Genomic DNA, 72,089 nt, shown 5'->3' with positions numbered 1-72,089 from the left:
TCTCTGATTGCTGTGGTTAAATCTTCCAAAACTATGTTGAATAAGAGAGGTGAGAGTGGGCAACCTTGTCTTGTTCCTGATCTTAGTGGAAATGCTTTCAGTTTTTCACCATTTAGGACGATGTTGGTTGTGGGTTTGTCATATATGGCCTTTATTCTGTTGAGGAAAGTTCCCTCTATGCCTACTTTCTGCAGGGTTTTTATCATAAATGGGTGTTGAATTTTGTTGAAAGCTTTTTATGCATCTATTGAGATGATCATATCATTTTCTCCTTCAGTTTGTTAATATGGTGTATCACATTGATTAATTTGCATATGTTGAAGAATCCTTGCATTCCTGGAATAAACCCCACTTGATCATGGTGTATGATCCTTTTAATGTGCTGTTGGATTCTGTCTGCTAGTATTTTGTTGAGGATTTTTGCATCTATGTTCATCATATTGGCCTGTATTTTTCTTTCTTTGTGACATCTTTGTCTGGTTTTAGTATCAGGGTGATGGTGTCCTCATAGAATGAGTTTGGCAGTGTTCCTCCCTCTGCTATATTTTGGAATAGTTTGAGAAGGATAGGTGTTAGCTCTTCTCTAAATGTTTGATAGAATTCGCCTCTGAAGCCATCTGGTCCTGGGCTTTTGTTTGTTGGAAGATTTTTAATCACAGTTTCAATTTCAGTGCTTGTGATTGGTCTGTTCATATTTTCTATTTCTTCCTGGTTCAGTCTCGGCAGTTGTGCATTTCTAAGAATTTGTCCATTTCTTCCAGGTTGACCATTTTATTGGCATAGAGTTGCTTCTAGTAATCTCACCTGATCCTTTTTATTTCTGCAGTGTCAGTTGTTACTTCTCCTTTTTCATTTCTAATTCTATTGATTTGAGTCTTCTCCTTTTTTTTCTTGATGAATCTGGCTAATGGTTTATCAATTTTGTTTACCTTCTCAAAGAACCAGCTTTTAGTTTTATTGATCTTTGCTCTTGTTTCTTTCATTTATTTCTGATCTGATCTTTATGATTTCCTTTCTTCTGCTAACTTTGGTTTTTTTTTTGCTCTTGTTTCTCTAATTGCTTTTGGTGGAAGGTTAGGTTGTTTATTTGAAATGTTTCCTGTTTCTTAAGGTAGGATTGTATTGCTGTTAACTTCCCTCTTAGAACTGCTTTTGCTGCATCCCATAGGTTTTGGGTCATCATGTCTCCATTATTATTTGTTTCTAGGTATTTTTTGATTTCCTCTTTGGTTTCTTCAGTGATCACCTCCTTACTAAGTAGTGTATTGTTTAGCCTCCTTGTGTTTGTATTTTTTACAGATCTTTTCTTGTAATTGATATCTAGTCTCATTGCGTTGTGGTTGGAAAAGATACTTGATATGATTTCAATTTTCTTAAATTTACCAAGGCTTGATTTGTGACCCAAGATATGATCTATCCTGGAGAATGTTCCATGAGCACTTGAGAAAAATGTGTATTCTGTTGTTTTTGGATGGAATGTCCTATAAATATCAATTAAGTCCATGTTGTTTAATGTATCATTTAAAGCTTGTGTTTCCTTATTTATATTCATTTTGGTTGAACTGTCCTTTGGTGAAAGTGGGGTGTTAAAATCCCCTACTATGATTGTGTTACTGTCGATTTCCCCTTTTATGGCTGTTAGTATTTGCCTTATATTTTGAGGTGCTCCTACGTTGGGTGCATAAATATTTACAATTGTTATATCTTCTTCTTGGATTGATCCCTTGATCATTATGTAGTGTCCTTCTTTGTCTCTTGTAATAGTCTTTATTTTAAAGTCTATTTTGTCTGATATGAGAATTGCTACTCCAGCTTTCTTTTGATTTCCTTTTGCACAGAATATCTTTTTCCCTCCCCTTAGTTTCAGTCTGTATGTGTCCCTAGGTCTGAAGTGGGTCTCTTGTAGACAGCATATATATGGGTCTTGTTTTTTATCCATTCAGCCAGTCTGTGTCTTTTGGTGGGAGCATTTAATCCATTTACATTTAAGGAAATTATCAATATGTATGTTCCTATTATCATTTTCTTAATTGTCTTGCATTTGTTATTGTAGGTCTTTTCTTTCTCTTGTGTTTCCTGCCTAGAGAAGTTCCTTTAGCATTTGTTTTAAATCTGGTTTGGTGGTGCTGATTTCTCTTAATTTTTGCTTGCCTGTAACGTGTTAAATTTCTCTGTCAAATCTGAATCAGATCCTTGCTGGGTCCAGTAATCTTGGTTGTAGGTTGTTCCCTTTCATCACTTTAAATATGTCCTGCCACTACCTTCTGGATTGCAGAGTTTCTGCTGAAAGATCAGTTGTTAACCTTATGGGGATTCCCTTGTGTGTTATTTGTTGTTTTCCCTTTGCTGTTTTTAATATGTTTTTTTTTGTATTTAATTTTTGATTAAATACATATTGATTAAATATGTGTCTTGGCGTGTTTCTCCTTGGATTTATCCTGTATGGGGCTCTCTGTGCTTCCTGGACTTGATTAACTCTTTCCTTTCCCATATTAGGGAAGTTTTCAACTATAATCTCTTCAAATATTTTGTCAGTCCCTTTCTTTTTCTCTTCTTCTTCTGGAACCCCTATAATTCGAATGTTGTTGCGTTTAATGTTGTCCCAGAGGTCTCTGAGACTGTTCTCAATTCTTTTCATTCTTTTTTCTTTATTCTGCTCTGCAGCAGTTATTGTCACTATTTTTATCTTCCAGGTCACTTATCCGTTCTTCTGCCTCAGTTATTCTGCTATTGATCCCATCTAGAGTATTTTTCATTTCATTTATTGTGTTGTTCATCGTTGCTTGTTTCCTCTTTAGTTCTTCTAGGTCCTTGTTAAATGTTTCTTGTACTTTCTCTATTCTATTTCCAAGATTTTGGATCATCTTTACTATCATTATTCTGAATTCTTTTTCAGGTAGACTGCCTATTTCCTCTTCATTTGTTAGGTCTGGTGGGTTTTTACCTTGCTCCTTCATCTGCTGTGTGTTTTTGTGTCTTCTCATTTTGCTTATCTTACTGTGTTTGGGGTCTCCATTTTGCAGGCAGCTGGTTCGTAGTTCCCGTTGTTTTTGGTGTCTGTCCCCAGTTGCTAAAGTTGGTTCAGTGGGTTGTGTAGCCTTCCTGGTGGAGAGGACTAGTGCCTGTGTTCTGGTGGATGAGGCTGGATCTTGTCTTTCTGTTGGGCAGGTGTACGTCTGGTGGTGTGTTTTGGGGTGTCTGTGGCCTTATTATGATTTTAGGCAACCTCTCTGCTAACGGGTGGGGTTGTGTTACTGTCTTGCTAGTTGTTTGGCAAAGGTTGTCCAGCACTGTAGCTTGCTGGTCGTTGAGTGAAGCTGGGTCTTGGTGTTGAGATGGACATCTCTGGGGGATTTTCGCCATTTGATATTACGTGGAGCTGGGAGGTCTCTTGTGGACCAGTGTCCTGAAGTTGGTTCTCCCACCTCGGAGGCACAGCACTGACTCCTGGCTGGAGCACCAAGAGCCTTTTATCCACTCAGCTTGTATCCAGAAGAAAGCACAGAGAGACCACTGGGAAAGACGCTTGGCTGCAGAAACCAGGCTGCCTAACCTGGCCGAACAAACCTGGAGCCAGGCCGAGTTTCACTTGCTCACAGGGTGCCTCGTGCAGAGGCCTTGCACGGCCCTTCAGCACAGATTCCCTGTATGCTATAATTTATAAACCACTCTGTCAACCTACGACAGTATTTTTCAAAAGCATTTTTGTTATTTTTGAATCCCTGTGTGGACATATTGAAAACAGCACTCCAATGATTGTTGTAAAGCAAAGGATGCAACCTTTCACGCCACCCTAGTCTCGAAGCTCCCATCCCTGTTCCTCAGGCCGAGTCCCCATGGGAACCCTCCTTATTAATTTTCTGTCTGGATGATCTGTCCATTGGTGTAAGTGGGGTGTTAAAGTCTCCCACTATTAATGTGTTACTGTCGATTTCCCCTTTTATGGTTGTTAGCATTTGCCTTATGTATTGAGGTCCTCCTATGTTGGGTGCATAAGTATTTACAATTTTTATATATTCTTTTTGGATTGATCCTGTGACCATTATGTAGTGTCCTTCCTTGTCTCTTGTAACAGTCTTCATTTTAAAATCTATTTTGTCTGATATGAGTATTGCTACTCCAGCTTTCTTTTGATTTCCATTTGCATGGAATATCTTTTTCCCTCCCTTTAGTTTCAGTCTATATGTGTCCCTAGGTCTGAAGTGGGTGTCTTGTAGACAGCATACATACGGGTCTTGTTTTTGTATCCATTCAGCCCGTCTGTGTCTTTTGGTTGGAGCATTTAATCCATTTACATTTAAGGTAATTATCAATATGTATATTCTTATTACCATTTTCTTAATTGTTTTGGGTTTGTTTTTATAGGTCTTTTTTCTTCTCGTGTTTCACACCTAGGGAAGTTCCTTTAGCATTTGTTGTAAAGTTGGTTTGGTGGTGCTGAATTCTGTTAGCTTTTGTTTGTCTGTAAAGGTTTTAATTTTTCCGTCGAATCTGAATAAGATCCTTGCTGGGTAGACTAATCTTGTTTGTTGAAATTGTGCCTTTCTAGAAATTAGGAGTCCTTTTTGTTTGGTTCCTGTATCATTTTCACATGATGTCATTAGATCTTGACTTCACTGCTCTCTGATATATTTTCAGCTCATCATGTAGACTCCCTGCTCCAGCCCTGGAATCAGTTATTTTGCAAGGAATTGTGTATTCTTTCAGTAGGGATTGGTACTTAGAAAACAAGATGTGAATTCTCAGGGGATTTTTTTTTTTTTTTTTAGTCCTGCTGCCTGACCTTTTGTTATGCCATTTTCCTCACTATTTTGAACACATTTGAATGACTCCATCAGCATTGCATTGAAAATTTGCTGAGCATGACCTTTATTTGTTTATGTACTCATTCATTCAGCAAAAATGTATGGAGCACTTACAACCAGGTATATGGTCTTATGTTCAGTGCAGGAGATGTGAAGGTAAACCTGACTGGTTTCCAGTCCTTGGTGAAGATTCATTATTGTGTGGATATGAGTAAATAAACAGGCAATGTCTAAAGACTGTGATCAGTACTATGGTGGACATAGGCAAGTGGGATTGACAGTCTGTGGGAGCACAGATTGGGCACCTGAAAATGCTTTGGAATGGGGCGATAATGGTTGATATTGGATGAGTAGAAGAAGTATGAAGGTGAAAGAGCCATGAAGGGTGTTCCAGTCAGAGGAAGCTGGAAGAGGCAGTGGGATCTTGATGTATTCAAGGAGAGGTATGTATGTAGTTAGTTATAAGTGGAACATAAATTTTATGTAGGGGAGGAGAGACAAAACTGGAAACATGAATGGGGACCAGGATATTGAGAGCCCCAGAGGTCAGGTCAGAGAACTGGGATTTCACTCTGAAGGGTATGAGGGAGAAGTAATGCAGTTGTCTTAAGCAGATGAGATATATAATCACCCCTGTGATGTACTGATGATGCATTGGGTGGTAGATGGGAGTGGGGCAGTATGAGAATGGTAAGAAGGAGAGAGGTGTAACTGTCAGGAGAGAGATAATGTCATGTTACAGTGCACTTTAGATGTGTGTGTGATATGTGGGAGAATTGTGTGTGTGTGTGTGTGTGTGTGTTACAATAGGTTATAATATACATACCATAGGTTATATATACACACAATAGGTTATATATGTTATATATACAGTTGTATACAACAGATTATGTATAAAACACATAATATATAATGTATATACATATACATAACTTTCCCACACACCACACACATGTATAGAATAATATATAATATATACAAAATAGATCTGTGCATACACATGGATGTAGTGTTGTATGTCTGTAATTCTGTTTGCTCATGTATATCCAGGGGCCGTCTCATTGCCACAGGTCTAAAATAGAGAATATTTCAGTGGAGAAACATCCCCCAAGGAAAGCTGAAGAGTGGGAAAGGGCTAACAAAGACTGTCTTCTTGACCAAACTTTAGTCATGTTCCTTTGAGCCCTCTTTTCAACTAAACCTCATCCTTGGGCATTGTCTTTGGCCTGCTTAGTTTTAGAAAGGATTCTGCTAATTCAATTTAGCCAGAATCCCCCAACCCTTACTTGATATTTTAACACTCTGGTCTGCTTTCAGCGAGTATCCCAAGTTAGTTTAGCAACAATCACCTTCGTCTTGACGTTTCCTTTTAGTAATTTTCTATAGCTTCTTGGCTATAGATCCCCAGCTGTCTTTACTGTACTCAGAGTTGAGTCCAATCTCTCTCCCCTGTAGCAATAGTCTTGACACCTATCACAATAGTCCTCAATAAAGTCTTTCTTACCATTTTAACAAGTGTCAGAATAATTTTTTCTTTAACAGGCCACACCAAAACTTTTGCCTATTGTGCTCTTCCTCTTCAAAGCTCCACCAGTTGGCACCGAGGCCCAGTTGTGTATCCTTGAGTAATCTGAGAATTCCTCTTCCTCCTCTCCTTCCTGGGATTTAAGGGTATGAGGTGATTTTTTTTTCAGCTTCTCCCAGAGGTTAGAATATAGCTTTAACAGTTATCTCTGGGAGGGTGGAATGATGATTGAAGATGCTTATCTCCTTCTATGTGTTTCTCTGTGCCAGGCACTGTTGTACACTAATGAACATGTATTGCACTTCTTTTTTAAAACTACTATCTTAAACTTTTAAAAATATAAAATGTGAAATTTATCTACATGGATATATAACGTGGATTTGAGAGGGTTCTGTTAGGTTAAGGATTTAGGGGAAACCAGAGCAGTGAGCGTGTATGGATCAGTGCATTGATGAAGGCTAAAATACAGCAGGCCAGTAGTGTAATTGGCGAAAGTGTTGATGAAGTGAATGTAGACTACTGTGTCAAGACTCTTGTCTATGAAAAGTAGAATAGATAACAAATGGTATGTGTATATTTTTAGGATGAGAGATCTGAGCGTGTTTATATGTTCTGCAGAGGAGGAGCTAATAAAAACAGAGGTTATTGAAAATACAGGAGAGAAATGGGGTAACTGGAGAAGCAAATGTGGAAAAGCTGTGGTATAGAGAACACGTGGAAGGACTGGCCATGAACAAGAGAAAGGGCATCACTTCTGATATTGCAGTTAAAGAGGGTCAGAAAGGCTTGTTTGTGAGGTTTTGGAAAGGCAAGAGATTGAGGGAGTTTCTTTCTTGCCCCAATATATTCTCTCTGAATAAGGCAGTAAGGGCATTCTGGAGTGTGAGAGGGGATGACCAGGAGCCAGAGGAAAGAGGAAGAAGGTTGCACCCTTCTTTGGGGAATGAGAGAAGATTGATGGGCAGTAATGAACACCTCTCTGAGCTGGAAATAAAATGTTTTTAGTCTTGTCCTTTTTTCCAGGTGTGTTCGGCTGCCAAAAAGTGGGAGCAAGGAAGGCAAGCATTGGGTTTGATTTTAGACTTGTGAATGTGTGATGATGATTTTGGGTGGTGGGAGGTTTGAGGGGCTAAGTAGATTATTGAGGTTACTGATGAGATTAGTTCAGGTTATAGACCATGGGATTTAGTCTCATCAGGAAAAAGTGTGTTCTCAGGAGGATTCTGTAGAACCAGAGAAGGAGAAGCTGTGTGAATATGTGGGTGGGTGTCAGTGAAGCTGTGTGGAGGTTTCAAAGCTCAAAGAGTGGATGTTAGATAGAGGTGGAATGGCAGACAAGAAATCATGGTCAGAGTAGGATATAGGAGCTTAAGATTTCAGGGGGAAAGTAGTTCTGGATGATGAGAAGATTCCGTGGGTGGGTGAGCTGGAGTAGAAGGAGGTCAAGGAACTGTGAAGCTGGGGTGATGGACAAGTTAGCCATGGGATCATCAAAGATAGTAGGAAAGGTTTAACGTGTAAGAGTAGAGAGGAAGGCGAGAAAGATGCTCTTTTGTGGAAGAAGGGGTGAGTGTAGCTAAGAGGCACATGGCATGACAAAGGAGTGGGGATTTTTACAGAAGGGAGGAAGAGTTAGGGAATGGAAGCAGCAATGGCCAGCGTGAGTAGTTGCCCTTAACCAGCTTTGCAGCAGATCCCTTGGATAGTCCTGGCTTTGTTTCAACTTTGTCGTTACTTCACAAACCTTATTTTATTTTTGCCAATAACCAGGGCCAAGAAAGGACTGGCGGTAAAATCTTGAATGTAAGGGGAGCTAAGATAGCATTCTATTCACTGCTTCCTGTACCTGGAGGGACTTGAACAACTGCCCTTAGCAACTTTAAGGGAAATGGCACTGCTGGTAGGACCCTGGCCTGCCCAGGCTTCCCTTTCCAAAAATCCTATTGTAAATGAATGTGGATAACCAGTCCCCATAGCTTTTACAGAGGGGTGGATGCTTTTTATGTCATTCCTTACCTCAGAAAGGTTGAGAACACGTGCACTTAGGGGATGCTTTAAGGGAGTTCCATAGGGAGGCCCGAATTCTTTTTTTTTTTTTAATGTTTTTCGAATTGTGCAATATAACAAAAATACCAAAAGTTGCATAAAATGTAAATGTACACTAAAATGAATAATTATAAAGTAAACACCTGTAAAAGAACCTTCCAGGGCCAAATATAGAACATTGCAGGTTATCCAGAAGCCTCGTCTTATCCCTGTTTCTCTCCCAAAGGTAACCATTTATCCTGACTTGCCTTTTATGATAATCATTTCTTTGCCTATGTATACAGATACATGTGGACACACACATCTGTCTATACATTCTACTGTTTATGGACATTTGGATTGCTTTCAGTTTTGGGGTATTGTGAACGGTACTGCTGTTCTTATATATGTCTCCTGTTCCACATGTGCTTGAGTTTCTCTAAGATATATATCTGGGAGAGGGATTATCTGGTATTAGTTTATGCATATTTTCAGCTTTACTAGATAGTGGAAAATTGATTTTCAAAAGGATTGCATCAATTTTAACTCCCACTAAAAGTATATGAGGACACATACCTTGGTTCTTTTCTCCCCCAGTCTTGAGGCCAGAAAACTATGGCTCAGAGATGATCAGGGATAGCCAGGACTTGTGATTTGCTGTGGATATGGGGGGGTCTTGGTTACTATTTCACATTTCTCCTGGAACAGTTGCCCTTAGCTGCTTCAGTAGGAGAACCTTGGTTTGGTCCTATCTTTTCCAGAGTTTCTAGGCCCAAGAATTGGGCCCTAGAATTGAGTGTGGTTGCTCAGCCTCTGAGGCCATTTGAGAATGAAGACAGCTGGGTTAGCATCCTACAATGCTCCTCTTTCTTGGATGGTCCAAACAATTGATCTTAGCAATTAGCCAGAGGTTCTGTGGGTGGGCTCTGACTCAGTTAACTCTTCCTCAAACTCAAGGGTCAAGAACCAGAACCAGGAAGTGATCAGAGATAATTAGCATCTATGGCTAGCAGAATATGAAGACTGGGGTAGTGGCTTAGATGACCCTGTGTCTTTGGAGGATCCTTGAACAACCATCTTTAGCCATCTCCAAGGAGGGAGCTGGCTTGTTCCTTTCTTTTACACAGTCTGTCCCTTAGGGAGTCTTGTCCTTAGGGAGGACCCTGGCTTGTTTGTTTCTCACCCAAAATCTCAAAGATTGAGAACCTTGGTTGGTTTATTTCTGTGGCCAGTTAGAAGTGAAGATGGCTGGGTAAGCATTTGGAGTGCCTCCTAGAGTCTCATCTTATGTTTGTTTGTTTATGGCACACCTTTAATTACCTGAATTTTGTAGAAATACAGTTGAAGTGATCAAAAATTGCATATGAGTTTATCAACTTTTAGAAAATTGACAAAATTTTATATGAAGGTGTGAAATATTATACATATGTATTATTGTTTTTTAATTTTAAAACTAGTAATGGAATAATAAATAATTCCAAACCTTAATTAAAATTAGTATTTAATGTACTTCTTGGACCTGATTTACTTCACTAATATTAGAGCATATTTAAAATTAGGAGATGCTTATTTCGTATTTTAGTTCTCTGTTTCTTTACTTTTTACTATTGTTATTATTTTTGCTTTCTCTATGCATGTTGAGAATTTGAATTTTCAAGATATTGAAAACAGTGGCATATTTATTGTGGTTCTCCACTTGATGTCCTTTCATCCTTTGGCTTCTATTTGTGTCAATCTGTTTAATGCTCTTGGCTGCATTTCCATACATACTCACAAGGCAGAGTTATTCTAGAAAACATCATCCTTCTTTACTACCAGTTGAACACTACAGTGTAGTCCTACAATACAGTTAATATAGGACCCAGTTATCTTTTACAACACGTTGGGCTCTGCTCTGTATCACAGGGCAAGCCACCTGAGAATGTCCATCTGACAGATACTTCTTGAGTAGCATGTTATGCAGAGGTTTCACATACCAGTGTGTGTGGTTTACCAGTTGGGAATTTTGGGACCAGGGATGTGGGAGAACCAGCAGGCTCAGGAGAGAACTATTTCATTTATGGCTAGAAGGTGAAGGGGGTGTTCTATACATCACTGAAGGGTGTGGTAAGCTTATTTTTCAAGGAGGGGGATCCTGGAGGTCACAAAGGAAAGATTCTAGGTGGGAAGGAGAATAGTGAACTGATAGCTTCAAGAGGCAATGAGCGTGGCTTGCTACTTTTCATTCCCTCTATTTTCTTGGTTATCAGAAAAATATTTTCCCAGGACCCTCGTAGATAGGAAGTATGAGTGAAGAAAGAGGGAAGTTACAGAAGATGAGAGAGGAAAACATACATAGTCTGAGAATGTCAGAAGTGGTAGGATACCTGTGGGGAAGATAGATTGATTTCAAACCTTAGAAAAGTTAGCTAGACCATTAATTAATTAATCAATCAAGAAAATAAGTAAAAAATGTAGTGATATAGACTCTGCTGAATAATGAGGACATGTTGTTGAATTAGATATATTTTCTACTGAGTCTGGTGGGTGAGATAGACACAGACATTACAACAGGGAGTATTATGACAGAGAGACCAGGGTGTGGTGCTTTCAGTATAAATATGGAGGAGGGTATCTCTAACCCCGGGGCTCAGAGAAGGCCTCCTGGAAGGCACCATGGTAAGAACTTAATTTTCCATAGAAGTAGCAGTTAATCTGGCAGTGGCTGAGAATCCTCTTGAGTGTGGGGACCAGAGAGCAGGTGGTCATTTAGACCATGTACGGTAGCTACCTGGGTATGTCATCTAGCCTTGAGCTTGGGAAGTACCCGAAGAAATGAGCAGTTGAGAGGCCACTCTGGTCTAGAAGAGCTAGGGAAAGGGGACAAATAGAAATAGTTTCATAAATGGTTCAGTTTATGCTATAATATTGATCACCTTAGCCTTCATGGAAGAGCAGCTACTTCCATTTCCCCATGAAATTATCAGTTTCTCTTTATGACATGTTTTTTGCATCTTGTTTAGGGAATTCTTTCTCACCTTGATTTCATAAAGGTGTTTTACGGTATCTTCCTGTAAAATTTTTATAATTTTATTTTCACAATTAGGTTTATGATTCACTTGGAATTTATTTTTATGTACTATAAGATGTAGAGATCTTATTTTTTTTTTCTGAATGATTAATCAGTGGTTCAAGGACTATTTACTGAGTTGTCTGTTCTTTCTCCACAGATTTATAATGCTGCCTCTATAATATACCAAGTTGTAATGTATGTATATATCTGTTTCTAGGCTTTCTGTTCTCTTCCACTGGTCTATTTGTCTATTTCTATACTAGTATTACACTGTTAATTACTATAGTTTTGTAATGCATCTTAATATTTGGTAGGGAAAGACCCCTTCCTTAACTCTTCCTCAAAAGTATATTCTTTGCCTTTTACTTTTCCATATGAATTTTGAGATAAGCTTAATATGGTCTCTGAGAAACTGAAATTTTGATTAGAACTGCATTTTAGTTATAGATTATAGATACAGAAATGGCATCTTTACAACAATGAACGTGGTTTATCTCTCCTTTTATCTAGATATTTTTAACGTCTTTGAAAAAAGTTTATTATAATTTTCTCTGCAAGGGTCTCATGCATATCTTGTTAGGTATATTTCTGTGTACTGATAGTTTTTGTTGCTCTCGCTAATATTTTTAAATTACATTTTGTAATTCATTGTGACTGGTATATGGGAATGCTTGTTTCTGGTGTATAGTTTCTAGATCCATTCACCTTACTAACCTCTTTCTCTAGATCCAATTGTTTGTTTGTAGATTTTATTGAGTTTTTATATAACATTTATGTAAATCATACTTAAAAGTACATGAATTATACCTGTACAGCCCAGTGAATTATCACAAAGTGGTTTTGGTTTGTTAATGTAATTTGTGAATAACTGTAATTATTTTTCCCTTTCAGTCCTTATACCTCTGTAAGTTGATATCATTGTGTATAAAGTAAAGTAGAATTCTTTTCTGAAACAAGTTCACTTGAGCATCTCTGAGGCCTCATGCTCTAATGAGCTGTGTTTGACGTGTAAATACTTTAGAAGTCATCAAAGAAAGGAAATTACCTTTATTTGGAAATTTTAACAGTACTTAATAAAAGAGCCTACAAGGTGGTAGTATTTCAGTTAATTGACTACTGTCCAGGATTTGGTCTTTAGCATTTGTGAAATGCTAAAATGAAACTTGGTGATAAACAAATACAAATTAATTTACTGAGACTAAGATTCAGAGAGAAAAGCACACACGTCTCACACTAATATTTTCTTGTGGCGAGAACACTCAGGTCCTCTCTCTAGGGTATGTCATTTGGGGTACTTGGGAAGTCAAACTAAGAAAACAGCATGTTGCTTACTGTGAGATCATCGAGTTAAAGCAAAAAGGTAGAGTATCTCACAAACATGGAGTCTTTTGTGCAGCTGTGGGTTGTTTGAGGAATACATTTAGATGTTCTACCCTGTCTTCATCACACCCCAAGCAGTTTGAGAGGCAGCAAGATGTAGTGAAATAATACTAGACTTTGTAGCCAGTAGACAGGGATTTAAATCCTAGCTTATAGTGTACTGACCTTAGGGGTTTCATTTTTCTCACTGGTGAAATAGAAATCATGACACTGTTCATTTAAAAGAAATATATCCTCTCAAAGTATTTGTTACATAGTAAATCCAGCAGAATCATGGATTTATATTTGTTTATCCATGCCTATGGGTAGAGAGGAAAGTGCCAATGATCTTTTCCTAATTTGTCAGAATGGTCTTAGAAGTATTAATCTGTTTTTAAATACAGAGATAGCAATTTCAGCTTTATCACCAGATGTATTAGTTTCCTATTGCTGCTGTAATAAATTGTGGCAAACGTAGATAATAAACACAGATTTATTATCTTGTAGTTCTGGAGGTCAGCAGTCCTAAAATCAAGGTGCTGGCAGGGCCGAGCTCCCTCCAGAGGCTCTAGGGGAAATCGGTTTCCTTGCTTTTTCCGGCTTCTTAAAGGCTGCCGGCGTTCCCTTGGTTCATGGTCGTTTTCCCTATCTTCAGATCTACCAGTATATCGTCTTCAACTCTGTGACTCTGACCTTCTACTTTCATGATCATATCTCCTTCTCTGACTCTCATCCTCCCGCTTCCTTCTTATAGACTCTTGTAATTACATTGAGCCCACCAGTATAATTCAGGATAATCTCTCCATCTCAAGATCCTTAATCACACATGCAAAGTCCCATTTGCCATGTAAGGTGACATACTCACAGGATCAGGATGTGGACATCTTGGGAAAGCCATTATTCTGTCTACCCCACCAGGTTAATGAATTACCAAATAAGATACTTAATTAGAATTACACATTTCATTTGTGGGTTATTTTCATAGAAAAAAGCATCAATTTCTAAAGTTGCAAGAGTCTTATAAAATGCCTTTCTTTAAATAATACTTCTAAGGAAAGATATGTATTAACAGAGAATAGAATTAGTTGGTAGCAGTTATGAATATTCATAAGTCTCCATATTGTAAAAGAGAACAAGATTGACATTCTCATTAAAATTCTCAATTTAACATCTTTCAAATTTAGATTATTTGAAATAATTGTGAAGCAAAATGGTTTCCACCCCTTCAAGGCTGTAGGGAGAGAGTACAGAGCCCACATTTCTTTTTGAGTTTCCTTTTGTTGATTGTGAACATTTGCATTTGTAAAGTTAGGCTCTGGAATTTCACTAGCTACTTTTAAAGAAAAAGCAGGTCTGGAGCCCAATTTTGCTTGTAGAAATGGAGAAAGGGCTGAAAAGGATTTTCTGTATTATCAGTGAAATTATATATTTTGTGCCTCGTAAAGTAGTTGTTAAAATTCAGCGTGATCACTTTTACGAAGTCCTGACACCTGCTTCAGTGAGTGAGAGCAGTTTGAGTCTCTTACACTCTTCTGTACTTTCCATCTTTTGTCTCTTATTAATTTCCTGACTTGTCTTAAATTTTCATAAATTATTTTCCTAATCTCCTGATGAAAGCTATACCTTGAGTTTTTCATTTGGGGTGTTGTATTTTTTTTAAGTTGATTAGGTTTACTTATGATATACCACTTATTACAGTTTCCTGTTGCTTGGAAGTATCTTTAAGTTTGTTACTTATTTCTTTATCCATGGTAAAATACTGATTTTATGGTTTGTGTTTGCTAATCCCAGTGTTTGAAGTCTTTTCTGTTATCAGCTGATCCTGCTGATTTGCTTCTTTGTCTAATTCAAGGTTCAAGGATCCCAGGGCAAGTCCTGTAGTTCAACCTGAGCTACAAAATGACCTGCTTCCTACCCCGAGATGGTAGTCTTTGGGGTCCCAGCTTATTGTAGGGAGGGTCTCCTGATAGTTTTCGTACTCTGTGTAGTTCTGGGCTTTATCTGTTTCCTTTGCCTTTCAAGGCAACTGAAATATAGAAAGTTAAATTTTGGGGGGATTGCCTCTCTGCTTATATTTACTTCTCTAGGTTCCCCTTTTCCCATGGTGTTGCTCTGATATTTCCATATTTTTATTGCCCTGTCTTTTTGTTGTTTTCAAGTAGTTGTTACTTCTTTTTCACCAAGATTTTTTTTAGTTGTTTTATCATGAGGGTTTGTCCAAACAAGCTGCGGGGGCAGAACTAGCAAATTTTCCTAGAACTCTTTCATTTTCTTTTGAGATTAGGTTTAGGCTCAGAACGTCTCATTACCTTTTGGGTTTTTATTTGCTTTATTTTATAGAGGAAATATCTGTTGGCTGAGGAAATATGTACAACCTAAAAGTAGCGAGTTAAGTTTGATTCGGGGACCTTACTGAGGGAGGAGACAGGGTATATAGGAGTTCTTTGCTGGAAAAAAATGTAGTTGAACATCAAAATATTACTGCTAATCACAAAAATAGACATCTCAAGTTAACCATTTTAGTACTTTCTATGTATGGGAAGATGCAAGAGTCCAGGCTCAAATTATTCCTTAGATACGCATCTTATAACTGTCTAGGGCCAGTATCCCCAGCACAGAATGCTTCCTGTTTTTCTCCATCGTGAATTCCTTTCAGGGCGCACCATGCGGGAGGAGTGGGGGGCGGCTGCAGTGGCTGCTGACTTGATGGCTGGCAACATTGTTGTTTACTGGAATGGCAAGCAACACTCCCTTTGCACACATCCAGGGCTCAGAAAAGTAAGGATATTTGCCCAAGGTCCAATAGCAAGTAAGAAGTAACATTGGGATTTTAGCCTTGCTCTCTTCAACCCTGAAGCCTATATGCTTAACCAATTCAGTGCACTGTAACCTTTGGATTCCAATGTTTTCTGTTCCTGGATTATGGAACAAATCCATGGAGAGTAAATGACTTGTGTTTTTCTTATCAGGTTTTCATCCCTCAAGGTCAGCGCCCTCTCCGTGGCTCTTGGGAACACAAGCATTTCTATGCCTCTTTCACAAGACCTTTGCCTGGTTCTAAAACATCTAATAAGTAAGAAACCCCCTTCCATCACCCCCCCTGTACCCTTCAGAACTGAATTTAAGGACATGCAGTACCCCACCTCTAACCACAAACTTTTATTTCCTTTTCAGCTGCAGGATTTTCCACATCAAAAGACCAAAATAAATTCCCATCTGAATTTGGAAAGAGCTAAGGACAAAAGAACCCAGAAAGAAATCCTCTTAGGTGAGCAAAGGAAGGAAAATGAGGTAGGGAGGGACTTGTGAACTTACAGCTTTATTAGATAGTGTTAGGATAGTTTTGGAATTTTGGTTGGTGAATGCCCACGAGGCCCCTTGGCATGGTGGAAAACACAGGAGCTTAAGAGCCAGGCATACTTGAATTGGCTGTCAGTTCCCCTACTTACTAATTCTAAAATATTGAGTAACTCAGTTTCCCTCTCTGACCATCAGTTTCTTCATCTATACATTTGTAATAATAATACCTATCTCTCAAGGTTTCCATGTGAAATATAGTATTTCAGTGAGTGTTTGTGCTTGGTATATGCTTACTAAATAGTTGTAGTAGTTGTTGTCTTTATTGTTGCAACTGTAGGGGTGGGAAAATTTTCCCTTCTTCCTTTATAGGTCCCTTGACTGGTCTAATAATTAAACTGACATAAGACAGATTAACAGGATAAAAACAAATTTAATTTTGTATGTACAGGAGTCCCACAAAAATGTGAGACTCAAGTGATCAGAACAGAGAGCTGTTATACCTTGTAGATTAAAAAAACAATGTATTGGGCTTCCCTGGTGGCGCAGTGGTTGAGAGTCCGCCTGCTGATGCAGGGGACACGGGTTCGTGCCCCGGTCCGGGAAGATCCCACATGCCGTGGAGCGGCTAGGCCCGTGAGCCATGGCCGCTGAGCCTGCGCGTCTGGAGCCTATGCTCCGCAATGGGAGAGACCACAACAGTGAGATGCCTAAATACCGCAAAAAAAAAAAAAAAACAATGTATTTATGAAGAATCGACAAGGCAAAGGGGTTTGGCCTAGAAATAGTAAAGAATTAACAAGGTTTGTTTGTACAGCCTTCTCGGGCCCTAAATTCCCTGTCTCTGGTGATAAGGATGCCTTCTACCCTTCTGGTACAGGGAGGATCTCTTTCTCTTGAGAAAGTTTTCTCCTGCTTTCAGGGGGACAAAGGAGGGTCAGAGTATCATTCTTGCACCAGCTGGTTCTCAAGTACCTTTAATTCAAAATAATCAATATGCCAACATGGCATATTTTGGGGTTACATATTCTAAACCCCTATACCCCTCTCAAACTCTCCATCTGGTGGGTACCATAAAATCAGGCAAAAGAGAATCTTTCTTTTCCTGTTTTCTTTTTGGTTACCTTTTTGTTAGCATGCCCAGTTACTTCTCCCTTCTCTATTGCTTCCCCTTCTTCAGTGCCCTGAAAATGAATCTCTTGCCGTCTCCCTTCTTCCAAATCCTTGCTTTTCTCTCTTAGTTCTACACATTCAACACCTCCTTTGTTCAGGGCATCTTCCCATTTCCACTCAGTTGAATCTCTTTCATTGTCTCTGCCATTAGTCTCCAAACAAACTAGTCATCCTCACATCACTTTGCTTCTCCAAGTCCCTCTCTCCCTGAGTTGGGAGGCCACCTAAAAGTGAGACAAAGCCATGAAGTCCCTAGACCTTAGTTTTCTGACTAATTTTCTTTCTACCTCATTTTGGCAGCTTCATTTCATCAAGTAAAAGTTATATGTGTTTTTTCTATCTATTCTGTGTTTGCTTGTGGATATCTTTATCTTTTTTTTTTACATACTTTGTATTATAAAGGTAGACACATGCTCATCGTGAGGATTTTGGAGAACAACAAAACTTTATAAGGAAGGAAATAAAAATTGTTCATTTCATTACCCAGATATAAATCCTATTAACTAATTGATATATTTCCTTTCAGTATATACAATTTTGTATCCTGCTGTATTAGTTTCCTAGGACTGCCATAACAAAGTACCACAGGCTGGGTATCTTAAACGGCAGAAATTTATTTCCTCAGAATTCTGAGGCATAGAAGTCTAAGATCAAGGTGTTGACCAGGTTAGTTTCTTCTCAGTCCTCTCTCCTTGGCTCGTAGATGGCTATCTTTTCCTCCCTGTGTCTTCACATGGTCTTCCCTCTATGTGTCTCTGTGTTCTAACTTCTTCTTATAAGGACACCAGTCATATTGGATAAAGGCCTACCCTAATGATCTCATCTTAACTAAATTACCTCTTTAAAGGTCCTATATCCAGGTACAGTCACATTCTGAGGTACTGGAGGTTAGGACTTCAACATGTGAATTTTAAAGGGACACAATTCAGCCCATGCTTTCTCCTCTAAAACCTGTTTTCTTTAAAAATTATCTCACATGAGAATCTCCCTTGTCAGTAACAATTTTGGGCAACATTTTTGTTGGCTGCGTAATATCCCTTCATAAAAGTATACTGCAATTTATTTAACCATTTCCATGTTTTTGGATATTTTGTGTGTTTCCATTTTTTCACTAATATAAATGCTTCAATGAATCGTTTTGTACATGAATCTTTATTTGCATATCTGACCATTTTGTTTGGTAGATTGTTTAAAGAGTAATTACTGGCTCAAAAGGTACGACTATTCTATGGCTCATAATTACACACTGGAAAGTTGTTTTCTAGAAGTTTTTACCAGTTTACATTCATACCAGCAAGGACAGCAGTCAAACATGCACTCATATAAACTGCTTGGTGAGAGTGAGAGAGGAACAGTTAATCTCACATGGTTGTTTCAATTTACAGTTATTGATGACTGATAAGGTAAAATATTTCATGTTTTTATATTTCCTTTTTTGTGACTGGTTTACGTATGTTTTTTTGCCCATTTATGTTTGAGGATCTATCATTTTAGATGATAAGCTTATGACTAAGACTAGGATCTATTTCAATGAGGGAAATCTCAGAAAAAGCCAAATTCCGAAGAATATTATGGATCCAGAATCCAAGACCAATTGGTCAGAGTCTCTTCTGTGGAGAAGACTTGGCATGTGATGACATAGGCTGCAAGAAAGCTTTGCAGGGAAGAATCTAACATATTCCTTTCTCCAGGGAAGTCTGTTGTGGGCACAATACTGCCACTTATAAAAATAATCTTACTGAAGAGAAAGGCTGAGAGTGCATTGGCTGAGAAAAGGCTGAGCTAGATGTCTGTTATATGAGGAAAGCCCCTAGGAGAAAGAGCATAGAGATATGGTTCATAGGACTATGACTCTGCACAGTTTTTAGAATGTGTGAGACACTGGGAAATTTTTGATGCACAGAAGCCCTACATGTATGATTAGTGTCTAAAAGTCTTTTGTTAGTGTTCAAGGTTGATGCCTCAGAGTACTCTAGTAGAGAGAAATCCTGTGAAGGTAATGAATATAAAGGAATTTTTAGTCATGAGGCCGATCTTAATTTGACATCTGAGGAGTCACACTTGAGAACTTATTAATTAATATGGCTGTAAAAATGTGGGAAGGCCTTCAGGCAGAACTCGGTTCTCTTTCAACACCAGAAGTTTCATAGGGTGGGGAAACTTTCCCAATGTGAAAGAAATTGCAGTGAATAATCAAGGTTTTTCCACCATATGAAAATGCATAGTGAAGAGAAACCTTATGAGGGTATTAACTGGGAAAGACTTCAGGACAAGCTCAGACATTTTCTTTTGAAACATGAGAGAGTTCCAAGGTAAGAAAATGGTTGCAATGCCTGTGTGGAAGGCTTTTCAGATCTAGCTCAAATCTTATTAAGCCAAAAAAGAATTCATGGTGCAAAGAAAGCTTATGCATGTAATGAATGTGGGAAGGGGTTTTGGTGATATCAGTCCTTATAGAATATCAGAAAATTCATAGTGGAGATGGAAGGAGATCCTTGTTTATCATCTGCAAATTCATAGTGGAGAGAAACTCCTAGAATGAATAAGCCTTCAATTAGAGGCTAAGTCTTATCTATCATTAAGTGATTCATAAAGGCAAGACCCTCAATGTATGTAAAAAATATGAGTGGGCTTCCCTGGTGCCGCAGTAGTTGAGAGTCCGCCTGCCAATGCAGGGGACGCAGGTTCATGCCCCGGTCCGGGAAGATCCCACATGCCGCGAAGTGGCTGGGCCCGTGAGCCATGGCCGCTGGGCCTGTGCCTCCGGAGCCTGTGCTCCGCAACAGGAGAGGCCACAACAGTGAGAGGCCCGTGTACCGCAAAAAAAAAAAAAATGAGTATGCTTTCCTTAGGATTTAGCCTTATTTGGTATCAGTGAGTTCATAGTGCAGTGAATGTAAAAAGGCCTTCAATTTGAAGTGTAATCTTGCTCAGCATTAGACAGTACAGGAATCTGATTAATGTAATGCTGTAGAAAGGTCTTTGTGAGAAAAATCAGATCTTGGTAAAAATGAAAAAAGGATTCATAATAAAAGTTAATTAAAATACTTTCCATTTATTGCATATAATTATACACTTACCATGTATACTACTACTATAAGAACTTTACATAGTTTGTTTAATCATTTAATTCTTGGAACAATCGGATAATATAGGAACTCTCATCCTTGTTTTACATGTGAAGAAACCAAGAAAAAGAGATGGAAGAATTTTCCCAAGGTCACACAGCTATCACTGGAAGAGCCAGGGTTTGAATCCTAGACAGTTTAATTATTCTAGGTTTATACTGGCAATGTGTAAATCTTCAGAGATTTGTTAGCCTTTATTCATCATTAAGTGATTCATTCCAGAAATCACAATTCACTCTTCAGTGCAGTGAGTTTTGGTAGCCTTCAGTCAGTTTTGGAATCTGGTAAATACTCCCAGAAACTCCACATTGAGCTCCAGAAAATGGAGTAAAGGTTATAAAGCGTTTATTGCTTTGAATAGAGATCACCTCCAAACTTGAAAGATTTCATTAATAACTGGATTCTCTTCTCAAATGTTCACCACAACCACTTCTCATGGTGTAGGCTCTGAAATTGGCTAGGTCAGTTTCATCATCACGAAATAAGGGAGAATTGTCCAGTTCTACAAAAGACTGAGTAGGAATGAAGGCCAGACAGATGTGTGTGCTGGAAGCTTCAGGAAAGGTTCCAGATCATTTTAGGAATTATAACCAGAAAAGCCAAAATAAACCGAGAAAATCTAGCCGATAAGAAGTGGAGAAACTAGGGAATATGGAATGATTTTCCTCCCGGTATGGGTATAGACATAGGTTGCTTGTCTATCACCCAGTATTCAGAGGAACTACTGCTTGAAATTGCCATAGGAATATTCAGTGCCTTAGCACTGACAGATCGGTATGCCTTCCAGAAACTCAAGGTATAAGAACTCTAATACATTGATTTTTATATCCTCTCACTTTAAGAAGGCAGCATGGGGATTTCCCTGGTGGTCCAGTGGTTAAGACTCTGCGCTTCCACTGCAGGGGGCATGGGTTCAATCCCTGGTTGGGGAAATAAGATCCCACATGCCGTGTGGCACGGCCAAAAGAATAAAAAAAAAGAGAGGCAGCATGGTACAGCAGAAAAGTATTTGTGTTCTAGAATCAGCTATACCTAGGTTTATTTACCAGCTTAACCACCTTCTAGCTGTGTGACCTTGGTTATATTTAATAAATCTCTCTGAGTCTCATGTTGCTCATTTTTTGGGTCAGAATATTAATACCACAACAAGTTGTAAAGATTCAAGGGATTTTAAGGGTTATAAAGTGTCTAGTGTAGTGCCTGGCACATAGTACACACTTAATGAATGTTTGCTATAATTTTTTTAGTTCTTCCAGGGCCTCAACCCTCTATAATACAGAGCTCCCTGACCCCAGTGTTTTACAGCTGTGTTGAGATATTAATCACTTTAGACCATGAGCTTCTGCTAAGTCATATGGTACCTTTGTGTGAATTGGAATATGGTATCTCTCCCTCAAAACATTTTATTACTACCTGCCAGAAAATTGTCATAATAAATGCAAATATCTATGATGTGCACAGTATGAATGATACCCTGCAGAATCATGTGATGCACAGCTTGCACAATCTGCAAATGGTAGGCTAAATAGTGGACCTCCAAAGATGTCTGTCTTAATTCCCAGAACCTGAATATGAACCTAATATGTTACTTGAAATGGTAAAAGGTTAAGGATTTTGAGCTATGGAGATTGTCCTAGATGATTAGGGTGGGCTCAGTATAATCACAAGGCTCTTTATAAGAGATAGGCAAGATGGTCAGAGTTATAGAGAGAAGATATGTGGGCAGAAGCAGGGGTCAGAGAGGAAATAAGATGCTAAGCTGATGACTTTGATGTTGAAGAAAGGGACCGTGAGCCAAAAAATGTAGACTCTAGAAGCTAGAAAAAGCAAGGAAATGCTTCTCCCCTAGAGCATCCAGAAGGAATGCAACCTTGTGAACCCATTTTAGACTTTCGACTTCTAGAACTGTAAAAGAATAAACTTATGTTGCTTTAAGCCACTAAGTTTGTGGTAATTTGTAGTGACAATAGGAAACTAATACACTGTACAGGCAGCCCAATTTGCCTGGAGCTTCCAGGCCAGTTACTTCTGGCAATGAACAGTCTTGTCCAGTATAGCCCCATGTCTGTAGATAAGTTATCATTTTGTATATGTGTTATGGTCTTAAGATTTGGAAACAGTGCTCCAATAGATTGTTGTTCCATTTGAGAAAGGAGTTTTTTCTCTTCTGTACTTTCCCAGGGGTTCTGGATGCAGAAGGAATGAAGATAAGTTGATCCATTGTTTCTCCAAGTGTGATATGCCTGGTAGCTCAGGTGCAGCACTTTGCTTGTTATCAGATTTCTGATCCTTAGAGAGGAATATTTTCTGAATCAATTGAGACGAAATTGAAGTATAAATCAGAATACCAATATGTGGGGTTTTGTCTCTTCTGATGACAAGATGTCTCTTCAATGGGTAGTGCTGGATGTATACAGACAGAATTTACCTCCTGATGCCAATTTTTGCTACAACATACTGTTGCAAAGAGTGTTTAGGAGATACTCTGCCATTGGTTATGTTTATTCTCCCATGTTAATTCTCTTAGATCAACTCCAGTAATTACTGAGGCACTCCATTGTGACAGCCTACATTCCAGGATAAGAAATAAATTTTATATCTTGTGCCAATTCCAATTGATTGAAATCGGTTTTAATAATATGCTGGCTTGACAATGATTCTGAGGTGCATGGGGACAATTCTATGGTAGATTGCTGATGTCTGCCATAGATAGGAGATTGGCATCAGGCTGGCCTCATATATTACATCCTTATGATGATTCTTTTATTTATTCAGAAACATTTGTTAAGCATCTTCTTTATACCAGGCACTGTGATATATATTTTGAATAGAGAGGTGAAAAAGATATGTTCCTAGTCCTAGAGAAGCTGATATTAGTAGAAGAGACACATAAACAAATGTACACAGCAAAATATCACAGATGCTTGATAAAAGTCTATATAGAATACATTAGAGACACAGAGGAGGACATAGTTAATTCTGTTGGGTGGGAGAGGGTTCCAGAAAGAAATTAATGCCTAAGTCCTGCAAGGTGTGTAGATGTTGTCAGCTTTAACTGTTGGGGCTGAGAAATAGAAGAGAGTCATTCCAAGCAGTGGTGGTATGAGCAAAGACACATTATATGAAATAATTCAATGTTTTCAGTATATTTATGGTATGTTCAAAATGGTTAGTATACTTGGAACATAGAAAGTGAGAGGGTATTTAATGAGAAGAAGATAGTGGCCAGATCATTGAGAGCCTTGAATGCTATACTAAGAACAGTGGGGAGATATTGGGATTTTAGTCAAGGGATTATTAACAGGAACAGATTTGCATTTTAGAAATATCCAGTGAATGAGTTTTTTTAAATTAATTTTTATTGGAGTATAGTTGCTTTACAATGCTGTGTCCATTTCTACTGCACAGCAAAATGAATCAGCCACACACATACATATATCCCCTCTTTTTTGGATTTCCTTCCCATTTAGGTCACCACAGTGCATTAAGTAGAGTTCCCTGTGCTATACAGTATGTCCTCATCAGTTGTCTAGCGGATGAGATTTTGATGGATAGACTGGAGAAAACAGAACTGGGTACAGGGAGACGAGTTCAGAGGCTATTACAAAAGAGGAGAGATGTTGAAGCCTGAGTTAAGGCAGTGGGAATGAAATTAGAATACATGTATGTGAAAAATTAAGAACTCAGTGGCTGACTGGAGGATACAGGGAGGCCGATGAGAAGAAGGAATCTAGGATGATCTTCAGTTTTCTTTCTGCCTTTGGTGGTTGAAATGTAAAAACCATTCCATGAGCTGGAGAACTCAGAATGAGGAACAGGTTTGAGGGGAAAAAATGATGAGTTCAATTTTGAACAAAGTCTGAAGCACCTTTGGAATGTCCAAGAGGAAGTATTCAGCAGGCAGTCAGGAATTTATTCTGCTGTGAAGCAAGTAGGGTTACAGATAGATTTGGAGGTCATCAAGCATAGAGGTGCTGGTTTTAATTAAGGTATGAATGAGCTTGCCCCAGGAGAGTGTGTGGAGTGAGAAAAGGTGGGGGCGGGGAAGAATCTCAGAAATACAGGCATTTGGGAGTGGGGATGGGGGCAAAAAAGCTGAGAATGAGCAGCAGGAAAGGTAGGAGGGGAACCAGGGGAAATACTACATTCTTCTTGTGCTCTCTTGTGGCAGTCTGAGTTTCTTTCCCAGAATAAATTTCCCCTCTCCTGTCTTCAGTCTCCCCTGTCTCTGACTATCTTGGACCCATAATTTCCAGTTCCACCCTACCTGTGAGACTGGGGCTACCAGGTCCTCTGGTGGTCACTTCTCAAGTGTAAAACTCCCCTTTGACTATTGCTACAATTTAAGAACAATTTGGAACACCCACTTCCCTGAGTTGCAAAAGAATAAAAGGCAAACATTGGGGGCCCTTCACTTTCTACATTTATATGCTCCTCACCTCTTGATCTATTCTGTTGGCCATATTAATTTCAGTAAATCCCAGTTCTCATCATATCCCTTTCCTTTATAATTAACTAGCTCCCTTTATAATGAAAGTATATTCTATTTTGTATTTTTATTATAGTAAGTATAATATTTAGATACAGTATATTCTATATTATAATAAGGCCTATATATGGCTTAAAAATATTTAGTCATAACAAAAAATAGCAGTATTTAGCTTCACCTCCCCACACTCACCAGGCTCAAGTGCCTGAAGTAACCAACTTTGAAATGTGTTAGCTATTTATTTTGGTTTTTATCTCAATAATTCTAAACAATACGGCTATACTATTATTTCTTGAGTTACTTATTTCAGGTATTAGCTGTTGACTTCCTGTTGTGGTAGATGAAGATTAAATTTTCACTTTTCCTCTCCTACTTCCCTTCTCCATCCTTTTAATATAGTTATAGCATACATTTTTAATGATAACATTTACATTATTGTGTGTGCATTGTTCACTAAAGAAACCAGTAGTGAATTGTGATTACATTTTTCTTGTACACATTTTTATCAATTCTAGATTGAATAATTGCTTTTCACTTGCATTTTTTATATATTACTATCTTTTCCATCTAATCTGTATGTCTGTTTTTTTTGGTTTTGTTTGGGTTTTTGCAACATACTCAAGTAAGTTAGGTTATTTTCTGGAAATCCCCTTTCTAGAGCTTTCTGTCCTATTCCAGTCTGGACTATTTCCACCCCCAACTCCTGGAAGCTTTTAGAATTTCTACTTTATCACTGATATTCTGAAATTTCATGGTGATGTGTGGATATTTGTGTATCTATTGTACTGGACACTTGGTAGACTCTTTCAGTGTGTATGTTCTTGTGCTTAAGCTCTGGAAGATTTTATTGCAAGCTCCATAAGGACGGAGATTTTTATCTAATTTATTTCTGTGTCTACAATGCCTAGAATAATGCCTGATACATGATGGGCACTTATTATTTGTTGAATGAATGAATGATTATTTACATTTAAAATAATATGAATAAAATAATGCCAGTAAACCCACCATCCAGGACAAGAAATAGAACATTAGCCATACCTTAGTGCCCCCCCTGCCATGTGTGCTTCTCCAATCACCCCTCCCGTCTACCTCCATCTAGAGGTAACACTTCTCCCTGACTTTTGTATTAACAGTCCCCTTGGTTTTCTTATAGTTTTATCACCTTATATGTATGTCCCTAAACAATATATCGTTAATTTAAAAAAAATTGAAAAGCACACATCTAGTTGCATGAGAAAAGGGTAGTATTGCCCCTGTTAGATAATGTGTCCTAGGAAAACATAGGTTCTGAGTCAAAGACTGACTTCAGCGTTCCTGAGAATTTAGTAAAGCCATTTCTGGGAAAATTAGTGATTGAAATCATGAAGTTTCGTGTAAAGTTCTTTGCCTGTCTGGCTTTAATTTTTCTATTGTAGATAATTTTTTCTTTCTATCTGTAAGGTTGTAAGATGTTTTCTTTATTCTTTGAGTTCAGGAATTTGATCAGGGTATGCCTAAGTATGTTTTATAATGTAAGCTTCATGAAGGCAGGGATTTTTGTCTGTTTTGTTTACTGATACATCTCAAGGGCCTTAGAACCATGCCAGACACATAACAGGTCCTTATTAAATGTATTGATTAGATTAACATATAGCACCATAAAGTAATGAATGGATAGGTGAATGGATAAATGAATTAGTCAGTGTCAGTCTTGTCTGGAATTCAGAGGGATCATATGGTAGTTCCATTTTTAGTTTTTTGAAGAGCTTCCATACTGTTTTCCATAGTGGCAATTTACAACCCCACCAACAGTGTACAAGGGTTCTCTTTTCTCCACATCGTTGCCAACATTTGTTATTTGTAGACTTTTTAATGATAGCCATTCTGACAGGTGTGAGGTGATATCTCATTGTGTTTTTTTTTAAATTGAGGTAGAGTTGCTGTACAATATATGTTTCAGATGTACAATATGCTAATTCACAATTTTTAAAGGTTATGCTCCATTTATAGTTATTATAAAATATTGGCTATATTCCCTGTGTTGTACAGTATATCCTTGTAGCTTATTCACTTTATACCTAGTAGTTTCTGCCTCTTAAATGCCTACCTCTGTCTCGCCCCTCCCCCTTTCCCTCTCCCCACCGGTAACCACTAATTTGTTCTCCATGTCTGTGAGTCTGTTTCTTTTTTGCTATATTCACAAGTTTGTTTTATCTTTCAGATTCCACATATAAGTGATATCATAGAGTATTTGTCTTTCTCTGTCTAACTTATTTCACTTAGCATAATACCCTCCAAGTCCATCCATGTTGCTGCAAATGGCAAAATTTCATTCTTTTTTTATGGCTGAGCAGTGTTTCATTGAATATATATGTCACATCTTCTTTATCCATTCGTCTGTTGATGAACACTTAAGTTGCTTCCATATCTTGGTAATTGTAAATAGTACTGCTAATGGATTAGCAGTATTGACCTTGTTGTATTTGGGTCAGTACCACTAGAACACCCAACTATGTGCAAGTATGAAAAGTGTTCCTATGCAAAAGAGGTCACATGTGAAGTCCAGTTCTCACACTGCTTTATTTCCAGAGAACAGTTGGCATTTCTGTACAACACAAATTGTCCTAGGGTAAAAACTGAAAATTCCAATATTTGGGCCTAGTTACCTTGGACACAAATTGTACTCTGAAATGGTGTTATTTCACTAATAAGTAGACAAGCACAGTATTTAAGTTTGTATGCAAGGGCTCAAAAGCTAGCACAAAGCTAGCTAGCAAAAAGAAAAAAAAGAAATAGCTAAAATGTCTGTTAGAGTATAAATTTCCAGAAAACTTGTTAACAAGAACATCCTATCAGACTAAATTCTAGTTTTTTCTTAAAAGGGTTTTTTACCCCTTAAGAAATGGTTCACCGATGTATAATCTTGTCTTTCTCTAGTAAGGCTTCCGTACATCTGGATGAATATCTAACTCCTTTTCTAGTATTTCACATAAAGGTTTGCCACCCTATCCCATGAAAGAATTCTAAGCAATCTTAAGTGCTAATCAAAAACAAACTCCACCTTGAAACTTGTTTGTGTTAAAGACAGATAAAGCCAGTAAAGAGAATTTACATGATTTCAGTGGTCTACATTGTGTGGGAATTGTAAGGGATCAATAAATAACACTTGTCTTCCCTGCCTAGGTTCAAAACCAATTGAAATATAAATGTAGGAATCAGATAGATGGAGATCAAAACATCATCTTCATTACTAATAAAGCTGGTTGGAGAAGATGCTTTTAGTGTGGAGTTCCAATTAGTGTGGACCCCAGAATTAGGCAGATTTGCCCAGACAACTGCAAAACCACAAGACTCCAGGCCAAAGTAGGCCCCTTATTGTATGGCAGGGAGCCAGTCAGAATGCATGTTCACTATAGGCACACAGATTCCTGAAAGAGAAGCAGAGAGCAAGGGCCCAAGCCAAGCCTACTCAGATATTTCTCCTAAACATATTAGTCATATAACTCATCTCTTTTCCCATGGACAGAAAAGCAGGAGTGTTAGTCTAGTTGAAGTTCTTCCACATGGAAGCATGAGAAGTGAAGATTAAGCGTTCCATCTAACATAGCTTAGTGATATCTTCAGTATTGCCATTTGCTTGAACCTGTCTATCCTCTACAGTACCAAAAATATCACAATTTTGCTTTTAGCTTCACAAAAAAAACTGTTGGGATATTTTAGGAAGACTTAAGTATAGTGCAAATAACTTAACTGCATAGTTTCATATTAAAGTCATATCAATGGAATATTTAAAAACTTCATCTAAATGCAGTAACAAAACATGAAGAAATGTTTCTTAAAGGCAAATGTACCAAAAGGAATCCATTTACAACTAGCTAAAGTGGGAACACAAAATATTGTAATTTGACCATGGTCTGTTCCTCTACTTACTAAAGCTTTGAAATGAAGCTTCATGTAAGAAATTTCCCTACTATATCTGCATTTATGTAATAACCACATATTGGGAAAGTATGTGGTATGGGGGTGGGAGAGAAGAGAAGGGAAGGGAAAAAAGAGAGAAAATGAGAAAGATTGCAGGGGATGGGCACCATGTGTGAAATTGTGGATGATCTGAGCTGTGTATTTGATGCAGAGATGGGGAGAGTATTGAGTGACAGTGGGATAGTGGGAAGTGATGTGAGCAAGGTATGTGTGATCATGGTGGCAATGGGGACGGTGTGAATAATAGTGGAGGATGGTATGAAATCACTGAAAATGAAGTCAGGGGCAATGTGAATGTTAGTGACAGGACAAGATCAGAAAGTATGTGATAATGATAGGGATGCAGTGCATGTCATACTGTGGAAGATGAGAACTGTGCATATGTATGGTTGTGTGAAAGAGTAGGGAGGGAAAGAAAATAGTGAGAAAGGACACGATGTTAATGAGACCCTGGGATGCTTGTGTGTTTGAAAATGTGGATGGGGCATTTCAAGCAATAATAGGAGGACGTAGACAGTGGGTGGAATGGGGAAAATGTAGTGTGATGGTAGAAGATAGGTACATGGTGGAAGTGATAGGGTTAGTGTGTTTATATGTTTGAGTGTGTGATGCTGGGGGCAATAAGAAGTATATCAATTAGTGGGGGCAGATAGGTACAGTGAGCATGCATGACAATGGGGAATGGTAATACTTATGATAACTTAGAGCATGGAAATCATGAGTGTCTGAGTGGAGTTGTTGAATAAAGTGTGTGATGGGTAAATGCAGTTTCTGAGTGTCAGTGAGGAATGGCAAAAGAATGTGTGAGAATGGAGGTGATGTGGTTATTGATTGTGAGTGTGTATGATATGGAGATAGCATGAGCATGTGGGAAAGGAATTTTGGAGGATGATGGAGGTTTTATAGTGGGGATGTGGACTGTGTGTATGATAGTGGGTATGGATAGGCACTGTGTGATAGTGTAGGGATTGAGTAATGGTAGATGTGACTGAGTGATGGAGATGGTGTGTGTGATAATGGAGGTTGATTAGAGGTACTTACATTTGACAGTGGGTGTCATGGTACTGTATGGACACTTGTGTGTATGATAGTACAGGATAGGATAATGTATGTGCAGAAATGGGAGTAATAAAGACAGTGTGTGGGTTAGTGTGATAGTTTGGAGAACTGGGACAGTGTGTGGAGATCATAAATCACAGTCATTATCACATAAGTCATAGAGGGAATCATGTGTGAATGAGATAGTGTATTAAAGATTCCGTGTGTGTGTTTGTCAGAGAGAGAGAGAGAGAGATTTCATGTTTTGTGATAGGCATTTGGAATTGCATTTGGATATGAGTAACAGAGATCTGAAAAGTAAGTTGCTTAAAATGACTAGGGGATATCTTTATCTTACTAAAACAAATCCAATGGTATAAAGCCCAGGACTTCCATGATTTCATCAGTGTCTCAGGTACCACATATTTTTTTGTTGTTGTTCCATGATCCTTAGCATGTGGCTCCCATCATGGTTGCAGGATGGCTGCTGCAACTCCACCCATCATTTACATGTTCCAGGTAGGAAGATGAGGAAGAGGAGAGGGTAAAATAACTTGTCAGTAGAATTCATCTCCTTTATACAGAGCTTTCCCCCAAATCCTACCCAACAATTTCCATCTACATCCAGTGGACAGAACTGTGACACATGACCACCACTGTCTGCAAGGGTGTCTGGGAAGTATGCTTACAATTGAGAACATTATCACCCATAATAAAAATCAAGGTATATTTAGTAAGAAAAAGGGATGTTGGGTAGGATACAGCCAGTAGAGAAAGAGGTTGAAGATATGGGAGAGAGGGTTTATAATTAATAGATTAAAATCCCAGAGGTGAGAGACACAGTATTCAGGGTACAGGAACACTATATGATTGGCACAGTTTGAGTTGCTGGGGATATCATAGTAGGCAGAAATAAACATGTTTTCTTTACCCTCACGGAACTTACTGTCTTGTGAAGAAGACAGACATTAATCACAGACCAAATTTTTGTGAAGTTGACACTGCTGTGGAGGGTAAGTAGGGGGCTTTGTGAGTAGGTTTAAAGAGGATTTGATCTACTCAGGGAGGTGAAAGATGGAGGAAGTGATGATTGAGCTGAGACTTGAAGGCAGATTCAGAGTTAACTGGATGAAGGATGGATGGATGGTTGGGATGGGGGAAAGTGTTCCCAAAAGAGGAAACAGTGTAAACAAGGGCATTTATGTGCTGTTTGTTTTTAAATTTTTATTTTTATTTAATTTAGAATGTTTGCTATTGTTATGTCTTCAAGTTCACTTGGAACTTGAATTAACTAGGAAAGTTCACTAATCTTTCCTAGTTAATTCCATCCAGTGTATTTTTTATTTCAATTATTCTGCTTTCTATCACTAAGCCCGTGATTTGCACCTTATTAAATATATCTCATTTCTCTACTTAACATGACCATTCTTTTTTCTAGCCTTTTGGACATATGGAACATAGTTATAATAACTTTTTTAATGTGCTTGTCTGCTAAATATAGCATCTGTGTAAGTTCTGGGTCAGTTTGGATTGATTAACTTTCTTTTTCCTCCTCATGATGGGTCACATTTTTCTGTTTTTTCATATGCTTGAGTTTTTTTTTTAATTGCATGCCAGGCATTATGAACTTTACTTTTTGGTAAAATTTTGGTATAAAGGTTTACCTTTTGGTGCTATTATTGTATTATTATACATCTTCTTGAGCTTTATTATGAGAAGCAATTACTCGGAAGCAGTTAAATCTTTTTCAGGCCTTGCTTTTAAGATTTATTAGGCAGGACCACAGCATTGTTCTGCTAAATTATCCCAGCCTACTGAGGCAAGCCCATCTGAATACCCCATGCCTCAGGAATTGAGTTTTTCTGCTCTGGATGGTGGGAACAGGCATGATCCCCAGACCTGTCTGAGCTTCTGACACTTGTTCCCTCTAACACTTTCAGGTGGTTCTTTTCCAAGCCTTGGATAATTTCTTTATATGCATTCACTAATCAGTACTCTCCTGAATATTTTATGGCAATCCTTCAAAGGTGTCTGGAGTTCTCCCTAAGTGCAGCGCTCTCCTTTTTGGTATTCTGTTCTCTGAACTCTAGCCACCTTGGTCTTTCTGGTCTCATCTCTGTCACCTAAACTGAGTGAATCCTTTGGACTTTGACTGCGTTCTCCCTCATTGCACCACAAACTGGAAACTCCCCCAAGTTGTAAAGGTTCACCTCATTTTTCCTCATCTCTCAGGGATCACTGGTTTTCATTCCTGGATGTCCAATGTCTTGAAAACAATTATTTCACATTTTTTGTCCTCCATTTTTTTAGTATTTTTGTCAGGTTGGAGGGTCAATTGAGTCTCTAGCTTGCCTCTTAGGAAGCTATGTGGTGGAGACTTGTTTAAGAATAATTTCCTTTCTTTTCTTTCCATTTTCGTTTCCATTTCCTTTTTCTCTTCTTCTTTACTCTTCCTCTCCTCTCCTTTGAGCTGGTTGGTTTCCTCACTACTGCCAAGTATCAGATATAAGTGATAGCTGTACTTTAAAAATCTGTGTTATCAGATGACGAGAAAGAGCCTGAAAAAGAACAAGAAATTTATTCAAAATCAAGGATTTGAGGAAGATTTTGGATCACGGGTAATGTGACCACATATTCCAAGGATAACTCTTCATAACTCTGAGTTTAAGAAACTTCTGAGTGTAAAGACAGGTTAAAGAGACAGATTAACCTCCCTTCAAAGGATAGATGTTTAAGCCTTAGGATAGATACTCACAGAATTGGCTCCCAGCCAGGGAGCTTCCAAGACTATAGTAAGAATTAGAATAACTGTGCTCTAATCTTAGACACTGTCCTACATTAGGATGAATCTATACATAGGACAGACAGCCCATGATGTGGGTCACATGATCATAGCTTCAGTCCAACTTCAGAGATTATAAGTCACCAAGAAGGTCATGATGGTGAGAAAACATGTGCAAAGAGTATTGAAGAGCCTTTAACCAGGCTTCAGATCTCGTTAACATCAGAAAATTCATCAGCAGAGATAAGCCCATGTATGTAGTGATCATGGATGATCTTTCAACCAGAGTTCAAGTTACTCAACGTCGCTAATCATCAGAGAAATGCAAGTCAAAACCAAAGTGAGGTATCACCTTACACCTGACAGAATGGCTATCATCAGAAAGAACACAAATAACAAATGTTGGCAAGGATGTGGAGGAGAAGGAACCCTCTACACTGTTGGTGGGAATGTGAATTGGTTCAGCCACTATGGAAAACAGTATGGAGGCTCCTCAAAAAACTAAAAATAGAACTACCATGTGATCCAGCAATTCTACTCCTGGGTATATATTCGAAAAAAACCAAAAAACACTAATTCAAAAAGATATATGCACCCCAGTTTTCATAGCAGCATTATTTACAATAGTCAAGATAAGGAAGCAACCTAAGTGTCCATCAACAGATGAATGCATAAAAAAGATGTGGTATATAAATACAGTGGAATATTAACCATAAAAACAAATGAAAGTCTGCCATTTGCAACAACATGAATGGACCTAGAAGGTATTATGCTTATTGAAATGTCAGACAGAGAAAGACAAATACTGTATGTTATCACTTATATGTGGAATCTAAAAAATAAAACAAACAAATGAATATAACAAAACAGAAACAGACTCCCAGATACAGGGAACAAGCTAGTGGTTACTAGTGGGGAGAGGGAAGGAGGGAGGGGTAGGGGATTAAGAAGTATGAACTACCATTTATAAAATAAATAAATCACAAGGATATATTCTACAGCACAGGGAAATATAGCCATTATTTTATAATAACTTTAAATGAATATAATCTATAAAAATATTGAACCACTATGTTGTATACCTTAAACTAATATAATATTGTAAAACAACTATAATTCAATATAAAAAAGTTATTAAGTGTAGTTGAATACATGGTGAAGAGAAGCCATAGGAATGCACTTAATGTAGAGAGGTCTTTAGGAGCAAGTCAAACCTTAGTAATCATCAGAAATTCCAATCTGGAAGGAAACTGTTGACTATCCAAAATGTGATAAAATACTCCCCTCTCTTCTTATCTCATGCAGATTCCCCCAATCTCTATAAGTGGTTCTTTGGATCCCTCTTCACATGGCTTTGGCAAGGGAGTCACATGCCCTTCCCTTCCTCAAGGGAGAGAAAGACACTCTTTCCCAAGCCAAGGACCCACAACACTGTAAATTGTTCTCTAATTCTTTCTAGTCTCTAAGTACATTTGGGCTGAGAAGGAATGGAATAAGTATCAGTAGTATGAGTAGTCTGCCACCCCTGCCTAAGCCCTATTGGATTGTGTTCAGGACTCCTTGGTGGCTCTCTTTAGAATATGGGGATACTTGGCATCTTTTTTTTTTTTTTTTTTTTTTTTTAGCTATGTGGCTTTAACCAAAATTCTGAGGCAACTGTAAAAGTCCCAGTGAATATCCTGCTGAATTTGTATTGTGTTTTCTTACTTTATACTTCATGCTTCTGTCATGAAAATCATCAAAATAATTCAGATTTTTATCATTTCCCACTTAGAGCATAGTCTTGAAAGGTAAGTTACTGAGAAAGTATTTTTAGGCCCTAAATACACATTTCCAAATTAATCTCCAGAAAAATGAATATTTATTTGGCTTTTGGATTGGGAAGGACATCTGTAGCATTAAAAATATAGAGGAAATGACAATGGAAAAGAAAGTAATGGTTTACATTTTTTCCTAGATCAAGAATTCATGAACAAAATTAAGAGGCAAGCCACAAACTAAAAAATAAATTGCAGCAAATGAGCTAGATATAAGGTTAATAATCTTAATATTTAAAGAACTCTCACAGCAGAAGTACAAATGTCTAATAAACATTGAAAGTGTGTTCCACTTCATTAATCATGAAAGAAATGCAATTTAAATCAATTAAATATCATTTTGTCTATCAAACTGGAAAATATTTTTCAAGCAAACACTCAACACTATCAGAGGTACATGTGACCTTTTCTACATTACTAGTATTGATCAAAATCTTTCTGGAAAGCATTTTGGTATTATTGAATAGCAACCTTAAAATAGTTCATACACCTTTGACCTAGTAATTCCATTTCTAATAATATACCATGAGAAAATAATTTGAAATATGCACCGAAGTTTGTGGGGGAAAAAATCACCACAATGATAATTTAATGAACAAAAATAAATAGAAATAATACTTTTGTTAATTAGTCATAGGTAAATTCATATCATTGGATATTGCATAGTTATTATAAAGGAAGTTTGCAAAGGCTTTTTAATGTCATGGAAAATGTTATGTCAAAATAATTGTGATGTAACATCATGTACTAAAAAACAGTCTCAGGTGGAATATATCATTTACCATTGTGCATGTGCGTGTGTGTGTACAATGTTGGAGTTGGTATGGTATCCCAGTGCTTTTCAGATTATCCTTGTTTCATTAAATGAATCAGGAAATGCCATAAAGCTGAAGTATGTGATGACTTGTCTAAGCCCAGCTCCCTGTTATAGTTGTCGTTAAAGCTTTGTGATTCTCAAATTAGGGGGTTTAGAAGTTTTATATTGATGCTGAACATTAAAAGACACATATGGAGCTAAATCATATCCCAGGTATATGAGAACATTCAGATATACCTCTGGATTTTCCAATGCAAATGATAGAGGGCCTGTGTGTCACAAGATACCAAGAGCCCTTATGGCAAGATCATCTGATAAAATATCAAACATCCTCAAACTGTGTGGAAGTTCTACTTGCAGGCTTCTTCCTCTTGTCTCTTCTGGTAACCTTCTGCTTATTAATGGAATATTAATTGCTAGGTGGTGGGAGGGAGGAATTAACTGGAAGGGAAATGTGGAGTATGAAGGAAGGTGTAACCTATTTAAGTTTATTAAAAAATCATTTGATGTAACCTCGAGATGTCAGTTTGGCTGATCCCGTGATACAAATTGGCATGAACCGCTCAGTAAGGTTTCTTAAAATTGTGTGAGCGTGACTGGGCTCAGTTTGTTTACATTAGACTGAGATCCATTAGTCCTTGAAAGCAGGTAATATGTGTGTTTTTGCTCATCATTATTTCCCCAGCACTTACCACAATACATAGCACCTCTTAAGCATACAGTACTTTAAAATTTCTTTCTTCATTCTTACACATATGTAAATGAAACAGATGAAATCAAGTTACCTCCATTCCAGAAAACATGGAAGAAGGATTTAAGAATTCCATAATGCTCATTTTGAGGCACCATAATATTTTGTTTGGGCCTCAATGAACAGTATCTTTGTAAGAGTTTTAAGAATCATATTTTGAATGATTAGTCTATCATTCACTTAGGGGTGTTATAATAGCATGATATGATTTTGGTTTTATTATTCCTTCTTGCACATCTATTAAATTATGATTTGTATATTATTCTGTTTACATTATGCAGTGAACTTTTAATCTAGAATGTTTTGCCTTAAAGTACTATGTCTAATATTAATACATCTTCTTTTGTTTATTAATTGTGTGCCATAACTTAATTCATCCTTTTATTTTATCCTTGCTATATGTTTATGGTTGAAATATTTCTATTGTGAATTGCATGTAGTTGTTTAATAATGGAAAAATGTATTGCATAAATTTCCTTTGATTAAAGCATCCCAGAATGTCTATAATTGTAGTTTTGATTTCCTCTTTGAAGGAAAGCTTCATTTATTCCCTCTCTGATGCTTTTCCTGTCTTTATGTAGTTCTGCACTTCTGCCCTATATCATTTTCCTTGTGCCTGAAAAATCTTTTGACACTTCTTGCAGGGCAGATCTACTGGTGATGAATTCCTTCAGTCTTTGCTTGTCTGAGAAAGTCTTTATATCTCCTTCACTTTTAAATGATACTTTTGCTAGACATAGAAATCTAGGTCACTGGATTTTATTCTTTTAACATTTTAAATATTTCACTCCACTTTCTTCTTGCATGCTTGGTTTCTGGTGAAGTCTTCTGTAATTCTTGTCCTTGTTCTGATATAAGTATACTTAGAATTTTTTTCCCTCTGTCTTCTTCCAATATTTTTCTTTGTTTTTGGTTTTCTGCAGTTCGAATATGATGTTCCTCAGTGTAAATTTTTTAGTATTTACCTGCTTGGTGTTCTCTGAGTTTCTTGGACCTGTGATTTGTTGTCTTCATTAATTTTGGAAAAGTCTTAGCCATTATTATTTGCAATATTCTTCTGTTCCATTCTCTCTCTTTTCTCCTTCTAGTGTTCCAGTTATGACATAGTTGTATCCTTTGAAATTGTCTCACAATTCTGGAATGTTCTGTTCTGTTTTTTTCATTCTTCTTTCTATTTATATCAGTTTGGCAAGTATCTCTTGCCCTGTCTTCAAGTTCATAAACTCTTTCCTCAGCTGTGTCCAGTCTACTAATGAGCCCATCAAATGCAGTCTTTATTTCTGTCATGAGATTTTTTTATTTCTAGCATTTCCTTTTGATTCTTTCTTAGGATTTCCATCTCTCTGCTTACATTACCCATCTGTTCTTGCATGTTGTTTGCTTTTTTCATTAGAGCCTTTAACATATTAATTGTAGTATGTTAAATTCCCTAATAATTCCAATAGCTCTGTCACATTTCAGTCTGATGCTTGCTTTGTCTCTTCAGACTTTTTCTTCCTGCCTTTTGGTGTGCCTTGTAATTTTTTGTTGAAAGCTGGACAGGTCATAGGAACTGAGAGAAAGAGAGGCCTCTATTGTGAAGATTTATGTTAATCTTGCTAGGAGTTGGGCTTTGTTTAAAATTTACTTTAGCAACAGGTGGCAGAGGCTTCATATTCCTCTAGCGTCCTCTCCTCTCTTGACTTTGGGCTTCCTTAGAAAGTCTCTGTCTTGCAGCTCATTCCGCTATAATCCACTATAATATAGTGGAGCCCTGTTGGTATGGTGGTATGGTGTGGGGGAAAGGGAGTGTTTTGTAATATTCCAATTAAATTTCAGTGTTTTAGTGGGCCTGTGACCCTAAGTCACAAGTTACAAGAAGTTACAAGTACTTCTTCTTGTATAGTCCCCACATCTCCACCCACACAACTCTCCCTCTGCCACACACACACCTTAGGTGAGACAAGAAAGCTAGAGGGGGGCTGGAGTGAGAAAAATAATGTCCTACCTTCATGGCTCTGGGACAGGGCTCTGGTAGTCCTTCCTCCTGGAAAGTAGGGCGTTGTTATGGATAAGGCTCTGGGCATATTTCACAAGGATAATCACAAAGACTCTTACCCTCCTCCTGCTGGGGCTGCCAAGGTGTCTTTCTCGTATCTTTACTGTGAGAACCTGGTGAGATTCCTGGAAATAAAGCCCATGAAAGTGTGCTTTCTCAACAAGACTACCACTCCCAGGAGTTTCTCACTCTCATTCTAGTCCATATTCAGCCCCTAGCAGTTTGTCAAAATTTTCATTTAAGAGTTCCTACAAGGTTATGGCTCTAGTGGCTTCTGCCTTAGGTAAGCAGATCTTGTCTGTGACTCTTGATTTGCCTGTCCCTCAATATTTCAGGATGGTGGTTTGCTCTGAAACCTTGTTTCTCCTTGAAGTCTAAGAAAACTCATTGACTTTTAGTTTGTTTAGCTTTTTGTTCTTGTTAGCACTTCTTTTCAAGACTGTATCTCTAGCCTCATATTCATTTTGGGAAGAAAAGCAAAGAAGAAGTAAGAAGTCAGTAGATATTGTGGGTTACTGAAAAAAGGAGAAACCTAGACCCTGTGTTACAGGGATGGGAAGAAACCCAAGATAGGTTTGTAAGATCCTCTAGCAATGTGGCCTTGTGCCTCACTTCTTGGGTAAGGCCAGGAAGAGGACAAGGACAAGACTACAAACTAAAAATGGTTGTGTGGTATCTATATGCTTTCTGAGCTTTGGGCTTCCTCACATAGTTTCTCTCAGCTCAGGATATCATGGGAGTATAAGAAGAATATGTTAATCAAAGACAGCCTCACAGAGATGAACATATGATAGGAGTAGCAGAATATTTCCCATGTATATGAGTGGGATATGACACCCTCAGAGAGAGTCAGACCCCAAAAGGGGCTTTGTGGTAAAGAATTAGGCTCAACTCAACAGCTAGCTGCTTGGACAAACATTGGTAAACCAGATATGACATCATGTCATGCTGGCATGGACATGTGATACTCAACATATATCACTCATCCTGATGTTTTGACACTAAGATACCATAACTTACAATCCCAAAGAATGGGGTGAGGAGAACTTCACACTGCTGGAGTTGAGTTTCAACCACTCAGTAGATTGGGAACTTGACAGAATTCAAGTTGAATTGCAGAGAAAAAGAAAACTTACATTTCCTGCATACCTAAATTTGTCAGATAACATCCATACCTGATGAATAACGAGCAGCAGAAAGTACGTGATAAATGCTGAGTATCACACACAAATTTATCTATTCAAAATGTGGGGCACGTGGTGCTTACTGGTTGAAAACCACAGTGGTCTTACCTCTAGGCAAGAGTGATGTCCTGTGAGAAATTACCTCTGGCACTTTGATGGGTACCAAATATAAAGGGAACTAGGTATTTGAGGAGAAAAAAGAAGTTCTAACATTAAGCATTCTTCTCTCTGCAGACTGAAATCTGCCAATAGTGAGGTGTGATTCCACATCATTCCTCTTTCTCCCTCTCCCCCATCCCCCTTCCTCTTCCTCCTCCACCCTGCCCCTCTTACTTCAGACACTCCTCTTTCCTCCCTAGTTATTTTCTCTACACCCTCCTTCCTCTTTCTCTTCCTTCCCCTTGTTTATTTTCCTTTCTTTTTCATTTACCCCTTAATCTCTCTATCTCCTTCCACCTCCCTTTCACACTCTTCCATCCTACATCTCTTCTCCCTTATGCATTCTACTTCCTCATTCTCTTTCCTCCTGCTTTGTCTATTTCAACTTAGTATCCATTCCTTCTCCATTCTCTTATTTCTCCTTATCTTAATAATTCCATTTACTTGCAACTGCTATTGTCACTCATTCTTTCTTTTTCTTCTTTCCTTCCTCCCTTCTCTTTCTCTTCATCCCCTCTCTTTTCAACTTTTCTCTCTCCATTTCTCCCTCTCTTCATGCATCCTTCTAGCAATAGGATGATGAAAAGTGAGAGAATAGAATGGAATCGAGGTGTACTTAAAATGGTAGAATCAACAAGAATAGGTGATGGATTAGATTTGGGAACAAGGCAGAAAGAAACATGAGTAACTGTAAGTAAAATAGGAAGAGAAATAAACTACTAAATATGTTGTTTGAAAGCTACTTATAAAAAAGCAACAAACATTCTAAATGGTAAAATCATTTCAAGAAAAAGAAAGGGATGTTACTTTTTCAGATTATTGCCCAATATTGTTTTTGTTATTTCAGCAACTCATATAAGACATCAAAATGACTGCAATATATATTGTTAATTAAGTGATCAAATTATTTTTTTCTTATAGTATGATTTTACATTAGAAATCTCAATAGTTATAACTTTTTTAAAAGCCCCCAACTAGAATTGGGGGCTTCTGCTTCCAGCAGGAAGAGGTAAATGGTATAGATGTACTCTTCCCTATTTGTCACTGAGCATTATATATAAACCAAACGTGTGATGACCCTGAAAGTAGGAGATAAGATGGCATGCTCTCTAGGGAACTTGGATCCCAAGCAATGATGTGGTGGTGAGTTCCCTGGCTATGTAATTAGGCACCTGGTCTCTCCCAATCAGGGTGGTATCAGTAAAAGCTTAATATGGAGCTGGAACTGTCACTTAGCCCTCAGTAACAAGAAGCCCCTCTCTCCCAGGTGTCAGTGGAGGCTGAGTAGGAATGTGGACTTCCACCCACATGTGGTAAACCAGAAGATTTAAGTAAGATTCAGATCCTTATAAGATGCAAAATATCCTGGATGCAATTGAAAATCAATTGTCATATCAAGAACTATGATAATCACAACTGGAATGAGAAAAGACAGTCAACACACACCAACACCAAGATGACAGATATTAGAGTCATCTACAAGGGTTTTTAAACAGCCTTGATAAAAACGTTTCAATGAGCAATTGTTCATAGGACACATGAAAGAATAGAAAGTCTCAGCAAAGAAATAGAAAATCTTCAAAAGAATAGAAGATATAAAGAAGAATTTTAAAAATTTAGGAACTGAAAAATCCAATAAATGAACTTAATCAATAGATGAACTCAACAGCAGAATAAGAAGACAGAAGAATGAATTAGTGAACTTGAAGGTGAAATGATAGAAATTATATCTGACAGAGAAAAATAGACTGAAAAACAAAAATAAATAGAGCCTTCAGGTATTTGTTGGACTATTGCAAAAGATCTAACATAGGTGTCATCATAGTCACAGAAGGAGAGAAGGAGGAAGGGCTGAAAAAGTGGCTGAAAACTTCCCAAATTTGGAGAAAAGTATAATCAGATAGACTCAACATCATCAGCCAACAGGATCTAACTGATATTTATAGAACACTCCACCCAACAACAGCAGAATACACAAAACTCTGATGAAGAACTCAAAGAAGATCAAAATAAAAGGAGAGACATACTGTATTCATGAATTAGAACAATCAACATAGGAAAGATGTTAATTCTCCCTAAATTGATATACAGGTTGAATGCAGTTGCTATCAAAATTACAGTAAGATGCTTTATAGATATAAATTATTCCAAAATGTGTAGAAAAACAGAAGAACTAGAATAATAGATAAAATAATTCTGAAAAAGAAGAATAAAATTCTATCCAACTTCAAGACTATTGTATAACTACAGTAATCAGGACTATTGCAGTATTGATGGATGAGTAGACACACAGACCAGTGGAACAGAATAGAGAACTCAGAAATAGCCTCATGCAAGTATGGCCAACTGATTTTTTGCAAAGGTGCAAAGATAACTCAATGGAAGGATTATCTTTTAAACAAATTGTGCTGGAATGATCAGATGGATTTCTGTAGCTCTGCCTCTCCCATACCCCCAAATAAAACTCGACCTAGACCTCAAATCTCATTCAAAATTTCAATCCAAATGGATGATAGACTCCCATATAAAAGTTAAAACCTGGGCTTCCCTGGTGGCACAGTGGTTGAGAGTCCGCCTGCAGATGCAGGGGACACGGGTTCATGCCTCGTTCCGGAAAGATCCCACATGCCGCGGAGCAGCTGGGCCCGTGACCCATGGCCACTGAGCCTGCGCATCCGGAGCCTGTTCTCCGCAACGGGAGAGGCCACAACAGTAAGAGGCCCGTGTACCACAAAAAAAAAAAAAAAAAAAAAAAAAAAAAAAAAGTTAAAACCATAAGTCTTTTAGAATATAATATAGGATAAAATCTTCAGATCCTTATGGCTTGTTGAAGAGTTCTTAGAAATGACACAAAAACCACAGTCTTTGAAAGGAAAAAAAAAATCAATAAATTGGACTTCTAAAAAATTTGCCATGTGACTCTGTTAAGAGGATGAAAACACAAGCTACAAACTGGGAGAAACCAGTTTGCGAACCATATATCTGACAAAAGACTCGTACATAAAATATATAAATTCTCAAGGTTCAACACTTTAAAAAAAAGAAAGAAAACAATCAATTGAAAAATGGACAAAAGACATGAAGAAACATTTCTCCAAAGAGGATATATTGATGGCAAATAGGCATATGTTAAAAATGTTCAACATTATTAGCCATTAGGGAAATGTAAATTATAACCACAATGAGTTATTATTTCACATTTATCAGAATTCCTAAAAATATGCAACACATGCTGCCAAGGATTTGGAGAAAATAGATCCACTCACATATTGTTGGTGGGAATGTAAAATGATACAATCACTCTGGGAAAGTTTGGCAAGTTTCTTATAAACCTAGCATGCTCTTATTACACAATCCAGCAATTGCCCTCTTGGGCATTTATCCCAGAGAAATGAGAACTTATGTTCACAGAAAAAACTGTACAAAAATGTTTATAGCAGCTTTATTCTAATAGCCCAAACTGGAAACCACACAGATGTACTTCAGTGGGTGAATGGTTAAACCAACTGTGGCACATCTATACCATTGAATAGTACTCAGCAATAAAAAGGAGAAAACCACACAACTTGGATGTATCTCACAGGCATTATGCTGAGTGAAAAAAGTCACTCAAAATGTGACATACTGTATGATTCCAATTTTATAATCTTCTTGGAATGTTAAAATTACAGAGATGGAGAACACATTAATGGCTTCCAAGGGTTAGGGATAGTGGTGGGAATGGAGGTAAGTGTGACTATAAAGGGGTAGTACAGGGAAATCTTTGTGGTGACAGAATAGTTCTGTATCTTGGTTGTTGTGGTGATTACTGTGGAAACCTCCACATGTGATAAAGTGACATAGAACTATACACACATGTGATACCAATGTCAATTTCCTGGTTTTGATATTGTATTATATGTATATAGATGTGCTCACTGAGGGAAGCAGCTAAAGGGTACATAAGACCTCTCTGTACTATCTTTGCAATTTTCAGTGTATCCATAATTAATTTTTAAAATTTAAATATTCTTAAGTATGTTAAAGTGGTAGAATTAATAAAATAATTTGCTAAGAGCAGCTGGCCCAGCTGTATTTCAAAAATCATGCCATAAATATTGGCATGGTTGGATACTATTACTGTCACCACTGAATAATACTGTATACTGGATGCTGCCCTTGGCCCTGCTACCAATGCTGCGCCTAGAAACTGGATTTTCTTGCGGTTCCTGCTCCCACCATCACAGATATGGCATTGAATTCCATCATTGAATCTTTGAATCACTCCTTTCAGATCAAGTGTTAGGTTGGAATTATGACTGTGCAGTAGAAGACTTGACTCGGCAGGTCTGGGGTGTTCAAACCCTGTGCATTCCGAAAAATGTCTGCACATTCCAAAGAAAGGTCCAGCTCTTGACAAACCCCTGGGAGATAACCTCTAAGCCTTTGGCATATGGTGCCTGATTAGAGTCTCTTTGTTCACCCGGGGCTTTGGGCCAACAGATGGTTTATGTTAAGAGTATGATTTATAGTGGGACCTTGAGCCTTGCGGCATTAGTTTGACCTCTGCACAGGCTGAAGACTGAGTAAACTAAGGTTAGCCACCCAGGTGTTCCATGCCTACGTGACTGACCTCCAGTAAAATCCCAGGCGCCAAGGCTCAGGTGAGCTTCCCTGGTTATCACACATCTTGCTGGGAGAAGCACTGCCATACAACTCCACTGAGAGAGGACAACTGGAAGCTCATCCCTGTTCTCTCCTGGACTTTGACTTAATGCATCTTTTAGCTTTGTGGATTTAAATCGATATCCTTTCATTGTAATAAACCATAGCCATGAATGTAGCACCTATCCTGAGTTCTGTGAGTGCTTCTAGTGAATCATTGAACCCGATGGTGGTCTTCAGGACCCCACCACACTGGTAAATCCTAGATCACATTCTCTTAGCTGCTAAGGGAATGTGCATAAGTGAATAATATATCTGGCCTTTTTGGCAGATATATTCTTGCAGTTGGAACTGTTACATAGTATAGAGTATACACACTTACTAAAATGTGAAAAAAAAATTTGCAATACATCTAGCTCTAAGGGATTTCAATAAGCATCTGTAGGACTGTACCAAGAAGTCCGCAAAATAATTAAGACAACACAAGAAAAATAGGTAAAAGACTTGCATAAGTACTTTCCAAAAGAAATCCAGTAGGTCCATTCTTATATGAATATGTGGTCCACTACTTACTTATCAGAAATGTAAATTAAAAACAGAAGGAGATACCAATAAAACACACATCAGATTGGAAAAAAAATTGGAAAAGTCTTATGACACCAAACGTAGAGTATATCAGTCTTACTCCTGGGCATCTGATGTCATAGGAATAAATATTGAGCATTAAAATATAAGGATATATGTACAAGTATTTTATTGCAATGTTGTTGGTATGTGCTCCCTCCCTCCGCCAAAACACCTGAAACCAAAATGAATTACCATCAGTGAGGAAATGGTTGAATACATTGTGGTCCATCCCTATTATGGAATATTATGCAGGAATGTAAAAGAATGAATCAGAGGTAGATTAGCATTAACTAAGATAAATCAGATGCATTAAAGTGTATATAATATGATCTTAATTTTTGTAAAACAAAAAACATGGAACATGTTTGGACATAAAAGGATATAAAAATGGCTGTTAAAAATGCATGTCTCAGGACTTCCCTGGTGGCACAGTGGTTGAGAGTCCACCTGCCGATGCAGGGTACACGGGTTTGTGCCCCGGTCCGGGAAGATCCCACATGCCGCCGAGCAGCTGGGCCTGTGAGCCATGGCTGGCTGAGCCTGCGTGTCCAGAGCCTGTGCTCAGCAACGGGAGAGGGCTGCGTACCGCAAAAAAAAAAAACAACCATGTTTCAGATGAGGGTATAGAGGTGAAAGAAAGTGGGAGGCAGTAAGTAAAAGAATGCAATTTAAAGTATGGCATATATAATGTAATCCCATTTATGTAAGAATATATATGCATAAAGTGTATGAAAAGGTAGCATCAAAATCTTAATAGCAGTTACCTCAAGGTGGTGAGATTTGGAGTGATGGCTACTTAATTTCTAAAATATTTAGGTAATGTTTGAATTTTTAATGATGAATATGCATTATTTGTGTAATGAGTAAAAGTAAGTGAATTCATCACAGGAAAGAAAAAAGAGTGCCTCTCAGGTTTCTTGCATAAGCAGTAGGGTGGATGGTGGGATTCATTCATTCATTAAATATTTTTTGAGCATATAAAATATGCCAGGCATCATTTTAGGTGCTAGGGATACAGCAATGAATAAAACAAACAAAAATCCATCTCTCTAAAAGAGAGAGAAGGGCATGACTAAAGGAGAAACACAATGTGCTGAGGAGGAGGATATATGGGACCTGTTAATAGTAAAAATACCAAGACAATTGCAGAAGTGAGGTAGTCTGTTGGATTATAGATCTAGAACTCATAAGCCAAGTCAAGAACTGGAAATACAGATTTGGGAGCAGAAAGCATATAACATGGTGTTTCAGACCTTTCCTGAGTCTGATCACGTCCCACTGCAGACACTTTACAGAGGAAGTGCTGAGGAAAAACAGGCAGCTTGACAGGGGAGGTTGCTATGCAACAGATGAGGAAAGTCATCCAGCCAGACAGAATTGATGTTGGCCCTTGGGGACCAAATGCTGCAGTTCTTCCCAGCATTAGCTTCCTTTCATATGTTGGCTCCTGGCAGGAGCTGATGCAAGAACAAATGTGAAGTGTACAAAGATCTACCTTGGATTTTTGGAGAGTATCAGTTCAATTTGAGTCATTTCACATCTGTATATCATTTTCTGCCTTTTTGAGCTTCTCCAGTCATTCTGGAAGTGCAGCACGTTTGTTGTTGGGTAGGACCCCAGTAAGTACTACTTGTGCTTCCCGTTGAGAAGCCAGGCTCAGAGAATTCCAGTGGCCTGAGTGGGCTCATGCAGCTAGTGACACACTGGTCCAGCACTCCATCCCACGAATTGAGGCCCAGCCCTGGAAGGAAGCAGGGCAAACGTTTACTCTTAATCAAGGCTTGCCATGGCTCAGACATACAGGTGCCTTATTGCCCTGGCTGCTCCAGCAGGCACCAGAAAGGCCTCAGGGACAGCGTTTGTGCCACTCATAGCAAAGAGGCCTGACGGAGCAGGGAGTGGACCCCAAGGAGCAATTTGCACACTGGGATGGACCCACGTAGAGCAGGCGGGGAGGGGGGAGCGGGGGACTTCCACCTGTGCCCTCCGGGATGCAGAGCGTGAGCTTAGGTCTCAGGGAACAGAACACTTGCTTGCTTGGGACGGGTGCTGACAGAGCAGGGGAGGTGGGGCGGATCTGTTGCTCAAACTGAAGAAGGGAGGGTGCCTCAGTCCCCGGGCCAGCGATGGTGCAACAGGGGTTTTTAGGGTCTGGAAGACCCAGGCCCACATTTTGCATTTTCTGTTTACTGGCTCAGTGTCCTTGTCTAGTTCATGTAATGTCTGTAGCTCAGCGTCTTTATCTGTACAATGGAGATGCTGATATCCACCTCCCAAGGCTGCTGTGAGAGGAAAACAAGCTCCAGCGTAGATCGTGCTGTGAAGTACACGTTGTGCCCTTCCCTCCCCTCCTCCCCGCCTCCACACACAAAATAAATAGCTGGAGCTGCAAAAGGGCAGGAAAGAAGCTAATGTTTATGAGTCTGGAAGCTGTTGGGTGGGGGGGAAGATCATGTAGAGTCACGTGGCAGGCACAGACTTTTTCTACCTCCATTAATGTATCCTCTCTGACCATTCCTTTTCCTAGGCCCCCTAAGTGGATGAGCTTATTTTTAGCAGGAGCCAAGCACTTGTTGCAATTAGAGACCCCACACAGAGACCTCCTTAATAGTGACCTAAGTGCTGCTAGACTAGAGGGTGGAGTTGCATGCCCACCTGACAGGAGGGGCCTTGAGAGGGAGGGATAGAACAGAGACGCATTGCGGAAAAGGTAGGGGGCCGGTGTGTGGGGCAAGGGGTGGGATCTAGAGGCACAGCGCATCTGTTTGGGGGAGGGGATATAGAGGAAGGGGAGGGACCGCTGTAAACTGTCCACCTGGTTGGTGGTGGGGTGGTGTGTTGGCAAAGGGGCGGGACTGCTTCCCGCTGCACATGCGCAGCTTAGCCTTCAGGGCGAAGCTTTTGTTGGGGAAACGGGCGGGACTCTTATTTAGTCGGTCAGTTCTTGCGCATGCGTACAACCATGTGAGGCGGTGGGTGGTATATTAGGCGAAGAGGCGGGGTCGTCCTAGCTGCCGCGCTGGCATTTTCTCCTGGACAAGGAGAGGGTGCGGCTGCTGAGAGCAGAACACTGCAATCCCGATCCTCTGAGTCGTGAAGAAGGGAGGCAACGAGGGGGTTGGGGTTGGGGCCTGAGGCAAGGTGAGAATTAGCCCCCAGACAGGGCATCTTGCCCCCTGGTGCGGGCCCCCCATTTTTCATCCCGATCCCTTTACCCCGGATTCTGATCCCTCTTCCACTCCCCGAACCCCGATTCACACACCCCTCACCTGAACCTCCCTTATTCAGAATCCCTGTTCGCTCTCTGAACCCCTCCCATCGTTCAGAATCTCTACAGATTTCTCGACCTCGATCTGTACTGTTATACGATTCCTCCTGATTGGAAAACTCCATTCAATTTCCCAAATGCGAATCCCAACGCAATCTGCCTGGATTCAGAACTCTTATCTGAACCCCGATTTGAAGCTTCTCCCCGTCGTAGCTTCTCGGGATTCAGAACCTCCATCCGGACACCCATTCACTTTTCGCACTCCGATCTGGCCCGTTCCCCTCACATTCAGCACCTCATCCGCCCCCACAATCAAACCTCAAACACCACCATCTCCCCAAATTTGTTCCTTCGCATTTGCCCTCTGTAGTATAATGCCCAACTCCTCCTCCACACCCCCCAGGCTCTGCTCTTGCCAGAGGGACAAGAACCATGTCTCAGAAAATGGACTGTGGTGCGGGCCTCCTCGGCTTCCAGGTGAGATCTCCACTCCCCTCCCCACCATTTCCCTAGCCGACAGTTCCCCCCGGGCCCCTTTGGCTGTCCAGACGCCTGGATCCGATTTTGCCTTCTTGGTGCCTAGATTCCGTCGTTTTTCAAATTCCCATGGTTTAAGGGCGCGGGGTGTGGGGGGGGGGTCGTCCCTTTTCAGCCATCAGTCCCTGCTCAGAGAAAGGGGAGACCCTGTTAGTAGTCAGGGCAATCTGCCCAGAGAATCCTGGTTGGGTAAGGAACCTTTTTTTTCCGTAGTCCTGAGGCTTGTAGAGCTCTCCGCCGCCCCCTCCCCCAACCTCCCGCCTCCACCCTCCCTTTCTCCAGCATTCCCCACCCCCTGCGACCCCCTTATTCTCCTCAACTCCTCAAGGCGGCACTCTTGCTCCGCCTCCTCCTCCTGAGCTCCTACCTCACTCTGCATTGCCCTGTTCTAACCTCACTCCTAGATCAGCACCCCCCATCCACTTTGCCCCCTCTCCTCATTTGGCCCCACCCCTTGTTTAGCCCCTGCCCCACTCAGCCCCTACCACAAGTTTTGTTATCCCTTAATCCACGCAGGCCACTAGATCTCTTCCTCAGCCTTCCTCTTTTTGCACCAACCGCTCGCCTGCACCTTCCCTGCATGTTCTCTCCCCTATCCTCCCAACCCCACTTCGCAGACCCAGAGATTTAATTTTTTTCCCCTGTATTTGCAGGCTGAGGCCTCCGTGGAAGACAGCACCTTGCTTATGCAGACCCTGATGGAGGCCATCCAGATCTCAGAGGCTCCGCCTACCAACCAGGCCACAGCAGCTGCCAGCGCGCCGAATGCTAGTCCTCAGAGTTCACAGTCCCCAACAGCCAGTGAGATGGCTGATATGCAGGCTTTAGCAGCTGCCACTAAGCCTAAGACAGCTTTTAAGGCCCAGAATGCCACCACAAAAGGCACAAATGCTGCCTATGATTTCTCTCAGGCTCTTAATGCCAAGGAGACTCCCAACACGCCGCCTACAGCAGCCTTTAAGTCCCAGAATGCCCCCCCAAAGGGCCCAAATGCTGCCTATGATTTTTCCCAGGCAGCAACCACCAGTGAGTTAACTGCCAACAAGTCGGAGATGGCCTTTAAGGCCCAGAATACCACTACTACGGTGGGCCCAAATGCCACCTACAATTTCTCTCAGTCTCTCAGTGCCAGTGAGATGGTCAGCACTCAGCCCAAAACAGCCTTCAGGGCTTGGAATGACACCACTAAGGCCCCAGTAGCTGATACCCAGACCCAGAATGTTAACCAAGCCAAGATAGCCACTTCCCAGGCTGACATAGAGGCTGACCCATGCCCAGGTATCTGTGAATCTGATGGTGCAGCTGCACAGACATCAGCAGATGGTTCCCAGGCTCAGAATCTGGAGTCCAGGACTATAATTCGGGGCAAGAGGACCCGCAAGGTGAGATCCCTGCTAGTTCCACTTTGCTTTGGGCGCTCTCTTTTCTTCTCTGAGGTTGTTCATTTGTTCTAAACAAAACAAAACAATATATGTAACTGTCTGTATTTGACTAGGTTGTAGGGGATGATAAAGGTGAAAGTGTTAATTCCTGTTCTCTGAGTGTCCGCAGACTAATGGGGAGATGAGACATGGACACATAATATATACAGCCTGTATGTAATTCACTTTACGTTTTGAAAGTAGCCACCATGTGTTAGGTCTTGGCCTAGGCACATTCACACAGGTTATCTCACTCACTAAATCTTCAAGGTACCTCATACCAGCTAGGGATCATAGTTTCAGTTTTATGAGAAGGAAACTAAGTCCCAGAGAGGTGAAGTGACTTGAGTGATTTGTCCAGGGTGGTACAAGCAGAGCCAGTGGTGGACATGGGAAGAGGAGAAGCCTCAGGCCCCACCCTTGGGTTGCTCCTGGCCTGGTTCAGAGATGAAACTCCTGCCTGGAAGACAGTGAAAGACAAGCCCAGGACTCAGGGTGACCATTGGCTAGTGGGTCAGGCTGTCACTACAGGTGAGGGTTTTAGGGGGCCTTCCTGGAATAGATATGGTGAGGACATAGAAACAGTTGGTGACCCTGACCTTCCTTTTCTCTGATGATGCAGATTAATAACTTGAATGTGGAAGAGAGCAGCAGTGGGGATCAGAGGCGGGCCCCACTGGCTCCAGGGACCTGGAGGTCTGCACCGGTTCCAGTTACCACTCAGAGCCCACCTGGCGCACCCCCCAATGTGCTCTGGCAGACCCCATTGGCTTGGCAGAACCCATCAGGCTGGCAAAACCAGCCAGCCAGGCAGACCCCACCAGCACGTCAGAGCCCCCCAGCTAGGCAGACCCCACCAGCCTGGCAAAACCCAGTTGCTTGGCAGAACCCAGTGATCTGGCCAAACCCAGTGATCTGGCAGAACCCTGTGATCTGGCCGAACCCCATTGTCTGGCCTGGTCCAGTTGTCTGGCCGAACCCATTGGCCTGGCAGAATCCACCTGGATGGCAGACTCCACCTGGATGGCAGACTCCACCAGGCTGGCAGGGTCCTCCAGATTGGCAAGGCCCTCCCGACTGGCCACTACCCCCTGATTGGCCACTGCCACCCGATTGGCCGCTTCCCACTGACTGGCCGCTCCCACCTGACTGGATCCCCACCGATTGGCCAGTTCCACCTGACTGGCAGAACCTGCGCCCCTCACCAAACCTGCGCCCCTCTCCCAACTCGCGTGCCTCACAGAACCTGGGTGCCTCACAGCCCCGAGATGTGGCCCTTCTTCAGGAAAGAGTAAGAACTGTAACTCCCCAGTCACTTCTCCCCCCACCCCTTGCTCTTTTCATTGTTGTCTTTCCATCTATAATTCAACCAAGTGTTCTGTAAATATCTTATAACTTTTATGATTTCCTTTTTCCCTCCCAGGCGAATAAGTTGGTCAAGTACCTGATGCTTAAAGATTACACAAAGGTGCCCATCAAGCGCTCAGGTAGGTATCCAGTGCCCTCTCCTGGAGCTCTGCTCTCCCCCTCACCCCGTGCTCTGTGGACATCTCTTTGCTTATATGTCCCCTCCTCTTCAATCCCGTCCTTCCATGGTTGAGTCTTCCTTTTTCACTGACTGTGCTCCCCTGGGCAGGGCTGGCAAAGAGGTCGCAGCTCTGTGGCCCCTGCTCAGCTCAGGTGCTCCCTCCTCTCTCCTACAGAAATGCTGAGGGATATCATCCGTGAATACACTGATGTGTATCCAGAAATCATTGAACGCGCATGCTTTGTCCTGGAGAAGGTGAGAAGGCAGCCCTGAGGAACAGAATGATGGGGAAAGGTTTTTTGGTTTTTGTTTTTGATAGATATCATGGGAAAGTCTTGATTTAAAAGATTCATGGGATTCCTACTGGGAGTTTAGGGCAAATCTCACAGGGAGGCGAAGGAGTAGCTGAGTGTGGGTAGTACTGAGTGGGGGTAGCTTATGCTAGATTTTGTAATTTCATAGTCTGTTTTCTTGTCCCTGTAGAAATTTGGAATTCAGCTGAAGGAAATTGACAAGGAAGAACACCTGTATATTCTCATCAGTACCCCTGAGTCCCTGGCTGGCATACTGGGAACGTAAGATGGGAAAGGAGGTGGAACATTGCCTTTCTCAGTGATGCTTTTTTCCTGGAGTTTCGAGTAGGCCAGGGTCCAGGATTCAGGGTCACATAGCAGGTCATGGGCAGACCTGGGGTAGAATTATCCCCTAGCTGAGGAATACTGGGGAAGCTAGATGGGTAAGCTGCCTGGGGTGTCTCATGCAAATGACTGCTGAAAATATATTCTTTTTGTACTTCTTTAGGACCAAAGACACACCCAAGCTGGGTCTCCTCTTAGTGATTTTGGGTGTCATCTTCATGAATGGCAACCGTGCCAGTGAAGGTGAGTGGCTGGGCCAGCAGCTGGGGGTTGACTACCGCCTGTTTTCCACGCTCATTTTCCATCCCTTGTCTCCCCTTGCCTCCCATTGCAGCTGTCCTCTGGGAGGCACTACGCAAGATGGGACTGCGTCCTGGGTATGATTGGGCTCTCTCATCTCTTGCCTGTGTATATCATCCTTTGGCAACAGAGGATGGTCCCAGGATTGCATCAGCCTGGTGGTCTAAGGGAATTGGTTTGGGGAGGTACAGAGCCCAAGGATGTGACCTGGGTGGATGGGGAAATAGTCCTGACCTCTCTGCCTCTTCTCTTGTCTCTGACCTCTGTGCTGGAAAACTCTTTTCTTTCCTTTGGGCAATGTCATAGTGTGTGATTATGGATCCCTTTTTTTTTGTTGTTGTTACTATCAGGGTAAGACATCCCCTCCTTGGAGATCTGAGGAAACTTCTCACTTACGAGTTTGTAAAGCAAAAGTAAGTGATGCCTAAGCAGCTTTGTCTGGTCTTCATGAATTCTGTGTGCTGGTCAGCCTCAGAAAACCCTTTCCATGCTCATTTCTTATACTAACTATACCTATACCTATGCATATACACACACATATGTACGCAGGAGTATTTATTGAGTATGCTCCTTGTGGTTGGATTTTCCTGCAGTATAGTGATCTTGCAAGTGGAGCCTGTCCACCACGCCCACAGTAGATATTCCAAAGGCTGAGCTTAGCTGAGGCTTTGCAATGGGCCTATCTGTGATTCAATGACAAGATTATAAGCACTTGGAGCTAGAGCTGTGACAGAGGGGGTGAAATTAAGTGTTGTCCTTTCTATGACCCTACTCAAGCCACCCTCCAGGCCTAGGTGACTGCTTTGTGTAGAAGCACTGGCACAGGAATTCAAAGGCCTGATTATTAGAGGGTAAATCTGTGTTTAGGAATGAGACTGGGGGGAGTTGCTAGCTGAAATCTGGGATGTCAGAATCTCAGATTATTATGCATTGATGGACTATCATTCTGCCTGGGTAGAAACAAAGGCCTTTCTCCTCTTTCTAAGGTACCTAGACTACAGACGAGTGCCCAACAGCAATCCTCCTGAGTATGAGTTCCTCTGGGGCCTCCGTTCCTACCATGAGACTAGCAAGATGAAAGTGCTGCGATTCATTGCAGAGGTAATAGAGGAACTGCAAGACTCAATAGGTTAAGGGATGAACTATGACTGACTGGGAAAATTCCAGAGCAGGAATGAGATTTTAGGTATCACACACGGTAGGTACCACATTATTGGTGGTATTTGTTGTTACTACATAAACAATAGCACAAAGTAGGGTGCTAAATATATAGTAGGTGCTTCATAAATATTAACTAATACTATTATGGGTTTTATTTTCTATTCCTCATCTCAGGTTCAGAAGAGAGACCCTCGTGACTGGACTGCGCAGTTCATGGAGGCCGCAGATGAGGCCTTGGATGCTCTGGATGCTGCTGCAGCTGAGGCCGAGGCCCGGGCTGAGGCAAGAACCCGCATGGGGATTGGAGATGAGGCCGTATCTGGGCCCTGGAGCTGGGATGACATTGAGTTTGAGCTGCTGACCTGGGACGAGGAAGGAGATTTTGGAGATCCCTGGTCCAGAATTCCATTTACCTTCTGGGCCAGATACCACCAGAATGCTCGCTCCAGATTTCCTCAGACCTTCGCCGGCCCCATTATTGGCCCTGGTGGTACAGCCAGTGCCAACTTTGCTGCCAACTTTGGTGCCATCGGTTTCTTCTGGGTTGAGTGAGATGTTGGGTAGGTATATCACTTTGGATTGGGCACTTAGGGTCATTGGGAGATATAGAATCCATGGGAATGTATTTATGTGCTCTAGCTGGGAGTCCTAGGAAACACGTGGTGGGTAGCAGAGGGAAGTATGCGGAAGCAGTATTTGTTATTTATGTTCCTTACTATTTGGTATATAGCATTGACTTTTACATTTTTTTTCTTTTTTATGTTCACAGATATTGCTAATCAGTTGCAATAGTCTTTCCCCTGAGTGAGGCTGAAGCCTCAGAATCCTTCTAAACACAGCTATCTAGAGAGCCACATCCTGTTGACTGAAAGTGGCATGCAAGATAAATTTATTTGCTGTTCCTTGTCTATTGCTTTCTTCCCCCCCTTGTGTGCTGTCAAGTTTTGGTATCAGAAATAAACGTTGAAACTGCAAAGTGAATTAGATGTGCTCCCTGTTTTTTCTGTGTTTAGGGAGAGATCAACATGTTTATATGGGAGAGATGGGGCCTCAGTTCTAGCCTGAAGGGCGGATCAGCTTTCTGACTAATGGATAGGGAAACAAAGGAGGGATTGATGAACACGAATGTTAATGAGGTCTAAAAAAAAGTATGGTATTAAATATCACTGAAGTGACTCATACGTGATAGATATGCTGCTAGGTGTTTTGAAGTGACATTGAAAGATGAAATAATGAGAGAGGGTGTAGGTGGTCAGACAGTTGCATTCAAGAAGACGGAGGAGGTAGAACTCCAGGTAATAATAATAAAGTTCGGAGAGTGGGTAGTTGAAGGTAAGGGGAGATAACTGTTCCTGGAGATAATGTTCTGGGGACTCCAGGGTGTTCGTTATATTATCCATGTGGAAAGTGAAATGACCCCAGGATGGGGGCAGGAATAGGAGCAGAGAACATGATGAGCCAGGTGCCAGAGTTTCCTGTGTGAGAAGGAAGATCTCATACCCCTAGTCATATTGCTCATAAAGGGTCAGTCCCACTGGTGCCCCTTACTTCTGGAAATGCTGCCCAGGAATCTGCCTCTAGAAAGCCTTCACAGTCCCCACCCCCACAGGAACAGGGCCTCATCACAGAGACAAGTTCTTATGCATAGTGAAGGAGGCCTCACAATGGCCACTTCTCCCCCTCCTGCAGGGAGAAAGAGGAACCTTTGTTGCTCAGGGAACAAGAATTGAGAAAGTAAGACAAAGCTCCATGCAGAGCCAGACAGTCTTTCGGCTGTGACTGTGAACGGGGATGGCTTGAGCTGCTGAGGTCTTGCTGGAAGCAGAGCTCTCTCGCTGAGGATCAACTTAGAGGCCATAACTTCCTCAGAGGCTTAGTGTTACCTGAGCATAACTGCTCAGGGCAGACGTCTGCAAGGGCAGACGCAGGAGCTCCTGGGGTAGAAGAAAGCAGGAGCAAAGGCAATTTAGCCTCCTGGGAAGGGCTCAGTAGTGGGCAGGGACAGTGTCCAGGGCTTCCACAGTTTCCCGGGTGACATTCACATTCTGAGAGGAGAGAACCCAGTATTAGCAGGAAGCAGCCAGCAGTGTGGAGCCCCCGCCCCTCCCTGCCTCTTGTCCTTACTGCCAGGCTCCCCTCTTTCAGACAGGCCTGGATCCTGACCCTCTTCTCAGGCAAGTATGGGGGAACCTCAGCCAGAGAGGCCTTTTAGGCAGGGTTGCTCTAGCTGTGCGTGTCTATGGTGCCTCGGGTCTGGGCTGTGGTTCCTGCATTTCTGGGTGCTGGTTATTCTACCTGTTGGTGGAAACACCCAAGCTCTGTGGGACTGGGGCTGCCTTTCTGCAGGGGAGGGTGCTTTCACCACGTGCCAGCTTAGGCCACAGAGTCCCTCACCTACCTCAGGCTTCTCCCGATGTGTGTTTACAGCCTCCACGTTCAGGTAGATGGACTCCACTTTGCAGCCTCAGAAAAGAACAACCCGTTCATCCATAAGCCACCCGGGTAAGCACAGGTCTTCCCTGAGGTGTCATTCCCTCCTCCACCCGTCACCACCCACACCCCCAGCTCCACGCTGTGCGCAGACTGTGACTGCCCTTTAGGGAGGGGAATTTAGACCACTTGTGTGATGTCAGGGGAAGACACTAGGCCTAAGAGACAGGAATGGGGCATCCCCCCAGCTCTGCCCCTAATAGTCTCAGACTTCTCTGAGCCTCCCTTGCCCAGTTGTCAATGGGAATGAGAGATGACAAGAGATGATTTTTGCACCCTTCCCCAGCTCGTGTCTGTGAGACAGAAACCTAATAATAACAATGGAGCTCTGTGGATCCTCCTAGCTGTGTTAGGTGCTAAAGTGGTGGAAGAGTCCTGGGGCCTCTGCCTTGTGGGGACCAGTCCCAGGTAAAGTTTATTTCCAGAACTATGTGGTTATGGCAACATCAGAGGTGTGGAAGGTCACAAGGGAGTTCTAGGAAGCCTGAAGAAAGAGGAGGGTGGTATCATTGGGGCCTGGAGCGGGCAGAGGAGGCCCAATGCCTATGGAAGCCCCCTTAGCTCCATCCCTGTGGATTGAACCCTAATCCAGGCTTCAGTACACCATCTGCCCTATTCATATCCCAGAAGAGATTTGATTCTTTTCCTTCACTGCTCATGAAATTCTGGTGCAATTTGGACAGTTGGCAAAATCTGAATAAGGTCAGTTATTGGTCTGTTAGTGTCAATGTTAGTGGTCTGATTTTGATTATTGTACTGTTTTCTGTAAGAGAATGTGTTTGTAACTTACTCTCAAAATATTTTAAAATTTGTGTCCACATGTATGTGTGTATAGAGTGTGAGAGACAAGGAGAATAACACAAATATAGTAAAATACTTACACTGGAGAATCTAGGTTAATTGTACACGGGAATTCTTTTTACTATCCTTGCAACTTTTTTGTAAGTCTTATCAGAATAAAAAGTTAAAAAATTATTTTTACTTTAATATTTACTGAAGTTCACTTATCCAACATCTACACACACTCCTTGCCATTGCACCCTTTGGAAATATATATATATATATATATATATATATATATATATATATATATATATATATATTATATGAATATATAGGATATGCATCCAGATCTAAGTCCGGGGATAATGGTTCATCCTAATTAGCAGAGATTTTGAATGAGGACATTTGGGAAAATGGACACAAAACAGATCTAGGGAAGTGGTGTATGGACTTCTTGGAACCGGTCCGGAGCATGAGACTATTAGTGTTAGATGTGACTGCTCACATCAATATGCTTTCAGTAATCAGGTGGGCAATATGACCCATTCAGTGGAGGTCAGTAAACCTCTTTTCTCAGACACTCCTGTGCTTCCTTAATGGGCACCTGTAGAAAGTGGTCATGGTGGCATGAACAGAGGCTATACATGACCTCAGCAATATGGTTTCACTTTACAAAGGCTGATGTGACCACCCCCGCTGCTGAATGCCCAACTTGTCAACACTGTACTGAATTCCTGTTACATATCAATCTCAAGGGGACCAGCCAGGTACCTGGGGGTAAGTTAATTAATTTGGAGCCATTATATCATGGAGGAGTTAGTTGGCTTTATAATTTCTCTGGAATAAGTGAGTATTCTAGACATGGATTTGCCTTCACTGCCTGCAGTACTTCTGTCAGTACCACCATCTGTGATCTTACAGAATGTTTTACCATAGTTGTGAAATTTTACGCAGACTTGCTTCTGATCAAGGGACATTTTAAAACTAAAAAAGTGTGGTGATTGGCTTATACCTACGGAATTCGTTGTTTTATCATGCACTCCATTACTCATAAAAAATGCTGCCCTTATACAGTGGAATAATGACTCTATTGAAGACAGTTATGCCACAAGTTGAGAGACAACACCTTGTGTGTTAGAGGTGCTGTCCTACAATATATGCTATGTGTCTTGAACTAGCCACCATATACAACATATAATGTCATCTAGTCAACAACCAGAATTCCTAGGTCTAAGAACTGAAAGATGGAATTTAGAGTTGCTCCTAAAGGCCTATTCACAAAATGTTTCTGGTCCTTGCAACTTTGGACTCTACTGGTTTAGAATTTTTAGTAGGCACCTGGCTCCAAGCTGTATAGCTACCTTCAGTCATAAAGAGATGAGAAGTTTGCTTTCCCTCTGTATAAAGCCAATTAGCTGACGCAGATGGTCACCCCAATTACCGGATAAAGTTAGTGACAAATGGTGCTGTCAAGTGCTAACATGACTGATTTCAATCTTCAAGGGGAAGTAGGGTTGCTGCTACATAATGGGTGCAGAAAGGAGTGTGTCTGGAGACCAGGAGATCTTCTAGTGTGCCTTATCATGTCCCAACATGGTTAAAATTATTAAACAGCTACAGCAATCCCATACAGGCAAGGCTACCAATCTCTCAGACTGCACATAAATAAATGTTTGAATCATTCTTCTACATAACCCATCCAACCCAGTCAACCCATGCTGACTGGATGAAAAGAAACATAACAGGAAGAGTGAAGAAAGAAAGTTTATATCAACTTTGACCTAGTAACCAGTTTTAGAAATGAAGGCTGCAGTAGCTACCATATTTGATTCTTTGCAAAAATATGCATATATGTATATATTTTAGTGTGCCCCTTTTTATTACTTTCTTTTTACTATTACTCTCTTTTCTTACTATTTTATACATGGTGAGTTGGTGGTAGTTTTATTTTTTATTTATTCATCTTATTACAGAATATTGATGCAGTATTGTATTGAACTAGAGGAAGAATGGATGCCATCTGAAGACCCTGAACTTGCACATGGATACTATGACTGATAACACTTCAGGTTTGGCTCCCTTTGGGGATGAGTGAATACATTTCTTCTTGTATGAAGAATAGTTGCATGTTGCCATTTTCCAAAGTATAAGATGGCAAAAAGTATGTGTAGATGTTGGACAAATGGACTGTAGAGAATATCTGTCTTGTTGGTATACATTCATTCTCCTAATGGCACTCAATTTCCTTTTAAAATAATAGAGTTCCCCCATTTTTGTGGTAGGAAGAATTCTAGGATGACTCACGAGATCCCCACCCTTGGTGTACATACACCTTCTCACCATTATTCAATAAAACACTAATCTAGACACTGCTGTGAAGGGATTTTCCACATGTAATAAGGTCCCAAATCAGTTGACCTTAAAACAAGATGATCATCCTGGGTGGGCCGGGCCTAATCAGGTGAGATCTTAGAGGAGCCTGTACTCTTCCTGTTAAGAGATATTTGAAGACTGAGAGAGATTTAATACATGGAAATCATCCATTCCTGGATTTGAAGATTGAGGGGTTATATGGCAAAGAAAATGGGTGGCCTCTATGAACTAAGTGAGGCCCTCAGCTGATAGCCAGCAAAGAAACGAGGACCTCAGACCTACAGCTCAAAGACAGGAGTTCTGCCAATAATCTGAATGTACATGGAAGTGGATTCTCCCCCAGAGGTTCCAGAAGGGAATGTAACCCTGCTGACTCCTTGATTTCGGACTTGCCTGAACAGAGAACCCAGGCAAGCCATGCCTGGACTTCTGACCTACAATTACTATGAGATAATAAATGGATGTTGTTTTCCACTCAAATTGTGGTCATTTGTTTTTCATTAATAGAAAACTGATACATAGTCTTTGTGGGATGACATGTTCAGATGTGTGCCTCCTCCCACTGAAATGTTATAAGCCAGATTCTTCCTCTCCCTGTCCTGGTATTGTCAAGGGGCAGGCATGCAACCTACTCTTCTCAATCACATGTCCTTTCCTTGGACTTTGAAACTTAACTGATTGACACAAGAGTAAAAAAAATGGGTTATGGGATTTTTATCCCCAGGGCAACATTCTGATCAGACTATTTCTGTCTTTGTGCTCCCTATCCAGTTCTTAAGTTCCTTTCTCCAGTCTCCCTCCAGTTCTGTGAGTCTCTGATACCTTTCTAATAAAGCCTACTTATTTACTTTGGCAAGAAAGACTTCCTATTGCTTATAAGCAGTGATGTACTGCGGCCAGCTTGCTCCTGTGTGCACTTCATCCTGCCTTTACATTCAGTGAAACTGGTAACTTGAAGTTGACCATGGTGAGATTATGTACTCCATGAAAAGCGGCAAAGACTACCAATCAGGGATATTTTTGTTTTGTTTTGAGAACCAGTTGTTAACCATTTACCAGCATACCATTGCTTACAATCTTAAGTGATGGAATAGGTGAGTGCATGGAAAAGAGCAGGGATACTGTGAGCTCTAGGAGAGCTGAGACAGCAGGATGTTGTAGAAAGAACTTGGACTTTGCCATCAGAGAGCCCTAGCTTCTAATTCTGCCTCCCCCAGTGGTGTCACTTGGGGCAAGTATTTTCTCTTCTCTGTGTTTTAGCTTATTTATCTATGAAAGTATATGAGAAAGCCCATATACAACAAACCCACAGCAAACATCATTTTCAATGGTGAAAAACTGAAAGATTTCCTCTAAGATCAGGAACAAGACAAGGATGTCCACTCTTGCCACTTTTATTCAACATAGTTTTGGAAGTCCTAGCCACGGCAATCAGAGAAGAAAAAGAAATAAAAGGAATCCAAATTGGAGAAGTAAAACTGTCACTGTTTGCAGATGACATGATACTATATGTAGAAAATCCTAAAGATGCTACCAGAAAACTACTAGAGCTAATCAATGAATTTGGTAAAGTTTTAAGATACAAAATTAATACACAGAAATCTCTTGCATTCCTATATACTAACAATGAAAGATCAGAAAGAGAAATCAAGGAAACAATCCCATTTACCATCGCATCAAAAAGAATAAAATACCTAGGAAGAAACCTACCTAAGGAGGCAAAAGACCTGTACTCAGAAAACTATAAGATACTGATGAAAGAAATCAAAGATGTCACAAACAGATGGAGAGATATACCATGCTCTTGCATTGAAAGAATCAATATTGTCAAAATGACTATACAACCCAAAGTAATCTACAGATTCAATGCAATACCCATCAAATTAGCAATAGCATTTTTCACAGAATTAGAACAAAAACTTTTACAATTTGTATGGAAACACAAAAGACCCGGAATAGCCAAGGCAATCAATTTTTTTGGTTTATTTTTAAATTTAATTTTATTTTTTATACAGCAGGCTCTTATTAGTTATCTAGTTTATACATAGTAGTGTATATATGTCAATCCCAACTTCCCAGTTCATTCCACCACCACCCCCTCCCTCCACGCTTTTCCCCCTTGGTGTCCATATGTTTGCTGTCTACATCTGTGTCTCTATTTGTGCAGCCAAGGCAATCTTGAGAAAGAAAAATGGAGCTGGAGGAATCAGGCTCCCAGACTTGAGACTATACTACAAAGCTACAGTAATCAGGACAATATGGTACTGGCACAAAAACAGAAATATAGATCAATGGAACAGGATAGAAAGCCCAAATAAACCCACACACCTATGGTCACCTAATCTATGACAAAGGAGGAAAGAATATACAATGGAGAAAAGACAGTCTCTTCAATACCTGGTGCTAGGAAAACTGGATAGCTACATGTAAAAGAATGAAATTAGAACATTCTCTAACACTATACACAAAAGTAAACTCAAAATGGATTAAAGACCTAAATGTAAGACCAGATACTATAAAACTCTTAGAGGAAAACATAGGCAGGACACTCTCTGCCTGATCTTTTTTGATCCATCTCTGAGAGTAATGAAAATAAAAACAAAAATAAACAAATGGGACCTGATGAAACTTAAAAGCTTTTGCACAGCAAAGGAAAACATCAGCCAAATGAAAAGAAAACCCACAAAATGGGAGAAAATATTTGAGAATGAAGCAATCGACAAGGGATTAATCTCCAAAATATACAAACAGCTTATGCAGCTCAATATCAAAAAAACAAACAACCCAATTTTAAAAAATTGGCAGAAGGTCTAAATAGACATTTCTCCAAAGAAGACATACAGATGGCCAAGAGGCACATGAAAAGATGTTCAGCATCACTAATTATTAGAGAAATTCAAATCAAAACTACAATGAGTTATCACCTCACACCAGTTAGAATGGCCATAATTTTAAAAATTCTACAAACAAGAAATGCTGGAGAGGGTGTGGAGAAAAGGGAACCCTCCTATACAGTTGGTGGGAATGTAAATTGGTACAGCCACTATGGAGAACAGTATGGAGATTCCTTAAAAAGTAAAAATAGAGCTACCATATGATTCAGCAATCCCACTCCTGGGCATATACCCAAAGAAAACTATAATTCGGAAGGATACATGCACCCCAATGTTCATTGCAGCACTATTTATAATACCCAGGACATGGAAGCAACCTAAATGTCCATTGATGGAGGAATGGATGAAGAAGATGTGGTACATATATACCATGGAATATTACTCAGCCATAAAAAGAATGAAATAATGCCATTTACAGCAACATGGATGGACCTAGATATGGTCACACTGAGTGAAGTAAGTCAGACAGAGAAAGACAAGTATTATATGATATCCTTTATATATGGAATCTAAAAAATATGGTACAAATGAACTTATTTACAGAACGGAAATTGAGTCACAGATGTAGAAAACAAACTTATGGTTACCAACGGGGAAACGGGGGGGGGGATATTGACACATAGACACTACTATATATAAAAGATAACTAATTAAAACCTACTGCATAGCACAGGGAACTCTATTCGGTGCTCTGTAATGACCTATATGGGAATGGAGTCTAGAAGAGATTGGATACATGTATATGTATGGCTGATTCACTTTGCTGTACAGCAGAAACTAACACAGCATTGTAAATCAGCTATACTCCAATTTAAAAAATTAATTAAAAAAAGAAAGTATATGAGGAAAATTCAGTATTTGGCAACAAAGCAAAAAACAAACAAACCAACAAACAAAAAAACCCACCAAAACCACTTAGTGCTTACTTTTCCCAGGCACCTTTGCAATTTTGTTGGGATCATCTGACTATTTCTAGCCAATGGATAGAAGTAATATGTGCATTTCCAGGATATCACCTAAAAGCCCATATATCTTTAAAATAATGTGTGCCCAGCAGACTCCTGGAGGAGGTTCCCTGCATGGGTAGCTTGATGTCATGGTGGAAGTGGGACTGTTAGTAGTAGAATGAGAACATGGAAGGACTGGGGTGGCCTCTAAATCCTGGGTCTGGCCCCAACTTTCTCTATCTCTGCCAGAGCACTGAAGTACAAAAAGGTTCACACGCAGAAGTAGTTTTTAGTAATTTGGTTTGTTATGGAGAGGTGCAGGTGAATGACATAGACAGACTGGATTGGGGGTTCCCAGTCCAAAGGGAAACAGAGGAACAAGTGTAAGCTGGGGCCAGATTAAAGAAAATCCCCAAAGACCAGCCTGGGCAGCTTAGACTCTCTTCTGGGGTATTAGTCATCCACGCACATGATGCCAATTTTTTTACCCATTAATTTTAGTATCATTGATAATTCTTGCCTCATTCAGTTATTACCATGCTTATTGTCCAGAGATGACTTCTATTTTCATCACTTTTTCTACTTTTTAAAAGTTGGATTTCTACTATTGAATTCTCTGCTATAAAGAAATTTCTTTCTCTTCTCATGTAAGAATGTATATATGTATGTATGTATGTGTGTGTGTGTATGTATATCAGTGTTGACTCTGATTATTATTCTATTCAATACAGTATAATCCTTTACTAAGATTTATTTAGATATGCAAATACTTACAGATTTGATCAGTAGGAATCCCTTCTAGTTGACTCTTCAGTTCATTTGATGCATCCCCATCATTTATTGAGCATTTCTTACATTTGGCACAGCAAGGTAATACAGACTCATTTTGTATGTTTCCTGCCTCAGCCATCATACATTTCACTATGGAGCTCTTGCTTTTTTTTCTTCAGTGGGAAATGGTGTTTATAAACCAAGACCTGTGTGCTAAATGTACTCACTGCTATTGAGGTATCATTGCTACAGGCCATCTCAGAAGACAGATCTAGGAGAAGTGTGTGTGTGTGTGTGTGTGTGTGTGTGTGTGTGCATCCATATTTTAATCTATTGATATTTTACATCCATTTTAAAAGCAATGAGTTCATACTGTTACCTCACTTCCAGTCCAACACAGGATTCATTTCAACCTTCTCCCTTTCAATAATTGTAATCCCCTTCTCCAACAGTGAGAAACCTGGCTCTCATTATCCACTAATTTATTTATTTGTTCAATGCTAGTCTACACAAAATTTAGTTTCAGAATTTTTAACCCATACGTCTTAAAGAAAAATAAAATCAACAACAAAAACGACAATAAAACTATTACTTAGGGCTTCCCTGGTGGCGCAGTGGTTGAGAGTCCGCCTGCCAATGCAGGGGACACGGGTTCGTGCCCCGGTCCAGGAAGATCCCACATGCCGCCGAGCGGCTGGGCCCGTGAGCCATGGCCTCTGAGCCTGCATGTCTGGAGCCTGTGCTCCGCAACGGGAGAGGCCACACAGTGAGAGGCCCACGTACAGCAAAAAAAAAATAACCCCCAAAAAACCCCCTATTACTTAGAGTTCAATATTTAAGTTGGTTTTGTTGTTAGTCCTAAGGCATACAATGCACTTTTCAAAAGTCACTTTGGGGGACTCTTGCTTCCAGAAATATGGAGTAGACGTACTTAAAAAATATTCCTTCCAGAAATAAACCTTTAGACAGTAACTGCAAAACATCATGAAAAAACTGCAGTGCACTCCAACACCCTCACCCCCAGTGAAGGTCAAATGGAGAGCCTAGATTTCTACCCTCGCATGGGTGTAGACAGGCACTATAGACTCTGACCTTGCCAGGATGGTGTCAGAGAAAAGCAAATGGGGATCCAGAACTTTTGTCCTGTCTGGGTAGCAACTAGTTCCACTCCTCACCTCAGATGTCAAGACCATGTGCAGAAGTAATGAGTAGTCCTTCCCCCTTCTGATTGTGGTGATGTCAGAGAATACCTAAGTAGAGAGTCAGAAATTTCACCACCTCTAGGGTAAGGAGTCTACCATCATCTCTGGAAGTGTCAGTGAAGGCAATATGAGGAGCCTGGACTTCTACACCTACCCAGAAATAATGAAGCACCCCTCCATCCCCACTGGGATGGTGTCAGAGAAGGTCTGTAGAGAGCCAGGACTATCACTACCCCTTATCCTTAACAAGGCCACCATACCACTGTGTCAGTAGAAACCACATGGGGTGCAGTAACAAAACACTTCTGCCTCTATCAGCCAGGGTGGTATCAGCAGAAGCCTAAAGAGGAGCCTGAACGCCTGCCCCTGCACAGTGGTAATAAGGAGTCTCTCTTGCACTCTGGGTATCAACAGAGGCCAAGTGGAGAACCTGCACTTCAACTCCTACCTAATAAGAATGAGGCAATACCACCTTTCAACAGCTGGAGCAGTGTCAGAAGTTGCTTGCTAAAACATAAAATTTAAGTAAGATATCGAGTCCCATCACAAAATACACCAAATTTCCAAATTTCAATATGAAATCACTCATCATAGTAAAACTCAATTTGTGTTTTAAATATTTTAGTTCAATTTTTTTTATTATGGCAAAATACACATAACATAAAACTTACTATCTTAAGCAGTTTAAAGTGTACAGTTCAGTGGTATTAAGTACATCCATATTGTGCAACCACCACCATCATCCATCTCCAGAATTCTTCATCTTGCAAAACTGAAACTCTGTACCATTAAATGATAACTTCCCATGACCCAGCCTCTGGTAACCACCACTCTGCTTTTTGTTACTACAAGTTCAGGTTTTTTGTTTGTTTGTTTTTATTATATTCTACATATAAGTGAAATCATGTAGTATTTGTCTTTCTCTGACTTATTTCACTTAGCATAATGCCCTTAAGGTCCATCCATATTGTCACAAATGGCAGGATTACCTTCTTTTATGACTGAATAATATTCCATCATATATATTTGGCTATTGTGAATAATGCTGTAATGAGCATGGGGGTGCTGATCTCTTTAAGATAGTTGATTGCATTTTCTTCAGATATATACCTAGAAGTGGGATTGCTGAATCATATGTTAGTTCTATTTTTAGTTTCTTGAGGAATGTTCATACTGTTTTCCATAGTGGCTGTACCAGTTTACTTTCCCACCAAGAGTGCGTAAAAGTTCCCTTTTCTTCACAGTCTCTCCAACACTTGTTGTTGCTTGTCTTTTTGATAATAGCCATTCAAACAGGTGTGAGGTGATAGCACATGGTAGTTTTGATTTGTATTTCCTTGATAATTAGTGAAGTTGAGCATCTTTTCATGTGCCTGTGGGCCATTTGTATGTCTTTGGGGAAATGTCTGTTCAAGTCCTTTGCCCATTTTTTAATAGGATTGTTTATTTTTTCGCTATTCAGTTGTATGCATTCTTCATACGTTTGGATATTAACCTCTTATCAGATAGATGGTTTGTAAGTATTTTCTCCCAGTCTGTAGTGTACCTTTTTATTGTATGGATTGCTTCTTTTTCTGTGCAGAAGATTTTTTTGTTTCATGCAATGCCACTTGTTTACTTTTGCTTTTCTTACTTGTGCTTTTTTTGTCATATCCAAAAAAATCATTGCTAAGACCAATTTCAAGGAGGTTTTTACCTATGTTTTCTTTTAGTAATTTTACACTTTTGAGTCCTATGTTTAAGTCTTTATCCACTTTGAGTAAACTTTTTGTGAGTGGTGTAAGATAGAGGTCTGATTTCATTCTTTTGCATGTGAATATACAGTTTTTCCAACACCATTTGCTGAAGACACTATCTTTTCCCCATTGAATATTCTTGGCTCTCTTATCAAATATTAGTTGACCATATATGCATGGATTTATTTCTGGGCTCTTGATTCTATTCCTTTGGGCTATGTGTCTGTCTTTATGCCAGTGCCGTATGGTTCTGATTACTATAAATTTGTAATAAAATTTGAATTCAGGAAGTGTGATGCCTCTGCTTTGTTCTTCTATCTCAGGGATTGCTTTGACTATGCAGGGTCTTTTGTGGTTCCATACAAGTTTTAAGATTATTTTTTCTACATCTGTGAAAAATACCATTGGAGTATTGATATGGATTTCACTGAATCTATAGTGATGGTTTGGGGTAGTATGGATATTTTAACAATATAAGTTCTTCCCATACATGAACATTGAATATCTTTCCACTTGTGTCTTCCTCAATGTCTTTCATCAATGTTTCATAGTATTCAGTGTACACATCTTTCACCTCTTTGGTTAAATTTATTCCTAAATATTTTATTATTTTTATGGTATTGTAAATGGGATTATTTTCTTCATCTTTTCAAATAATTTGTTGTTAGTGAGTAGAAACATAAGTGATTTTTGTATGTTGACTTTGTATCCTGCAAATTTAGTGAGTTTGTTTATCAGTTCTAACAGATTTTTCGTGGAGTCTTTAAGGTTTTCTATCATGTCATCTGCAAACGGAGACAATTTTATTCTTCCATTCTGATTTGTGTGCCTTTTATTTCTTTTTTCTTGCCTAATTGCTACTAGAACTTCCACTACTATGTTTAATGGGAGTGGTGAGAGTGGGCAACCTTTTCTTATTCCTGACCTTAGCAGAAAAGCTTTCATAGTTTCACCATTATGATGTTAGCTGTGAATTTGTCATATATGGCCTTTATTATGTTGAGGTACATTCCTACTACAGCCAAGTTTTTGAGAGTTTTTATTATGAAAGGATGCTGAATCTTGTTAAATGCTTCTTCTGCATACATTGAGATTATGATATGATTTTTGTATTTCATTCTATTAATGTATGTTACATTTGTTGATTTGCGTATTTAGACCCATCCTTGCATCACAGGGATAAATCCCACTTGATCGTGGTGTATGATCCTTTGAATCTGCTGTTAAATTTGGTTTGCTATTATTTTGTTGGGAATTTTTATAAATATATTCATCAGGGATATTGGCCTATGGTTTTCTTTTCTTGTATGTCTTTATCTGGCTTTGCTATTAGGGTAATGCTGGCCTCATAAAGTGAGTTTGGGAGTGTTTCCTTCACTTCAATTTTTTGGAAGAGCTTGAGAAGGATTGGTATTAATTCCTCATTGAATGTTTGGTAGAATTCACCTGTGAAGTCATCTGATCAAGGGCTTTTATTTGTTGGGAGTATTTTTTGTTTTGTTTTTAATTACTGATTCAATCTTCTTAGTCATTAGCCTGTTCAGCTTTTTTATTTCTTCATGATGCAGACTTGGTAGGTTGTATGTTTCCATAAATTTATCCATTTCTTTTAGAATATCTAATATTATGGCATAAAAGTGTTCTCTCTTTTTTTCTTAGTATAATTAAAAGTTTGTCAATTTTGTTTATGTTTTCAAAAAAACCAAATCTTGGTCCCAGTTCAGAAAGCTTCCTGGGCATGAAGGCTCGAGAGTTATTTCATAATAAGAGTGAGAGCCAGTGCAATGAGGATCGCATGATCATCAGCAGCCTTTCTGAGACCCTAAAGACAGAGCTGGGCAAAGATTTAGGTATGGAAACCAATACTCCCCTGAATCTAGATGGCCTGCACCCATCCCCCTCACACCTGGACAGTGTTGGACGTCTCTGTGTCCTGGACTACAATGAGACTCATCATGAACACAGCTAAAGATGATGATAAATCAGTGTTAACTTGTGTATTGCTGGAAAAGAACAGGAGGTGTGAAAAAAAAACCACTCAGTTTCATTCATCTTTTATATTGTGTTCTTTGGTCTCTTTTTCATTTATTTGTGTTCTGATCTTTGTTATCTTCTTCCTTCTAATAACTTTGGGCTTAGTTTGTTCTTTTTCTATTTCACTGAGGTGTAAAGTTAGGTTGTTTATTTCAGATTTTCTTTTTTCCTAAGTCCCTCTTAGAACTGCTTTTGCTGCATCCCATAAATTTTGGAATGTTGTGCTTCCATTATTGTTTCTTTTAACATATTTTTTATTTGCTTTTAATTTCTTCTTTGATCTATTGGTTGTTCATAAACATGTTTAATCTCTACCTATTTTTAAATTTTTCAGTTTTCCTCCTGTTATTTAGTGTCATACCACTGTGGTCTGAAAAACTACATGATATGATTTCATTCATCTTAAGTTAAAAAAAAATTATTTATTTATTTATTTACTTACTTACCTAGGCTGTGCTGGGTCATAGTTGTGGCACACAGAATATCCATTACGACATGCAGGAACTTTAGTTGCGTCATGTGAACTTTCAGTTGCATGCAAGATATAGTTCCCTGGAGAGGGATCGAACCCAGGCCCGCAGCATAGGGAGTGCATAGTCCTACCCACTGGACCACCAGGGAAGTACCTCATTCATCTTTTTTTTTTAAACATCTTCATTGGAGTATAATTGCTTTACAATGTTGTATTAGTTTCTGCTGTATAACAAATTGAATCAGCTATATGTACACATATATCTCCATATCCACTCCCTCTTGCACCTCCCTCCCACCCTTCCTATTCCACCCTTCTAGGTGGTCTAAAGCACTGAGCTCATCTCCCTGTGCTATGCAGCTGCTTCCCACTAGCTATCTATTTTATATTTGGTAGTGTATATATGTGAATACTACTCTCTCTCTTCATCCCAGCTTACACTTACCCCTCCCTGTGTCCTCAAGTCCATTTTCTACGTCTGCAACTTTATTCCTGTACTGCCCATAGGTTCATCAGAACAATTTTTTTTTAAGATTCCATATATGTGTTAGCATATGGTATATGTTTTTCTCTTTCTAACTTACTTCACTCTGTATGACAGACTCTAGGTCCATCCACCTCACTACAAATAACTCAATTTTGTTTTTTATGGCTGAGTAATCTTCCATTGTATATATGTGCCAGATCTTCTTTATCCATTTATCTGCTGACGGACACTTAGGTTGATTCCAAGTCCTGACTACTGTAAATACTGCTGCAATGAACATTGTGGTACATGTCTCTTTTTGAACTATGGTTTTCTCAGGATATATGCCCAGTAGTGGGATTTCTGGGTCATATGGTAGTTCTATTTTTAGATTTTTAAGGAACATCCATAAGGTTCTCCATAGTGGCTGTATCAATTTACATTCCCACCAACAGTGCAAGAGGGTTCCCTTTTCTCCACATTCTTGGAGAAATGTTATTTAGGTTTTCTGCCCATTTTTAGATTGGGTTGTTTTCTTGATTTTGAACTGCATGAGCTGCTTCTATATTTGGGGGATTAATCCTTTGTCAGCTGCTTCATGTGCAAATATTTTCCCCCATTCTGAGGGTGGTCTTTTCGTCTTGTTTATGGATTCTTTTGCTGTGTAAAAACTTTTAAGTTTCATTATGTCCTACTTGTTTATTTTTGTATTTATTTCCATTTCTCTAGGAGGTGAGTCAAAAGGGATCTTGCTGTAATTTATGCCATAGAGTGTTGTGACTATATTTTCCTCTAAGAGTTTTATAGTATCTGACCTTTCATTTAGTGCTTTAATCCATTTCGAGTTTATTTTTGTGTATGGTGTTAAAAAGTATTCTAATTTCACTCCTTTACATGTAGCTATCCAATTTTTCCAGCACCACTTACTGAAGAGGTTGTCTTTGCTCCATTGTATATTCTTGCCTCCTTCATCAAAGGTAAGGTGACCATATGTGTATGGGTTTATCTCTGGGCTTTCTATCCTGTTGCATTGATCTATATTTCTGTTTTTGTGCCAGTGCCACACTGTCTTGATTACTGTAGCTTTGTAGTATAGTCTGGTGTCAGGGATCCTGATTCCTCCACCTCCATTTTTCTATCTCAACATTGCTTTGGGTCTTTTGTGTTTCCAAACAAATTGTGAAATATTTTGTTCTAGTTCTGTGAAAAATGCCAGTGGTAATTTGATAGGTATTGCATTGAATCTGTCAAATGCTTTGGGTAGTATAGTCATTTTCACAATGCTGATTCTTCAATTCCAAGAACGTGGTATATCTCTCTATCTGTTTGTATCATTTTTAATTTCTTTCATCAGTGTCTTATAGTTTTCTGCATACAGGTCTTTTGTCTCCTTAGGTAGGTTTATTCCTAGGTATTCTATTCTTTATGTTGCAATGGTAAATGGGAATGTTTCCTTAATTTCTCTTTCAGATTTTTCATTAATAGTATATAAGAACACAAGAGATTTGCATTAAATTTGTATCCTGTGACTTTACCAAACTCACTGATTAGCTTTAGTAGTTTTCTGGTAACATCTTTAGGATTCTCTATGTATAGTTATCATGTCATCTGCAAACAGTGACAGCTTTATTCCTTCTTTTCCAATTTGGCTTCATTTTATGTCTTTTTCTTCTCTGATTGCTGTGGCTAAAACTTCCAAAACTATGTTGAATAATAGTGGTGAGTGTGGGAAACCTTGTATTGTTCCTGATCTCAGTGGAAATGGTTTCAATTTTTCACCATAGAGAATGATGTTGGCTGTGGGTTTGTCATATATGGTCTTTATTATGTTGAGGTAAGTTCCCTCTACACCTACTTTCTGGAGGGTTTTTTTCATAAATAGGTGTTGAATTTTGTTGAAAACTTTTTCTGCATCTATTGAGAAGATCATATGGTTTTTATCCTTCAATTGGTTAATATGGTGTATCACATTGATTGATTTGCATATATTGAAGAATCCTTGTAATCCTGATATAAACGACACTTGCTCATGGCACATGATCCTTCCAATGTGTTGTTGGACTCTGCTAGTATTTTGCTAAGGATTTTTGCATCTATGTTCATCAGTGATATTGACCTGTAGCTTTCTTTCTTTGTGACATCTTTGTCTGGTTTTGGTATCAGGCTGATGGTGGCCTTGTAGAATGAGTTTGGGAGTGTTCCTCCCTGTGCTATAATTCGGAAGAGTTTGAGAAGGATAGGTGTTAGCTCTTCTTTAAATGCTTGATAGAATTCGCCTGTGAAACCATCTGGTCCTGGGCTTTTGTTTGTTGGAAAATTGTCAATAACAGTCTCAATTTCAGTGCTTGTGATGGGACTATTTTTTCTATTTATTTCTGGTTCAGTCTCAGAAGGT

General features: G+C 39.8%; 1 protein-coding gene across 2 annotated transcripts; it reads left to right on the top strand.

Moving 5' to 3' along the window:
* The first annotated feature begins 15,733 nt into the window (after nucleotides 1-15,733).
* Nucleotides 15,734-54,507, top strand: MAGED1 (MAGE family member D1). Of its 2 annotated transcripts, XM_027099779.1 has the most exons (14): nucleotides 15,734-15,839; nucleotides 15,941-16,034; nucleotides 48,345-48,418; nucleotides 49,132-49,860; nucleotides 50,522-51,190; nucleotides 51,323-51,386; nucleotides 51,603-51,682; nucleotides 51,911-52,002; nucleotides 52,229-52,308; nucleotides 52,400-52,442; nucleotides 52,716-52,778; nucleotides 53,352-53,466; nucleotides 53,701-54,086; nucleotides 54,296-54,507. In XM_027099779.1, the coding sequence occupies exons 3-13, from the start codon at nucleotides 48,374-48,376 to the stop codon at nucleotides 54,076-54,078; spliced, it is 2,358 nt and encodes a 785-aa protein (XP_026955580.1). In that variant the 5' UTR covers nucleotides 15,734-15,839; nucleotides 15,941-16,034; nucleotides 48,345-48,373; the 3' UTR covers nucleotides 54,079-54,086; nucleotides 54,296-54,507. The 2 variants fall into 2 exon arrangements, with proteins under 2 accessions (XP_026955580.1, XP_026955579.1); XM_027099778.1 differs by lacking the exons at nucleotides 15,734-15,839; nucleotides 15,941-16,034 and adding an exon at nucleotides 47,567-47,814.
* The last annotated feature ends 17,582 nt before the right edge of the window (nucleotides 54,508-72,089 follow it).

Source organism: Aethalodelphis obliquidens, unplaced genomic scaffold, assembly GCF_003676395.1.
Source record: "Aethalodelphis obliquidens isolate GAN/ISIS:26980383/991018 unplaced genomic scaffold, ASM367639v1 scaffold140, whole genome shotgun sequence".
Taxonomy (NCBI): Eukaryota; Metazoa; Chordata; class Mammalia; order Artiodactyla; family Delphinidae; genus Aethalodelphis; species Aethalodelphis obliquidens.
The sequence above is the reverse complement of the archived record's forward strand: the minus strand, read 5'-3'. Positions and strand labels throughout refer to the sequence as shown.

Coding starts and splice junctions, on each gene's coding strand:
- MAGED1 (XM_027099779.1), top strand. CDS start 48,374: ATGTCTCAGAAAATGGACTGTGGTGCGGGCCTCCTCGGCTTCCAG. Junction 52,003..52,228: donor CTGGCTGGCATACTGGGAAC/GTAAGATGGGAA, acceptor GTACTTCTTTAG/GACCAAAGACACACCCAAGC. Junction 53,467..53,700: donor TGCTGCGATTCATTGCAGAG/GTAATAGAGGAA, acceptor TCCTCATCTCAG/GTTCAGAAGAGAGACCCTCG.